General features: G+C 32.4%; 7 protein-coding genes across 11 annotated transcripts in view; 3 read left to right on the forward strand and 4 right to left on the reverse strand.

The window, feature by feature from the left end:
• Window positions 1–2,638: 2,638 nt before the first annotated feature.
• LOC7468988 (zeatin O-glucosyltransferase) lies at window positions 2,639–4,398 on the forward strand. Its single transcript, XM_002322687.4, has one exon. It carries the CDS (start codon window positions 2,803–2,805, stop codon window positions 4,231–4,233), a length of 1,431 nt encoding a protein of 476 aa, XP_002322723.2. The 5' UTR covers window positions 2,639–2,802; the 3' UTR covers window positions 4,234–4,398.
• An 8,807-nt stretch (window positions 4,399–13,205) lies between these two features.
• On the reverse strand, window positions 13,206–20,045 carry LOC7468989 (glucan endo-1,3-beta-glucosidase, basic isoform). Of its 3 annotated transcripts, none has more exons than XM_052448123.1 (2): window positions 19,887–20,042; window positions 13,206–14,308 (listed from the first exon to the last, which is right to left on the reverse strand). In XM_052448123.1, exons 1-2 carry the CDS (start codon window positions 19,975–19,977, stop codon window positions 13,368–13,370), a joined length of 1,032 nt encoding a protein of 343 aa, XP_052304083.1. In that variant the 5' UTR covers window positions 19,978–20,042; the 3' UTR covers window positions 13,206–13,367. The 3 variants fall into 3 exon arrangements, with proteins under 3 accessions (XP_052304083.1, XP_006373789.2, XP_002323325.2); XM_006373727.3 differs by lacking the exon at window positions 19,887–20,042 and adding an exon at window positions 14,411–14,576; XM_002323289.4 differs by lacking the exon at window positions 13,206–14,308 and adding an exon at window positions 18,637–19,783 and having other exon boundaries at window positions 19,887–20,045.
• Window positions 20,046–29,724: 9,679 nt separating this feature from the next.
• On the reverse strand, window positions 29,725–34,583 carry LOC7484023 (DNA repair protein recA homolog 2, mitochondrial). 2 transcript variants are annotated; one of them, XM_024587281.2, is made up of 8 exons: window positions 34,401–34,583; window positions 34,095–34,152; window positions 33,734–33,939; window positions 33,265–33,352; window positions 31,534–31,706; window positions 31,188–31,334; window positions 30,953–31,075; window positions 29,725–30,493 (listed from the first exon to the last, which is right to left on the reverse strand). In XM_024587281.2, exons 1-8 carry the CDS (start codon window positions 34,479–34,481, stop codon window positions 30,200–30,202), a joined length of 1,170 nt encoding a protein of 389 aa, XP_024443049.1. In that variant the 5' UTR covers window positions 34,482–34,583; the 3' UTR covers window positions 29,725–30,199. The 2 variants fall into 2 exon arrangements, with proteins under 2 accessions (XP_024443049.1, XP_024443047.1); XM_024587279.2 differs by having other exon boundaries at window positions 33,734–33,945; window positions 34,401–34,581.
• A 1,132-nt stretch (window positions 34,584–35,715) lies between these two features.
• On the reverse strand, window positions 35,716–38,287 carry LOC7484024 (uncharacterized). 2 transcript variants are annotated; one of them, XM_024587260.2, is made up of 2 exons: window positions 36,150–38,287; window positions 35,716–36,019 (listed from the first exon to the last, which is right to left on the reverse strand). In XM_024587260.2, exons 1-2 carry the CDS (start codon window positions 37,760–37,762, stop codon window positions 35,911–35,913), a joined length of 1,722 nt encoding a protein of 573 aa, XP_024443028.2. In that variant the 5' UTR covers window positions 37,763–38,287; the 3' UTR covers window positions 35,716–35,910. The 2 variants fall into 2 exon arrangements, with proteins under 2 accessions (XP_024443028.2, XP_024443027.2); XM_024587259.2 differs by having other exon boundaries at window positions 35,716–36,083.
• A 4,030-nt stretch (window positions 38,288–42,317) lies between these two features.
• Window positions 42,318–44,022, forward strand: LOC7484025 (uncharacterized). Its single transcript, XM_002322688.4, has 2 exons — window positions 42,318–43,684; window positions 43,924–44,022. Exons 1-2 carry the CDS (start codon window positions 42,485–42,487, stop codon window positions 44,020–44,022), a joined length of 1,299 nt encoding a protein of 432 aa, XP_002322724.4. The 5' UTR covers window positions 42,318–42,484.
• An 11,826-nt stretch (window positions 44,023–55,848) lies between these two features.
• LOC7468990 (uncharacterized) lies at window positions 55,849–58,071 on the forward strand. Its single transcript, XM_002322689.3, has 4 exons — window positions 55,849–56,372; window positions 56,617–56,672; window positions 57,097–57,164; window positions 57,273–58,071. Exons 1-4 carry the CDS (start codon window positions 56,130–56,132, stop codon window positions 57,914–57,916), a joined length of 1,011 nt encoding a protein of 336 aa, XP_002322725.1. The 5' UTR covers window positions 55,849–56,129; the 3' UTR covers window positions 57,917–58,071.
• Window positions 58,072–70,823: 12,752 nt separating this feature from the next.
• The window catches only part of LOC7490604 (uncharacterized), a 2,255-nt gene continuing 989 nt past the window's right edge, over window positions 70,824–72,089 (reverse strand). Inside the window, exons 3-4 of the mRNA XM_002323292.4 lie at window positions 71,713–71,780; window positions 70,824–71,623 (exon numbers count right to left, since the gene is read on the reverse strand). Coding sequence (XP_002323328.3) covers window positions 70,992–71,623; window positions 71,713–71,780 — 700 coding nt within the window. The 3' untranslated portion in view covers window positions 70,824–70,991. The remainder of the gene's footprint in view (window positions 71,624–71,712; window positions 71,781–72,089) is intronic.

The following is a 72,089-nucleotide window of genomic DNA, read 5'->3' on the forward strand; positions in this document are numbered from 1 at the left end:
ATCCGTCTGTAAGACCGTCAGTGTTTCCGTCGGTGGGTGGTTTTTTTTATTTGCGACAGAATTAGCGACGAAAAGACGAGTTACCGACGACTATTATACCGACGGACTAAATCCATCGGTGAAACTGTCGGTAATTATTTCACCGACGAAGTTCATTCTTGTCACCGACGGAATTAGTCCGTCGGTAAAACTGTTTAATGGTGTAGTGAAATAAGTGTTCAAGATAAAGTTAAAGGAAAATGACAAAGTCGACAAGTATAAAGCACATCTAATAACCAAAGGTTATATGTAAGCATACATTATCAATTACAAAGAAGTTTTTGCTTAAATTATAAGACATGACACAATTAGATTGATTCTTGCTTTGGTAGCTCAAAATTCATTATTTATCTTATAGTTGGATATAAAATCAGCTTTTTTACACAAAGATCTACAATAACAAGTATTTGTTTATCAATCTTCTGATTATATGAAATTAGGTGATGAACAAGGTCTATAAGTTTTAAAAAAGCTCTATATGAGTTGAAGCAAGTTCCAAGAGCTTCATACAGTCATATAGAAGCTTATTTTTTTTTAAGAAGTTTTTAAAAGATGTCCATATGACTATATTTTTTTTTAAATTAAAGACGGAGAAAAAATGCATTTTGTATGTTTATATATAGACGATTTAATTTACACTAGAAATGAAAGAGCCATATTTGAAATTTTAAAAGGTTCATAATGACTAATTAAGTTCGATATGTCTAATCTTAGAAAGTTACATTATTTTTTTGGCTTTGAAGTGGTTTAATCTACTACTAGAATTTTCATTTCTCAAAAGAAATATGTTTAAGAAGTTTTAGATAAACTTCAAATAAAAAAATATAATTTAGAAAATACACTAACTGAGTTTGATTTGAAACTAGATAAAGATTATGGAGGAAAGAAGGATGATAACATTCTTTACAAGAAGATTGTAGGAAGTTTAATGTATGTAACAATAGACAGTATATACATTAAGAAACCAACAAAGATACATGTTCAAACTATTAAAAGGATACTTTGGTACCTAAAAGGCACCATATGCTTTGGTTTGTTCTATAAGAAGGGAGAAAAGTCAAACTTGATGAGTTTTATTTACAGTGATAATATAGGAGATTAAGACAATAGAAGAAACACTTCAAGTTAGGAATTAGCGAATTGGTGTCGTTGCATAAGATGAGGAGCATCAATTCGGCTCTAATAGCTACATGAATGGATTATTAGACGAGGCCTGCAGCTTTCTCGTTATTCAAAAACGAGTACATATAGGCATAGTGTTGTTTTCCAAAGAGACAACATCATCAAACAAGAACATTGTAGAGCAAATGCCACTTCATTTGTTTGTTAGTTTGCTTGGTCTTCGGTCCAGTCTTCTTGTTTTGCAAGCATTGTATAGATAGATGCCGGTAGATATGGACATTGCGACTGATTAATTTAATGAAATAGGTAACTTTCTAGAGGTAAAAAAATGAAAAACAAGAAAAGGTTAATGACCATGAGACTTTGTCCAGAGTATTGTTGTTAACCAGAAATTGTCCACGTATCTAGGCTATGTTTCTTTCTCGAAAAGTGGTTTCCGGAAAATCACTTTCCAAACTTTCCTGTGTTTGTTTGTCATTATGAAAGTTGGTCAACGGAAAACACTTTCCAGTCAAAGGAAAATTTGGCTTGGTTTCCAGGAAAGTGTTTTCCTGAAAAATTTGGACGGAAAACACTTTCCGGAAGTTGTGAAAAATTTAGAAATATCATATTATTTGCTGATTATATCAAATTTGGTTCTCAAACTTTTAATTGCTATATATATTTTGTTTTAAATATTTATTTTTCAATTTCATCTCTTAAAATTTAATTTTTATATTAACTTTGGTCCTCATTTTTATAATTGTTATTTGTTTTTTCCTTATCATTTTTTTTATTGAAATTTTTTCTCTATTAAATTTGATCCTCATTCTTTTGATTGTTATTTTATTTGAAATAATTTATGAAATGTTAATTATTATTAGTTTAATTTCTTCATCTTTTTTTTTTAAATTTGATCTCTATTATTTTGATTATTATTTATTTTATTTGAGATAATTTATGAAATTATATTTTTTTTCAATTTGATTCTCATTAAATTTTTTAATTTGTAAGATTTGTTCATCATTATTTTAATAAACTTGAGAAAAATAAAACATTAATAAGTTATTTTCCAGCTCATTTTCCATGACATAACCAAACACTGGAAAGTGTTTTCCAACTTATTTTTCATTACACTACCAAATATCAGAAAATAATTTACTTTCCCGGAATTCACTTTAAAAAAAAAAATTACTTTCCAGCAAACAAACGGGCCCTAAAGTAAAGACAGTTTTCATTTATGGCTCTATCCTGGCAAGAATCCATCATCTAGCTAGGCTTACAAGGTACTTAATACCTCTCTAACTACAAGTATAACCTTACCAATATAGCACATTAACTAATTAGAGATTAGAGACGTATACGAACAATGTTTTCTAAACAATGAATATATGCAGTTTTTCTCCTATATATTATCCAATTGCATATAAGGCTATTGCTACTTTCATTTTTCATACACAAAAGCACGTTTCTCCCTTAGTTATCAATCTCAAATAATTTGACAACTTTTATTGACGACAAACACAGCATTATCAATTTCATATTCTACTCATAATCCCAACCACCCTAGTCTCTATATAAAAGCCCATCCCCTAACACAACAGCATCATACGAAAACACATAAAATCTATACCCAGAGCCATTTCAAACATCTTCCACCCTATGGCTAACCAACAAGACCCACCAAGCCACGGCATAAATGACCTCACAAAACAAGCACAAGTTGTTGTGGTCATGGTGCCCCTTCCAGCACAAGGCCATCTTAACCAGCTCCTCCAACTCTCTAGGCTCATCCTATCCCACAACATCCCGGTCCACTACGTTGGCGCCACCACCCACAATCGTCAGGCCAAGCAGCGCGTACACGGTTGGGACCCAAACGCCGCTGCAAATATCCATTTCCATGATATCGAAATCCCTCCTTTTCATTGCCCCCCGCCCGATCCAAAAGCCAAAATCAAATTCCCTTCTCACTTACAACCAGTCTTCAACGCCTCATCTCAACTTACCGAGCCTGTTTCTATGCTTTTACGTGCACTTTCTTGCAAAGCAAGAAAGGTTATTGTAATTCATGACTCTTTAATGGGGTCTGTGATTGAAGAAGCTCGTTTCCTCTCGAATGCCGAGTCTTACACTTTCCATAGTGTGTCTGCTTTTGCTATTTCCTTGTATGAATGGGAACAAGAAGGGAAGCTTATAGAGGAAAATGAGTTGTTTCCACGGGATACTCCTTCTCTAGAAGGGTGTTTTACTGATGAGTTTGCGGATTTCGTTGATTGTCATTATAGTAAGTACCAAAAGTTTAACACTGGCTGTGTTTACAACACTTGCAAATTGGTAGAATCTGCTTATTTGGATTTTCTTGAGAAAGAAACAATTAAGGAAGGCATTAAGCATTGGGCACTAGGGCCTTTCAATCCTGTGACAATACCAGAAAGATCAGAAAGCTCAAAAAAGCAGCATTTTTGCTTGGAGTGGCTTGATAAACAAGCAAAAAACACGGTAATTTACGTGTCGTTTGGGACGACGACCACCTTCGATGATGAACAAATCAAGGAGCTGGCAATTGGGTTGAGAGAAAGCAAGAAAAAGTTCATATGGGTTCTAAGAGATGGTGATAAAGGAGATGTTTTCAATGGAGAAGAGAGAAGAGCCGAACTTCCAAAAGGGTATGAGAATTCAGTGGATGGGATAGGACTAGTGGTGAGAGACTGGGCACCCCAACTAGAGATTTTAGCTCACCCGGCAACAGGAGGGTTTATGAGTCATTGTGGATGGAATTCTTGCATGGAAAGCATTAGCATGGGAGTGCCAATTGCAGCTTGGCCTATGCACTCGGATCAACCAAGAAACACAGTTCTAATAACAGAAGTCCTCAAGATTGGAATTGTCGTTAAGGATTGGGCGCAACGAGATGAGATTGTAACATCTAAGATTGTTGGAAGTGCTGTGAATAGGCTAATGGCATCAACAGAAGGTGATGAGATGAGAAAGAGAGCAGCAGAAATGGGGGAGTCCGTGCGAGGATCCGTGGCTGAAGGTGGAGTTTCTCGTATGGAGATGGAATCCTTCATTGCTCATATCACTAGGTAATTAATTAAATTCAATTAACCCTGTTTTAGTCATCATCATGTGGAATTATCATGGCTATCAAATCTGAATTACAATAAAATGAAGGCAGGTAAGTCCATGAAATGTTGTCCTTATTGTACTCGTTGGATTGTCATGAAATTATATTCTACTGTTTTTGCTTATAAAGGAGGAGAAAAAAATGCAGACTGTTTTATATATATAGATTAACCTATCCACCCATCGTCTATGAGTGATTATACATTCACTAAGAATAGTTTGAGCGATTCCATCATATTTATGTTGGAATTAAAGTTGATAGGATCTTTCAATTAAATTGAATCAAAAGACACTACTTAAATGTTGAATTGGATGTTTCCATGTTTAGGCGGTGTTTGTTTACGCGGCTGCAATTTGCTTTTTAAAGCAAACCACAGCCTCAAATGTTTGGTAACAAAAAAACCACGATCTACTATTCATGTGGGGCCGGCTAAAATGAGTTAAAACAGCATGTTTGTGGAAAGCAGCTCTTTGTTGCTTTCCGCAAACTTGCGGAACACAGTGGAGAGTTACTCCACTGTTCCGGACCGACCGAGTCCGGTCCAAATCTAAATGTATTGAACCGGGTCCGATCCGATTAAAAAAAATTCAATTTTTACTTTTTTAATTGTGTTTTATTCGAAAAATTAGAAGGAGATCGTTTGACGACGTAACATTTGCAGAATTTGATCGCAATCCCAATTTTATTCTTGTCGGGTTCGACCCAGTTAAAAAAACATCCAGTTTTTATTTTTATTTTTAATTATGTTTTATTCGAAAAATTAGAAGGAGATCGTTTAACGACATAGCATTTGCAGAATTTGATTGCAATCCAAATTTTGTTCTTAATGATATTTTTACCTGATATTGTTGCGCTCTTAATAAACCATGGAAAATGTAGTCCTTGTTGGATAGATTTCGTACGTGATGAAATTGCACGTAGTTTAATGGAATAATAAAAAATATTTGATATCAATATTATTTATTTCATGATGTAATAACAGTAGTTAAATCTAAAATATTTAAATTAAAAACCATCAATATTAATATATATATATTTTAATTATTTTATAACCTCAATTTAAAAAGCATTTTTTTAACCAAACATATTAAATTACTTTTTGTCCAACCTCAATTTCAACCACAGTTTTAACCAAACATATATTTTTCCAAATCAACCTCAACTAAAAATATTTTTTATAAAATAATTTTTTTCAAATAAAAACCACAACAGTTACCACATTAGCAAATATACCCTTAATCAAGTTGTTTTAACTCGTAGTGAAAATTTTCTTATTGACTAGACACAAAGAGAGAGAAAATATAAAAAATTATTTTACCATGAGTAGATTACCCGAATGTGGCCGGTTTATCATGGAATTTGGTTCTTGTTGTAGAAAAAATTCAACGAAATACAAGTACGGTCATAAAAAGCAATGCCTGTGCCTCTGAGAAATTAAGGACAAAGGAAAGGGTTTCCCTCCTAATTAATTGCAACAAAGAAGGATATTCGTCCTCTTGAAGACACAAGCGTTATAGAACAAATAATTTGCTAGGAAGGAAAAGAGTCGAAAAGTTCTAATTGAGAACTAATTTAACGACTAATCTACTACAGAATAACTTGGCTTTATCTAGCAAGCGCATAATTAATTAATCTAGTTTCAATGAATATTACACATCAAACAAAATTATTGGGGAAAAAATTCAATAGCGTAAGATCAACACACACATGCATATGACCCGCCCACCACTTACGTACACTATTAAAAATAATTGTTTCTGAAGACTTCTTCTGAGATTACGTCTCAAAGCTTGATACATATATATATATATATATATATATATATATATATATATATATATATATCAAGCTTTGATTTACGTCTCAAATGGAATGGACTATTAATTCTTTAAAGGCTAGATTTAAGGTTAAAATTCAAAAAATTAAAGAGAAGAAAAAACCTCCTTAATTACTTTTTTATGTTAAAATATTTTAATTATACAATGGAAGTATCATTAGATTTTAGAAGGGGTAAATAGAGTAACGGAACTCCCTAGAGTTTATGAAATTATAAGAAAAAAATTTCAATTTGAAGGTATAAAAAAAAGGGTCAAAATATCTTTAATATTTTAAAATTTTTCTTGATGTTAAATTATTAGTTTTAAAAATATTGATATCATCTTAGGTAAAATAAAATTAATTTTGTATTATTTTCTTAAATATAAAAAATTTCTTATTAAAATTTAAACTTGTAAATATTTTATATAATTTCACAATATTTATTTTGGAAGTTGATAAGCAAGAGACTATTTGTATTGTAGTAGCTTTTATTTTTTCTAGAAATGTTTTTAGTTAGTTAAATAACTTTTAAAATATAATTGTGTTTTAAATTTTAATTTTATAAAAATTAAAATAACTTAATTTTTATTTATAAAACTTAATTTTTATCTATTTTATATATAAAAATCATTTATAATAACAATAACAACTAACACAATAGCAAAGACAAACTTAAGTGGCCATTGCCGCGCTGCTTGCTTCATCTCATACGTTTTTGTTTAAAAAAACGATGACCATCCCAAGAAACCTTTTACATAAATTAACCATGTTTTCTTAGCTTGACCACCTCAACTTTTGTAAAATAACGTTTATTATACTTTATGTACTAAAATACTTCGGATGCAACGTATCTCGTTTGCTTTTTATGTTGCTATTTAATTTTTAACTTTATTTTGAAAAAAAATTTGAGAACAAAAAAAAATTGCAAAAAACAATAAAAACCCCATAAAAATATGTTTTTAACATCTTTACATCACTTGCAGTGTTTTTTTTCTATGTATTCAATTGCTAACGCGCTTTTTAAGTCTATATTGAAGTTGTTCTTTTTCTATATATATAAGAAAAAATCAAAATGAACAAAGGGACTAAAAGTGAAAAGAAAGAAGTTGAGGGATTAAATTGTTTTTCGAGTTACTTGGTCACTAAGTTTGCTTGGAGACCACACAATTAAAAATAATAAACTTATTTACTTATAAACATATGGTTATATCACAAAAAAAATAAAAATGAGGAGAGCCATTAAAAAAATCCTTAACCTATTTTCTATACAATAGCCACCACCCACTTTTCCAGTCGAAACCCCTCTCCATAAAAAAAGTGTGTTTGGTATTGTGGTAGCTGTTGTGCTTGTGGTTTGAAAAAAGTTATTTTATAAAAAGTGCTTTTAGTTGAGGTTGATTTGATATTTATGTATGTTTGGTTAAAACTGTGGTTGAAATTGAGGTTAAACAAAAAGAAGTTTAATGTGTTTGGTTAATAATGCTTTTGAAATTGAGGTTATAAAATAATTTTAAAAAATACATATTAATATTTATGGTTTTTAATTTAAATATTGTAGATTTAACTATTGTTATTATATCATGAAATAAATAATACTTTATATAAATATTTTTCATTGTTCCATTAAACTATCTACAATTTCATCACGTATGAAATATATCTGACAAAGACTACAGTTTTTTTGGTTTCTTAAGTGCGCGACAACATCAAGTAAAATATAATTAGGAACAAAATTGGAATTGTGATCAAATTCTGCAAATGCTACGTCATCAAGCGATTTCTGTCTAATTTACGTAGTGTCATTGAATAATGTTAAACACTAATTTTTCTAATAAAACACAATTAAAAAATTAAAAATAATTTTTATTTTTTATTTTACTGGGTCGGACCCGGTTCAATGCATGTTGAGCTTTGGACTGAACCTGGTCCGGTCGGAACTGGTTCGACTGGAACAGTGTAGCATGCTACACTGTTCATGCTAATTGCACTGTTAAGTGAACAGTGCAATTAACATGAACAGTGCGTGAAAAGTAGGAATTCCTTGCTTTTCTTTCCCTATGTTTCGGACTCAAAAATAATGTGGGACCCATGCATAGTAAATCTTGTTTTCATCTTTATTAAACGGCTTAAATCTGTGGTTTCATTAAAACGCAATCGCAGCCACGTAAACAAACAGGCTCGAATTCATCTCCTTCAACTAGCTTCCAACAGCCCATGGCCAACCCACCAGCAGCCTAACCAACACCTTCATCAACAAAACCTTAATTTAGCCGCCAACCGGGCGTCTCCTCTCAAGACCCACAACAGACCCACCGACAACTAAACACACAAAACCAACAACTCTATACTGTGAGCCATAATAGCCTTAGCCACTATAAAAAGCCAACCCCCATTTACCAAATCACCCCAGCCTCTTCCACCACCAATTACAGCTTCAACTAATGAAAAGACACCTTTTATCTCGACAAAAATAGCCTTCACAGTAGCCCAGTCATGCGCCGCCAAGCAACTCCAGTTCACGAACAATAACCGTCGCCCCTTTCAAATTCAATCGTCGGCCAACATACCTCTCCACTAGCCATTGACTATAGCGAACACCATTAATAGGCCAAGAGAGGGCTGGAAAAAAAGATCCCCTAATGAGAACAAAGAAGGAAACCAAAACTTGTTGTGTGTGTCTTTTGTTTTTCAGGTCTCCATCGGTGACACCGCCGGTATAGAAAGGGAGAAAAGAAAGAGATCTTCTACTGCGATGAACTGAGACCTTTTATTCAACAAGTATACTGCTTAAACTCTATTATTAATGAACAATTTATCTCATATAATATCATAAACTGACATATTATTGAATACCTCATAGACAACATCGTCAATATTTACTGTCCCAAAACTCACAATTGACTGAATCATAAATCTTTCGATTACAAGAACAATTTTTCATGTGGTTCAGAACACATGTAAGTACTGTTTAATTATTATTATCTATCGGAATACTTAATTTCATTATACATTTCTTGTTAACTATTCATAGTTGTACTTCATGTACCGGGTTTATAAATTAGGAGGGAATGGTAGTGTTACTTTGTCTTTACTGAGTTTAGGTCCTGAAAGAAAAGTGAAGTGCTACAACGGATATTTTATCTAATAGACACATGTTTCATACAGAAGAATATGGGAAGGGTAGAAAGACATATAACAATAGGCTTTGTGTTAAGGGATCGACTTCAAATGAGTTTGAAGTTGACTATTATGAAAAATTAAAAAAGGTAATTGCATTGCAGTATCATAGCATGCAAACTAAAGTATTTTTATTTAAATGTTATTGGTATGACACCACTGATGGAGGAATTAAAGTAGATCTCTATCATGGTTTGGTCAAAATTAATTCAAAGGCTAGAACATGTTATCGATTTACTTCAATTTCCAACGAATCAACATGATTTGGCCAAAAATAGGTTTCGGTACCGAAACCAAATGTTAGAATTTAAACTTATTAAATCATGTTATTGATTCGAATGAATCATAGATTATTGACTAATCAAGTCCAATGAATAATTTTGTGCAAAGAAATGGACCAAGATTGGTTCAAATCATGTATCTAAGGCAATGTCCTTCACTAGAGCACGAAGAACATTGCCTAGCCAACAAACCCAACAAACATGCCCAAAATGCAACCACTATCAAACCTTCAAAACTGATATTTTTGGCTTCTAAAACATGTTTTATTTATCCCAACAGGTTACACTAATATACACAAATATATTTGAATAAAAAAACACTAGCAAAAAACATCAAAAATACTAAAATCAAGCTTAAGATATATACCAAATCCCGAAAGAAAAATAACTTAACACAACATATATGCTCATGCAACATGGATTCAAAATTAGCCTTTTGAACCCATTTTGTTCATGAACATGCATAGAAAAGCCAAGGAAAACACCCTTGTATTAACATGCATAAGCTAGGTCAAAAAAACAAACTAAAACAATATTATATATCAAAAACAAACTTAAAACAATAATAAACAAGTATCAAAACATCAAAAAACTTTAGAAATAACAAGACTGAATGGAAACACAACAACAAAGTGGTGAATGCAAGATCATTTGTTAAGCATTCTGAATCTCTTTGTTATGCTTGTAAACATAAACATAAAACAAAAAACAAATAAAAAACAACTAAATAAGGCCATAAGGGCCTGTTTTTGGATTAGAAAGGTATCTAGGATAACTATTTCTGTTTTTTTTTCAGACCCTTTTCTTTTGATTTTAAGGGGGTATTTATAGGTTTTTGGAAGGATTTTGAATCCATTCTTGACCCTTTATCTTAAGGGAAGGGTTGTGAACCCTTGATAAGAACCCATGAGAAGCCTTTGGTGTGAAGACATGAAAAGAAAGCTGGTTTTTTACACAATTGAGTTTCACCTTTGGATGACTGAGTTATCTATTTTTGAGGTTTCGTCGGAGTCCTCTGTGACCACCTTAACTTGGTAAAGGAGATGCATACCTTTCATTTGAATCCAACCTTGCTCAATTTGGAGATCTGTAAGTCCATATTTATTTGTTTGAAATTGCCAACCCGATTACCCAAAACAGTCGAAAACAAAGGTCTAGTCGACTAAACACCATGTCGCTCACCTTCTCTTGTTTAAGTTTGAAAGACACATCGTTTGGGTGAGATTATGGATTTTAATTTGGGATTTGCAATTTTTAATTAAGTCTCTGTTCTTCTAATTTCTTTTAATTGCTCCTCTAATTGCCTTTAAACTTTTAATTTCTTGCAATTTCACCACCGACAAACTCAACTGTCAGCCTTTAAGTTGGCCGTCTTTTTCATTTTGATTATTGGTTCTGAATTTGTGCATTTTAACCCTCAATTGACCAAACAACTTCTAATTTCTTCAATTTGGCCTCTGATTTGGTTAATTTCAGCCCTTACATTCACACGCTTTTTTTCAATTTGATCCTTGGTTTTGTATTTCTTTAATCACGTCTCTAATTTTCCATCAAACTTCTATATTTATGCAATTAAGCCCTTGATTTGACCAGATTAACTCTTAAAAATTTCAATTCGACCCCAGACTTTAACTTCTTCCAATTAAAGCCTAAATTGACTAAAAAAATAATTTTTCTTGCAATTAAGCCCTTAATAAATTCAATAAAACCTTGAAAAATTCTAATTGATCACTTAAACATCCGTTTTGGATTTCTCTCCTCAAATTAAATTTTCTTTGTCAATAGGGCATTCATTAGTGGAAAATACATACACTGCCAAATTTTTTAATTTTGCATATTTGATCCTCTTCAACCAATCTTCGATGAGGCATTCCTTGACTGAGTTGATAAGTGTGCTATAATTAAAAAATACATGAATATCTCATATGAGAGGATGATGAAGTTGTAATTAGGCTGGATGATGGAGCTTCTTCAAGGTGGAGAAGGGTTCAACATGACCTAGTTATACGAAGTAGGTCACCTGTTGTGTCTTGGTTCTATATGTGATAATTATTGGGAGATTTATTTTTTCTTCCTAATTATAAACTAATAAATACTTCTTTCAAGTCCAACATCCAGACTATGATCAAATTATGAAGGCAAAGTATCTTTTTGAGAATCAAATTAAGAATTATTAGTAGTTTTGCTTAGCTTATTATTTAATCTCTACGGTTATTGTTATTAAGAATTATTGACATTCAAAGTTTATTAAATCATAATTCTTTATACAATTTAACTATAATTTTAAGTTTTGTGAAATCCTGAATTTTTTTCATACGCACCCAAACACCATTTGCCTTTCTTTGCAATGACTTCTGCCATTCCAATCTCTTTCTTCCATTTTGCCTTGAGACTTCACTCCCACAAAAAAAGATTCAATATTTATCTATCAAAACCATAATTCAAATCAACAATCAACCAAGTTTTGAAAAGAAAATGTGAATTGGACCAGTTAGGTAATTAACTACGTGCATTGTAATTTTGCCAAAGAAGTACAAGTGTAGAAAGTTTCTTCATCATTTACGACGTCATTGCTTTTACTTCTTCTGAATGAGTAGTCCCAGTCGCCAATTGTCGCCGCCGCCTCCATGGTGGTGGTTGATGGTGAGCAGGTTTTATCACAAGAGGAGCAAAAAAGCGCGCAGTGTTTTCTTAAAATTAAAACGAGGAGAGAAATTATAACCGTTTGGTCTGTGAATTTTTCCTTGATGACTATTATTCCGCAGGCCCATTAGTTTCGTCAAAGAAACCCAAAAATAGACGAAAGCCCACGAACAGTAGTAGCCTTTAAAAAAAAATTAAATAACCCTCAGGATTGCTTCATATCAATCAAAATTTAGTTATTTTTCGAATGATCTTTATGATACATCCTTATATTAATTTAATTAAAAAATAAAATTTTCTTGAATGTGATTAAGTCCGAATTGTTTTTCGGTTATACAAAAATAGTTTGTTTTTATTTCAAGTTTGGATATCTTCAGTCATGTTTATTTCATAATTAAATCATCTTTCCCGATAAATCGCAGATAAATTAATTTCTCTGAACTTTAAATATTTTAATCACCAAAAGATAACCATAATGTTGCAAAGATTCCTTGACAAAGTGTATGTCAAGATAAAGTGTAACGTAAATTGCTGGAAACAGAGCATATCTATTGTGCTATTGGTATGATCCTGATTCTGCGACAGGAACTGCTAGATTGTTTCAGCTTGCATGTTATAACTTCAGTGCCTGCCTGCTGCTTATGTCAAGGTCATTTCTCACTTACAAATTAAAATCTAAACGTTTTGATTGTATTAAGGTTCGTTTGTTCTGAAGTTATCCTCTCAAATCTCTTGAATTTTGTTTTTCAGAGGAGGAAATATATATCTTAAACTTTGATTCACCCCCTTCAGATTGATGGAAAATGTCGAAAAATTAGTTGCTTAAATGTTGATGAAATAACTTTAAATATTAATGAGTACTTTAAATATTAACTTTGATCTACATCTTAAACTTTGATTCACCCCTTTCACATGCCCTGATGGACAGGAAAAATTATGATCATTAATTAGGAACTTGAGTGTATGCCTGCAGAATTCAAGAAACAATCCTAATATTGCATGATACTTCGTAAACATACAGTAACCTTGTGAGCATCTTATTGATTACATTTAACTAGACATAGTTTTTCTTTTCCCTGCCTTTTTCAGAGGATTACAGTCTTATTTAATATTCTCCATACAAATTGGAGAGTATCCTCCACCACCATTATTCTACAGAGAAAACTTTTTGGCACTCTTTAGTTGAGATTGATGTCATATTTTGGCTGTTTATTTGGAGAAAAGAGCCCCCAATGTTTCTCAAGTTCAGGGTTTTTGTTACTCTCATCAAACATGGCAAAAATATAAGTTTCTATAGGCTTTCCAGGCCTCTTTGGGGTTCCTTTCTTCACATGTTGAACTAAGTTGTTGTTATAAGTTCTTGCATTATCAACCGATGTTCCTGTCCCTCCAGCCGTTGGCCAACCACTCTCTGATACCACGATTTCCAAAGAACCCCCTCCAGATTTCTCCAAAGCAGCGTAAACAGTGTCAAGAAGGGCATCGAAGAGGTTTTGGTAATTCAGTGGTGGGTCAGAGACTAGTGGTGATGGAGCTGTGAAAAGAGCATAATCAAGACGAATGTCTCTTGTGTTAAGTGAGTAACTGATGTATGGATACGAGTTAAGCAGTAATGGAGCTTGGTTGTTCACTAAAAAGCGAATGATCGGATCGAGAAGTGGTCTATAGTCTCCCTTGAAAGAGCTTTTTGAGGGAGGGAAGGAACCATCTGCTATGACCCCATTATCAATAGCGGTTGAAACTTTGATACTTCCTAGTCCAGCTGAATTGAGTGCGTTGCGAATGTTTTGCATGGCAGGGACTAGAAACTGTGCGAATGAATCTGAGGGCTTAACCTCATTTCCTACCGCAATGTATCGAAACTTGACATTGCCAAAAATTTTTACATTGCTTTGCACCCATGCATTTGCGTTGGCTTGACTGGAAGCAATCCTTTGAAGATCCGGATTTGGAAGACCTAGCATGAGCTCAATGTTGGTGCCTCCAAGGGCTCGTAGAGCATCTTGGTTTGGATCATAAAGTCGCATTCTGCGAATGCCCCTCTGGTTGTAGAGAGCTATGACTTCTGATGGTGGTGGTAAGTTACCAAGCATTCCATAGCAAACACCTATCTGGGCACCTGTATTGAAATATTGTGATTATTTAGTTAACCATAGATGTTGAGTTGACAGCTTTAGTAAAACTATCAGATAGCATAAAATGAACATGATTATGAGTATACCTGTTGTATCTAGGCTAGCTAGTAGGAGCCCAAAGAGTAGCATTATGGAAATCATGGAAGGGCCTTTGCCAGCTAAATTTGATCTAGCCATGCTTAAGGAAATCACAATAAACTATGAAAGAGAGATTGCAACTATGTTTGCCAAACTCCCTTTCTTACCTTCCTCTTTATAGAGAAAATGTATACACCTAGACTTGGTCTTGCTAAGAATTTTCCCATCCTTAATGCCAAATTCATTATAGTGTAGACTACTGTGGAACGTATATTTTCCACAAATTGCCAATGCTATTGCTTGAACCATTCAATGCACATCTAACAGCTCTTCATCTGGGACCTTATACATAGCTTTGAAAAGTCTCAAGAGCTATTAATTATCGTTTTGTGGCAGTCAGTTTCCTTTAATATATATCCAGGCAGACAAGTCGCATCCTCTACGGCCTAAATTTTTCACAACCACTACAAGTTGTTTCACATATCTGCATCGTATAAGAGCATTTCTTAGGTAATTAATAAACGTTCAAGTTAAAATTCACGTGTAAACTAGACAATTTTCATCCCTGCGCAGCACGGCATTCTTTACTTAGTGTGATTGTTTTATGCTAGACAACACAGCACTATAGATGGTGTTAGGTTTGGAATCATTTGGAGCTTATAAAATCGATACCGTTGTAATCTAAGCCTTAAGACAGACGAAACAAATTCTTGTATATTTTCTGCTGCTTGGCTCATTTGAAGGTTTATTCTTGCTGAGTTATCAGCGACAGAAGCGTGTAAAAATTCTGTGATTCTAGCCGAATTTTTACCCCAAAAAAAGGGTCTAGAATTCATATTCTAGTTCCAAATAGGATATTTAGTTTGTTCACATCAATTCGTGCTTCATACCCCCTGTATCATAGCTGTCATTTCCGAACCAATTTTCCATCCTTGTTTGACTACACCAGGAACATGGTCACATAGCAAGCCTCCATGAATTTTCAACAGCCCTCTCCTAGTGGGGTTAATTAGTGCATTTATGGATACCTAACTTATAATGGGCTTGACTGGAAACTTTTTGAACTTGGATCGTTTTGTGGCGCAAAATGAGGTGATTCCTGTCCATACAAGGGGCCGTTCCCTCTAATATCTTCCAAATTTGCGGATGTCAACTTCAGTGTGTGGAAAAAAGAAGAGGAAAATGTCATAAACCAACAAGAATATGGCAGTGCCGGTTTGTTTGATTTGGAAAAAAAGTTTTTTTTTCTTTTATTTTTTGCTTATTTTTAGTCCTCCTACAATCCTCTCTTGTACGTATTGAGAACATCTACCTCTCTACAGTACAAAAGATTTATCCCTCCTAAAATCTTTAAGTGGTGATGTCGTAGATATCACGGCGTTTTTTTCTTTAAAAAAAAAAATATTTATCATTTTATTTTTAGAGAGAATAAGTATGATTTAAAAAAACATCATCTAATATTATGATCAATAAAAACTCTAACTGGTTAACCTAGATTCTATGACACTGGACTAATTACACCAAAAAAAAAAATATCACAACTTAAACATCCTACCTGAAATATGTTGCATCATTGGTTTTATTTTAAATTGCTAAGAATTTATTGTATTATAATATTGATGGTTTGTATATAATATTCATAACTTTAGTGTTAGTGAATAATAAGGTTCAGAATAATTTTCAATTCTAGTGTGAATATTTTTAAATCTACCATTAGTGTATATTAAAAGTATCTTTAACTTTAACATTAGTAAATATGAATGTTTCAGACTCTGGCATTATCATGAACATGTAAATTTAAATTTGAGTTGAAATTTATTTATTTATATATATATTAATTTTTTAAAAAAAAACTATTTTATTTGTTTTTATTTTTCAAGACGGTGCCGTCTTATAAGTACATTGACCTTAAGCATGGGTAAATTTTTTTTTTTATTTACAAAGATAGGATTGAGGGTTATATTATTTTAAAAATTTGGATATGTCAGGACGATGAGTTTTTTAATTTTAGTCAAGTTATAATGAGCTTAATAAACTGGTTAATAAGGTATAACAAATATTTTTGAGGGTTTTTTTTTTTAATTTTTTTTGTGATAACACTAATTTTTTTTTTTAAATATGCAAAAAGCATTTTTTTTTTTAATTTTATGGAAACAAAATGATTCAAAGAGCTCATGTTCCCTCCCAATACAAAGATAGATCATATAATCCCTGGTAGTTTAGAATGGAGTTTTAAGTACTTTCGTCTAACCAAAGTGACATCAAATGCAGAGGAGCTCGGGGTTGGGGCGTCAGGTTGTTGACGCGTCGGTTAGAGAGAAGCTTCTGGTGTTTGCTGAAGTGTTGGTCACGGTGGGAACTCCTAGTGTTGTGGCAACAAATGATATTGTGGTAGAGAAGGTTCAAAGACTGGCCAAGAATGAGCTGCTTCTTCTTTTTTATTTTTTACAAGGATTTTATTTTGGTTTTCCTCGTGATTTTGTTTTTCTCCCTGCTATGACAGTGGCCTTCCTTTTGCTTTTATAGGGCCAATCTGAAATCTTTCCCACAAAATCCGTCGCTTATCTCCTAGGATGGTGATCTTGTGGATGAAGATAACTACAGCTCAAGTTTGTTCCACTTTTGATGAGAAGAAAACACCAACAGTCCTGTAGTCTACGATTTGGATCGGATTTAATTTGATTTGGTGGGAAGATGGGGTCTAACCGAAGCCATTTTGGTGGCTTCTTGGGCAGTTTTCCGTAGCTCCAGAGGAAGAAGAAAATGAACAGTTACTGAATAACGTATCATTCGGGTTCTTAGGTTAAATTAGCTATTTTTCAATTTGCCTCCCTTGAAATTTCGAAACCTTACAATCAAGCCCAAGATTGTCTTTATCCTTTAGAAGTTTTTAATTTCACCCTTGGAGTTATGCAATTGGACCCTTGGATCTCTGCGCTACTGACAATCAGTTCCCAACACTTCTGCCATTCCAATGTCTTTCTTCCATTTTGCCTTGAGATTTCACTCCCACAAAAATAGATTCAATATTTATCTATCAAAACCATAATTCAAATCAACAATCAAACAAGTTTTGAAAAGAAAATGTGAATTTGATCGGTTGGTTAATTAAATACGTGAGTTGTAATTTTGCCAAAGAAGTACAAGTGTAGAAAGTTTCTTCATCATTTACGTCATCAGTTCTTTTACTTCTTCTGATGAGAAGTCGCAGTCGCCTGCTGTCATCGCCGCCTCCATGGTGGTGGTTGTAGCGGTGGGTGATGGTGAGCAGGTTTTATTGCAAGAGGAACAAAAAGTGGCGCAGTGTTTTCTTAAAATTAAAACGAGAGAAATCAGAACCGCTTGGTCTGTGATTTTTTCCTTAATGATTATTATTCCGCAGGCCCATTAGTTTCGTCAAAGAAACCCAAAAAAAAAAAGATGAAAGCCCCATGAATCAATTAAAATTTAGTTCTTTTTGGAATGATCTTCGTGATACATCCTTATATTAATTTAATTATTTTAAAAAATAAATTTCTTGAATGTGATTAAGTCCGAATTTTTTTGTGGATATAAAAAAAAATAGTTTGTTTTTATTTCAAGCTTGGATATCTTTATTTCATAATTAAATTATCTTTCTCGTTATATCGCAGATAAATTAATTTCTCTGAACATGCTATATTTTAATCACCAAAAGATAACCATAATGTTGCAAAGAGTCTTTGACAAAGGGTATCCATTAAGAGGAATATTCTTGATGTTCCAACCTTCTATGCATGTACGTATGTCAACATAAAGTGTAACGTAAATTGCTGGGAATTGAGCATATATATTGTGCTATTGGTATGATCCTGATCTGTGACAGGAATTGCGCTAGATTGTTTCAGCTTGCATGTTATAACTTCAGTGCCTCCTGCTGCTTAAGTCAGGGTCATTTCTCACTTACAAATTAAAATCTAAACGTTTTGATTGTATTAAGGTTCATTTGGTCTGAAGTTATCCTTCAAATCTCTTGAATTTTGTTTTTCAGAGGAGAAAATATGTATCTTAAACTTTGATTCACCCCCTTCAGATTGATGGAAATTGTCGAAAAATTAGTTGCTTAAATGTTGATGAAATAACTTTAAATATGAATGAGTACTTTAAATATTAACTTTGATCTATATCGTAAACTTTGATTCACCCCTTCCACATGCCCTGATGGACAGGAATAATTATGATCATTAATTAGGACCTTGAGTGTATGCCTGCAGAATTCAAGAAACAATCCTAATATTGCATGATACTTCGTAAACATACAGTAACCTTGTGAGCATCTTATTGATTACATTTAACTAGACATAGTTTTTCTTTTCCCTGCCTTTTTCAGTGGATTACAGGCTTCTTATTTAATATTCTCCATACAAACTGGAGAGTATCCTACACCACCATTATTCTACAGAGAAAACTTTTTGGCACTCTTCAGCGGAGATTGATGTTATATTTGGGCTGTTTATTTGGAAGAAAGAGCCCCCAGTGTTTCTCAAGTTCAGGGTTTTTGTAATTCTCATCAAACATGGAAAAAATATACGTTTCTATGGGCTTTCCAGGCTTCTTTGGGCTTCCTCTCTTCACATGTTGAACTAAGTTGTTGTTATAAATTCTTGCATTATCAACCGATGTTCCTGTCCCTCCAGCCGTTGGCCAACCACTCTCTGATACCACGATATCCAAAGAACCCCCTCCAGATTTCTCCAAAGCAGCGTAAACAGTGTCAAGAATGGCATCGAAGAGGTTTTGGTAATTCAGTGGTGGGTCAGAGACTAGTGATGATGGAGCTGTGAAAAGAGCATAATCAAGACGAATGTCTTCTGAGTTACCGGTGTAACTTAAGTATGGATACAAGTTAACCAGTAATGGAGCTTGGTTGTTCAGTAAAAAGCGAATGATCGGATCGAGAAATGGTCTGTGGTCTCCCCTGAAAGAGCCTTTTGAGGGAGGGGAGGAATCATCTTCTATGACCCCATTATCAATAGCGGTTGAAACTTTGATATTTCCTAGTCCAGCTGAATAGAGTGCGTTGCGAATGTTTTTCATGGCAGGGACTAGAAACTGTGCATATGAATCGAATGGCCTAACCTCATTTCCAACCGCAATGTATCGAAACCTGACGTTGCCAAAACTTCTTACATTTCTTTGCACCCATGCATTTGCGTTGGTCTGACTAGAAGCAATCCTTTCAAGATCCGAGTTTGGAAGACCTAGCATGAGCTCAATGTTGGTGCCTCCAAGGGCTCGTAGAGCATCTTGGTTTGGATCATAGAGTCGCATTCTGCGAATGCCCCTCTGGTTGTAGAGATCTATGACTTCTTGTGCTGGTGGTAAGTTACCATTCATTCCATAGCAAACACCTATCTGGGCACCTGTATAAAAAATATTGTGATTATTTAGTTAACCATAGATGTTAAGTTGAGAGCTTTAGTAAAACTGTCAGATAGCATAAAATTAACATGATTATGAGTATACCTGTTGTATCTAGGCTAGCTAGTAGGAGCCCAAAGAGTAGCATTATGGAAATCATGGAAGGGCTTTTGCCAGCTATATTTGATCTAGCCATGCTTAAGGAATAAACGATGAAAGAGAGATTGCAACTATGTTTGCCAAACTCCCTTTCTTACCTTCCTTTTTATAGAGAAAAGAGAGCCCCACATATTAGTTTAGTTGATATATTCTTTAATATAAAATAATATATACTCCTAGGTCGACTTGCATCTTGCTAAGAATTCTCCAATTAATCCATAATGCCAAATTCATTGAACTGTAAACTACTGTGGATGGATATTTTCTACAAATTGCAAATGCTAACTTGAACCATTAATGCACATCTAAACAGCTTTTCGACTATTAATTATCCTTTTGTGGCCGTCAGTTTCCTCTAAAACCCACATATTAGTCGCATCCTGTACGGCCTTAATGCTTCACAACCACTACAAGTTGTTTCACATATCTGCACCATTTAAGAGCATTTCTTAGGGTAATTACTAAACGTTCAAGTTAAAATCCATGTGTACACTTGACAATTTTCTTCCCTGCAAAACATAGCAATTTTTGCATTATAATAGAGGTTGTAAGTATTTTTTTCTTGAAAATATATTAAATTAATATTATTTTTTTATTTTTTTAAATTAGCATATCAAAGTGATCCAAACACACTAAAAAATTTAACATAAAGTAAAAAATAAATTCAAATTAATTGAAAAGTGTGGCTAGGCCGCACAAACCAACGGTGTTAGTATAATTGTTTGATGTAAGACAACACAACACTATAGATGTAGATGGTATTAGGTTTGGAAATATTCTCTTAGCTTATACTGAAGGGATTACAATGGAAAAAGAAGGTATAAATAAAAGCTAAAATGTACAATGATATGCCATTTATACAAATAAAATGACCAATAGAATTAACCTGTCGGTGAAATTTATTTGTAATGTCATCAATAATATTTAATTTATGACCTGGTGAGTGACCCCTCTATCCCCCTCCCCTCATTTTTTCTTCTTCATCTCAGCTCTACAACAATCAGCATTATAACCCCCGCCCAAATCCTAATTATAGCATAAATCAACCTCCCACCACAAATTCGGCCAACCCAACACTCAGTCTGTCAACACCCTTGTTCTAATTTAAATTTTATTGAGAATTCCCCACATTAAGTAAGCAAAGCTACCCATTTTTGTTTGAACTCAATTTTTGAAATGTTAATTTTTATTGTATATTTTTATACTATATATATTTTGTTTGGGTGTTTACTTGTTTTATAGTTTTTTTCTCATAGAAATTTATTGTATGAATGTATAATTTGTGTATGTTAGGATTTGTTTGAGATTTTGAAAAAATATATTTATTTGTAAATTGATGAAATTTCTTTTGAATTTGTGACTTTTGTGTTTTCTAATGAAATAAATAATGATTTATTTAACCGGTTCATTTTATATTTTATCAATTGTATTGTTGAGTTGAGAATTTTGATAAATGTATAGAAATTTGAATTTATATAGATAAATGATAATGAATTAATAGTATTATTAAAATAGATTGAAGAAGTTGAGTTAAATAAATGTTAGCTAATTTATATAGTTTACATAATTAATTAATACATGTTGTCATCAATATTCTATATAGGTTTGATATAAGTAATGGATAATTGTTCATGGATGTATCAAGATTCACCCGAAAGGTTGAGTGGGATGGATTATTGTAATGGGGTTAAGGGTTTTATTAATTACGCACTGTCTAGTCTGAGAAATATTAGTGGAGGCGGTATTAGATGTTCATTTAAAATATGTAAAAAATAAAAAGTTTCTTGATCCAGATATTATAATAATGTATCTTTTACATAAAGGGTTCATGGAGAAATATATATGTTTGTTTGCACACGGAGAATCATATGCTCTTTACGAGACAATGGTAGAAATGATGGTTGGGTCAATTTCAAGTTCTAGCAGTGTGCATGGAGTTGTAGATGACAATAGTAATCCTTATAGGAATATGATTATGGATGTGATGAGAATGAATTAGGGTTATGCAAGTGAATGTCCAATCGTAAATAAAAAAACTAATATAGACACGACCAGGTTTGATCTTTTGAATGATTCTGGCGAACTATTATGGGATAGGTGCACAAATCACAATAAATTATTGGTCGTTGCACATGTTTTCACCATCAAGTCAGATCATGGGTTAAATGAGACGGTTTATGACCGAATTGTCAAATGGGCAAACATTTTACCTAAAAAGAATAGGCTAAAAGAGAAATTTTATGTTACAAAATCCATGATGAAACCCTCCGGCCTAGGATACCATAAAATTTTCATGTTTCTAAACTTCAACATGTTGTACTACCTTGAAAATACAGAGTTGACCGAGTGCAGAACATGTGGGCATGCTCGTTATAAACTCAAAACCGGCAAGAGGACTCTTATTACATATAGAAAACTTAGATATTTCACAATCACACCTAAACTATAAAGGTTATTCATGTCTCCAAAAAAAACTGAGCACATGACATGGCATCATTCAAATGCTGCGGTGGATGGAGTGTCGGTGTACCCATCTGATGGTGAAGCCTGGAAATATTTTAATAAGGTGTATCCTCAGTTTTCAGTAAAATCAAGGAACGTGCATTTTAAATTATGTACAGACGGATTCAATCCATTCAGGTCATTTTCTACTCTTTATTCTTGTTAGCCGATGATACTCACGGTTTACAACTTGTCACCGGGATGTGTATGAGGTCAGAGTTCATGTTCTTATCTACGATCATACCCGATCCTAATAAACTGGGTCGGAATATAGATGTTTATCTTTAATCTTTGATTGATGAGTTGAAGTAGCTATGGTTATCCAAGACTTTAACTTATGGTGTATCGATGAAACATAATTTTCAAATAAAGGCAGTTTTAATGTGGACTATCAATGATTTTCCTGTATATGTAATGGTTTTTTATTGGAGCATGCATGGAAAAATTGCATGTTCATACTATATGAAAAATAACAAAGCCTTCACGATGACAAATGGTGATAGAACGTCTTTTTTTATTTTCATAGGTGGTTCTTACCAACAGATCACAAGTACAGGAAGAACTTTTTTGTTAGTGGATTTGAAAGGGGTTTTGCACCGCTGCTACTATCGGGTGAAGAATTATATGATGTGGTGTCGCAGGATGATGACATTGTGTTTGGTTTTCAATCTGATAAGCAGAAGTTTCATGGTTTTGGTTTAACCTATAATTGGGTAAAGTGAAGTTTTTTTAAGAGCTTTCTTATTAGAAGATCAATGTCCTCCACTATAATCTTGATGTCATGCACAATGAAAAAAACATATTTGAAAATATTTTTAACACGGTTATAGACATGAAATGAGAAGACAAAGAACAATATGAAGGCTAGAATTAATATAACTTTGTTTCGTCACTGTAAAAATATAGAGTTGATTTATGATGGGTCACAAGTTGCAAAGCCTAAAACCAGTTTCGCTTTAGACAAAATGAACAATTACTTGTTTACCAATGGCTTAAGAGTGTGCATTTTCCTGATGGATATGCTTCGAACATATCTAGATTGGTGAATTTGGAGGGTTGCAAATTATATGGGATAAAGAGTCATAACTGCCACGTGTTTATGCAAACACTCATTCCACTAGCTTACTAGGATTTATTGCCAAATGGGATATGGGATGCACTCATAGAGATCAGTCATTTATTTAGAGATATATGCTTCAACAAGTTGCATACACAATACATGAAGAGACTTGAAATGAATATCATCCAGACAATATATAAACTTGAGATGATATTACTTTTATCATTATATGAATCAATTGAACATCTATCTATACATTTACCATTTAAGGCAAGAGTTGGAGACCTAGTTCAATATAGATGGATGTATCCATTCGAGAGGTTAGGTATTACACATGCATTGTAATTAAAATTCTATTGTCTTTTTTAAAAAAAATCAAAACATTCATTTAATTTCATGTATGTATGTGTTTAACCTTAAAAGAAAAGTAAAAAACAAGACGCATATTGAGGCTTCGATATGCGAGGCATATATTGTTGAAGAGATCTCAATATTTATCTTGAACTATTTCAAGCCTCACTTGAGAACAAGAATAAACTGTGTTCTAAGGCATGACAACGGTGGGGAAGTGTCTTCGAGTGGGAACTTGTTAATATTCTCTCATTTTGGACTACTTATACCAAAAAATATTGTGAGATAAAGATACTTGACAGAAATTAAAATCAGACACGCATATAATTATATATTATTTGACTGTGATGAATTGAGATATTTTATTCAGTAAGTTTAATAATTAACATATCATTATTTTTGAACAATTTATCTCTCATAATATCATAAACTGATAGATTGTTAAATTCCTTATAGAAAACATCATCAATTTTTACTGTTTAAAAACTCATAGATGACTGAATCTCAAATCTTTCAATTATAAGATGAACAATTTTTCATGTGGTTTAGAACACATGGAAGGATTATTTAATTATTCTTATATCTCGAGATATTTAATTTCATTACACATTTCTCATTAACTGTTAATGGTTGTAATTCATGTATCAGGCTTATCAATTAGGTGAGAATGTTAGTGTTACTTTGAATTTACTAAGTTTAGGTCCTGAAAGAAAGGTGAAGTGTTACAACAGGTATTTCATCAATGAACATGTTTTTCATACTGAAGAGTATGGTCAAAGCAGAAAGACATATAACAGTGGAGTACGTGTTAAGGGATCGACTTCTAATGAGTTCGAAGTTAAGTACTTTGGAAAGTTAAAAGATGTCATTAAATTGCAATATCATAGCGAGTAAAATAAAGTTTTATTATTCAAATGTTATTGGTATGGTACCAATAACAGAGGAAACAGAGTAGATCTCCATCATGTTTTGGTCAAAATTAATACAAATGATAGATTCTGTAACATTGACGATATATTTGTTTTCACCAAACAATGCTAGCAAGTTTATTACACATACACCTTTTCCTTTAGAAATGATTGTTCAATAGTTGATTAGTTATCCACAGTGAAAACTAAACTCAAGGGTCGTGTCTGGGTTGTTCAGGATGGTTACAATGAAGTAATTATGGGAGATGATGTCTTTCAGCTAGATGAATTAGTTGATCCATATTGCGTCGCTGAGAATATTTTTGTTGATGTTGACGTTGAGGAGTTAAATGATATTTTGAGAACTAGCAAACATAAAGAAGTCAATGAAGATGATGATAGTGATAGTGATAAAATCAATACAGAAGATTGCGATGAAGATGACGATGACGAGGATGAAATTGAAGAAAAAAAAGACAATTTTGATTAATGTGCACAGCACAAATGTGTAATTAAATAAGTAATGAAATTAATTTTAATATAATATTTCTCGATGAAATTAATTTTAATGTAATAACAATGACGTGAATTTATTATTACATGACAAGAAAAAAAATTATGATTTTATTATTATACACATAACTGGTGTTATTGTGTTATATGTGCTGCTGTGATTTTAAGTATTTACAGGATGGAGAGATAAGGAATGAAGATACAATTTGACCATAAAAAATGTTTTATACTGATGGAATTACTGACATAACATAAAATACCAACAGATACACTAACGAATTAAGTTCGTCAATATATTCCAAAGTTTTAGAATTGTTCACTTCTTAATGGCACTGTTTATTATGCTATTTATATACGGCATCATTGATGGATTATGTCCATCAGTATATATCGAAGAGCTTTGAAATTGTTCACTTCTTAATGGCATTATTCATTGTATTCATTACATACGTCATCACTAACTGATTAAGTCTGTCAGTATTTTCCCGAGAGCTTTGGAATTGTTCACTTCTCAATGGCACTATTCACTATGTTTATTACATACGGCATCACCAATAGATTAAGTCTGTCAGTATTTTTCTAAGAGCTTTGAAACTATTCATTTCTCAATGGCATTGTTAATTATTGTTCATAACAAACAGAATCATTAAGAAACTAAAAAGTCATCGGTGATATTTAGGGGAGTTTCTAAAGATTTTAGATTAAATTGAGAATTTCAATTAAATGTTATAGATGAAAACACCGATGAGAATGTTAAAAATATTAATATTTAATTATCCATATGTAAAAAAACCCCAAATTAAAATACCAGAATCCATAATTTCATAACAAATGAGCATTTCTTTTTCTTCTTCTCTCTTCCTTTTCTGCAAAAAAAAATGTCCCTCTCTTTCTTTATCTTCTTTCTCTCCTTTTATACGTCAGGATGTCCTTCTCTTCTCTTTTTCTTTTCTCTTCTCATTTTTACCTTTTTTTTGTTAATTAACACCTCTCTCTTTTCTTTTTTTGTTATTTGTTCTTTTTTTCTCTTATCAACTTCACTCACAACGAAATTAAGGTAAGATTTTTCTTTTCTCTTCTCTTTTTTGTGCTTTTTTCATTATATTTATTTTTTAAATTTTTATGTTCTTAATAATTGTTGGAATGTTGTTGTTGGAATTATTTTCATATGAGAATAATTTTGTTGTTTTTAGATGATGTATTAAAACAAAAGGCTCTTCTAAGAGCAAGAAAAAACGGTTTAGAACCTGATTGTCATTTTCTAGTTTATTCTTTCAATCATATATGAAACTTTCAAAGACAAAAATGGTTGAGAAAAATCAAATATGGCACAACTACAATTGAGCTATAAGCATCAATTTTAGAGGCCAAATCTCACTCATGGTTTATGAAACTATTCAAGATTTTTTGCATATGATTGTGCTTGTATTAACCACTGCCCTCTTCACTACTTATTAGGCATGTAATTGATTATACTCAAGTTTAGCTTACTTGTCCTTATAATCACAAAAATCATGCTCGCTGATAAAATTTTTGAGATTTCTAGTTTTCATTTGAAGAGTTCTCATGCTTTCAAGTTACTTGTCCATATTAGCAATGTGATTGACTATACTCAAGTTTTAGTTACTCATCCTCTTATTAAGAATATTGTAGACAAACAAAACTTCTTGGGAATCCTGGTTTTTTTAATTTGCTGACTTTTTCTTTATGATACATATAACACCTAGTTGAAGAAGAGATACGGGAACAATTCTTCGACCCATCCAGAACTTGATTCGAATTAGTGGTTAAAGGTAGGATCGTCTGGTGGATCAAATAGAAATCAAGTGTATAGTATCTCAGACTACAGCCAAGGACTTGTGGATGACTCGAAGTGTTTCAACCGTTGCATGCTCACAATCGGTTCCCGAGCACTCAAACTCTAGAGTTTGAGTTGATTTTAAACCATTCAGTTGAAGCTCGGACGACCCATCTTAATGCTAAGATAGAAAAATTTAGAGTTGAGATGGTCGAACTATGTTAATTGTACGTAAAGCTGAAATCATAGATAGGTGGTACATGTGCTTCCTTTTACGGCCCCATGGTCTTGGCGAAGACTCGCCTCCTCTTCCTCTTTCTTCAGCCCCTCTATTCTACATTAATTGTATTTCAACTTATAAATTTTTCAATTTGTAATAAATATTTTATTTTTATATTAATTTAATTTCTTTTAATTATTTTCTATTTCTATTTAATAGATTAAAAAAATCATTATTGATGGCTTACCGACGGATTAAGTCAGTCGATATATTCTAGAGTTGAAAAAGAATTACTACAAATGTTATTGTGCCACTGTTTAATCACCGACAGTTTTATTTTGTTGGTATTATTTAATAAAAAAATCATCAATGGAATTACATACGATCTTTTGTCGATAATATGTCATATTCAACGATGGAAATACCGACGGATTAAAGCGAGTAATTTTTTTTTGTTTGACACTCTTTTGCCGTTTATAAATCCATCGGTAATTTCATTACTAATAACTCACTGACAAACCATAAATCACCGACGATAAGTTTTTCAATGAAGTATTTCTATTTTTGAGCCTGACAGTAAAGGTCATGTCGATGGGCTAAGTGTATAAATACCGACAAAATATTCCAACTTGAAATTAAGAAATTCTGCTAGTGACAAGAGAAACAAATTCTTGTATATTTTCTGCTGCTTGACTCATTTGAAGGTTTTTTCTTGCCGAGTTACCGGCGATAGAAGCATGTAAAAATTCTGTGATTCTAGCCTAATCTTTACCCAAAAAAAAAAAGTGTAGAATTCATATTATAGTTCCAAATAGGAGATTTAGTTTGTTCACATCAATTCATGTTTCATACCCCCTGTATCGTAGCTATCATTTCCAAACCAATTTTCCATCCTTGTATAGCTACACCAGGAACAAGGTCACATACCAAGCTTCCATGAATTTTCATAGCCTTCCCCTAGTGGGTTAATTAGTGCATCTATGAAAACTCAACTTATTACCTGTTTATTTATGAGTGTGATTGCGGTTCAAAGTATTTTTAAATTGAAAATACATTATAATTATATTTTTTATTTTTATAATATTTTTTTAAAATCATTAATTATAGCAAAATAATATAAAAATACAAAAAAATAATTTAAAATAAAAATAAATAAATTTTTATAAAATAGCGGTTTGATAATAACGCCAAACGTACCCTAATCAGAGTGCGCATACTGGAAAGTTTTTTCATTTGGATCATTTTGTGTTGCCAAATGAGGTGATTCCTATCCAGATTAGGGGCCATACCATCTAATCTCTTTCAAATTCTCGGATGTCAACTTGACTCAGAGGACAAAAAATTGAAGGAAAATGTCATAAACCAACAAGAGTATGGTAGTGCTGGTTTGTTTTTATTTAGAAAAAGTTTTTTTTTTCTTTTATTATTTGCTCTTTTTAGTCCTCATACAATCCTCTTTTTGTAATTTTAGATTAGACGTTTCATTACGTCTTGACAACATCTACCTCTTACAGTACAAAAGAATTATCCCTTCTAAAATCCCTCAATGGTGTCATATTGCCTCTTCTATATATATATATATATATATATATATATATATAGAGAGAGAGAGAGAGAGAGAGAGAGAGAGTAAATCGCTCCCTTGCATGTAGGTGCGTTTCTTTAATATGATTAAAAAATAAAAAGCATTGCCCCACATCCATAAATTGCTAGTGATTTTTGTGTTGTAAGAACATGGCATGTGTGTAATACAGTAAGCAATTGCCTTCAAGGCATGACCATCCCTTGCATATGTTTGTATGAATTTCTCCATTTTTTAAATAAATATTATATGGTTTTACGTGTATTTATATTCTAAATGATAATATGATTTTATCAATTAAAGAATGTATATTCACTTCAAGTTGCGATGAGCAGATGATCGAGAACGATACTGCCTTGGCCGTTTCGATCCATGCCATATTGTTGCGTGGAAAAACGATCAAAACTGTTGGCTCAGAAAAATATCTTTTAAGTCGAGCAATCACTGAATTTAACCTATTGAACTCGGAAACATGGCCCATGGCGGCTAAGGTAATGTTTTTCATTTGGGTATCATGGGCCATGGCGGCTAAGGTCATGTTTTTTACTTAGATGACAAGCACAGATCATGATAGACTTGGGCTGTATTTTTTTAAGTTTTAAAAAATAAAAATAAATAAAATAATATTATTTTAAAGTATTTACAAGAAAAAAACATTTTAGCAGAAAATTACTTTAAAAAACAAATTCTATGCACACTAAATAAGAGAGATCAATTGAAGACTCGAAAAATCTGGTGTTAAATTAACACAAGAAATGATTAATTGAAAAGTGTTACACATTGGCGTACAGAATTGGCCGGCAACATTAATGCTAGATGCAGATTTATAGTAAATAGAGCAAGCCAAGACTGATGAATCGAGAAGCATGTCTGAGAAAATTACAATAATGTTTACAACTAGTAATAATACAGCTTTGCAATGGAAGAATGATTGATCTTAAATTAAATTGCAATCGAGTTCGTTGCAATTACTTGACTAATTCTCTTAATACAGCACATGAAAGCCAGAGAGGTACAATCATTGATGAACAAGACAGACTTTGAGGGAAAGCTAGGCTTGCGTAATCTTCCCAGAATAACTTGTCAACCTCGTATCGGAGAAATGGTTTTCCTATCGTTTACCATCTCATGTGCCCCAACTGGCAAAGATCATCTGTCAATGCACAGTTAATTTTAACACCTTCAGGTCTCACAAATAAAGCTCCAGTGCCACTGATTATTCAAATTCTTATGTGGCTAGTTTCCCAGTTTATGCAGCTAGCAGCCAATTTGGAGCCACTTCTGTTTCGATTTTACCTGATTCCTTTGAGCAAATCATTCGTCTCTCACAGTTCCATCTTCCTCTGAAATAATTTTTCCCTTAATTTTGCAACTATTTGATCATGAACCCCTTCATTTTCCATTAAGTATTGTTCAGCTACACGTTCATTGCCAAATACCTTTCTGCCAATGACATAGCTGCTTCCTTCTTTCTTGATGAGACTGTGCTCGCAAGCTAATTCTAAGACCTCAGATTCAGAGCAAAAGCCTCTCCCAAACTGTATCTCAAGTTCAGCTTTCGTCATAGCAGGAGCCAATTTATTTTTCACCACTTGTGCACACACCCCAAGACCGGTTATCTGAAAAACATAGCATTATTTAACAGAGCAAAACAGCAACAAGAACGTGAAAGACTTGATCAATCAGTTCAAGTAAACTAACATAAAAAATTTTATTGTTAACTAACACAAAAGCTTAAGAACGAGGAAAAATCTGATAGAAGGTAAATTGGAAAGGAAAAGAAGAATGAAATTTAAAGCAGGGAACACAGATCAATCAATCAAGGTAAACAAAGGACAAACATGACTGGAAGTATGGAAATTCATGCAGAATCCTAGACCATTATAAGCCAACAATATCTTATTTGTCCATCTACAAATTTATCACTTGTATACAAAGCTTAGAAACTCCACCAGATTTTCAAGCAAATATCAAATAAATAACCACAATTAGGTGCTTATGCAAAGAACATATCTCTGAGGAACATGACAATGGAATTTATTCAGGTCACATGTTAGCAATGGCGCTAAAGAATATACCCTGTCCTCAGTCTTGAGCAGTCTTGTTCTGATCATTCTCAAACGCACAGCTGAATAGAATTTCAAGGCATTTCCGCCACAAGTGACCTCTTCTGCACGCCCTGATTTTAAACTTTTTCTAACCTGGATAAAGACAACAATAACGATTGGTGAATATTATTTTCCCCATAAGTTACTGTTTACAGCAACCGTACAGAATATTTGAAATGTTTTGGCGGGAAGTCTAGAACTCAACCTGATTAAGAAAAATAATGAGAGTTTGTGATTGGCATAATGAATAATTGATCTTTCGTAGTGCTTGGGTCATTAATCGTGATTGTATATCTTCAAAGGTGCCTCCTACCGCAGTATCAATCTCACGTTGGGGGACAAGTGCAGCAACCTGTAAAAAAAGGCCTGGAACGGTATTAAGCACGATGACTGAGATAAAATAGAAAAGGACACCATAGAGATCCACAAGTGCAATTTATAAGGGATCAAAAAGCTATAACAAAACGTTACAATAACTATTGATAACAGGGTAAGGTCATGGACACAAAGATGTGTGTGTGGGAGTGTCTGCTTGAGAATTAATTACTTACACTATCCACCACGATAACATCTACAGAACCACTTTTAGTCAGAGTATCGACTACACTGAGCAAATTTTCAGCACAATCTGGATGTGAAATAAGAAGATTTTCTGTGTTTATGCCCATTGATTCAGGAAGTAAAGGGTCCATTGCATTCTCTACATCAAGATATGCACAATATCCTGACAAAAAGACATTGTATGGCTCAGATTTAAATAGGATATAATTATTTTAACCACATGGGCAGCAAAAGCATCTCGAAAGGCCAAATACAAGTAAAAGAACATAAAAAGATCAAAATAATAATAAGTAGATAACTGATCATTAGAAATAGAAAATCTTCAAATATATCTTACTGTTGCTAGCTTCTAGTGTATAAAGATGAATTTTTTAGCACTAAGAATTTTGCTAGCTTCTGGCGCATGATGGCTAATATACACAATAATGTTTTAGTACTAAGCAGTTTAGCCTTTTTTATTTGGCCATCCTCTGTCACAACCAAAGATAATGAAGAAAATTATTTGCTTCTTTCTTGTCTAATTTAAGATATAGGAGATGGTGGTAACTAAACGCACAGGATAAGATCACTTAAGTGTATACATCTATCCATCCATGTCTTATTCCCTTTCTACAATTTTAAACATCTCTCTATCCATCTATCCATGTCTTTGGGTGTGGGTGTGGGTGTGGGTGTGGGTGTGGGTGTGTGGGTGCATTTTACATGCAGAGATAAAATATATCTATCTATCTATCTATCTATTAATTTACCTGGTTTGGGTTTAGGTATGGGTGTATAATCATATATCACACAGAGAAACTCTAAAGTTATTTACTTGGCAAACGAGAAAAGTTTCAGGAACAACGGTGTAACGGTGAGAATTTTTCAGCAAAAGTTTTAGAAAAGGAAGAAAAAAGGAATGTACATTGACTGTAAAATTCAAGTGATTTGGCATACTGTAGCATCAACTAATCTTTCTGACAAAACTAACAAGTTCAGTGTCAAAAACAACAAAGTTGACAGAAAATGACAAAAACACTCTACAGAAACATGAAAACCTTCATAGATAAAGTTAAAAGCATATTATGAAAAACCTACAACATGAACTAGAAACCAATATAAACCTATACCCAAGTTATCAAGTGTGCATTTCCTTGCACAGTTACAAGAAAAAAGAAAGTGGAATCTAGTGATAAAAATGCTTTCCATCCTGTATAAAACCAAAATATAGAGTAGTTCTGCGGTTTCCTGAGCTGCTGGTAACAAAAGACAAGGAAAAAGGTTACTCTATGTGTTCCTAAAGAGCCTTCCTGAAAATGGAAAATGCGCACAGATCATGACAAAATACAGATGAAAGGCTAAGCCTAGTGGAACATAGGTGATGAATCTAGTGATCATTAACTAACCAGTAACAGGGAAGAAGTGGGTGAAATGGAGAGAAAAAAAATGACTTGATATCAGGACAGTTATTTTTCATAACAAGGATTAATAACTGAAATTGGCAAATGAAACCTCAAGTCATCATATCAGAGTGCCAAAACCTATGAATATTATTTAGCAAGGATTTTATTATGCAGTGCTCCAATAAAATTAATCTAAGGTTTTGTAATCCATGTAAGGGGTCTGATTTTCAAACTGCAACTAATCAATTAAAAATCTAACCTGATATCCTTGTTAGGGTTATGCATGCTAACTTTCATAAAATGTAAAACAGAAAGCATGACAAATCTAGTAGCACACACCTCCAAGTTTTTGAGCTTCCTTGATAATATGAAGTGCAAGAGTTGTCTTGCCAGAAGCTTCTTTCCCATAGATTTCAACCATTCTTCCCTGCAGAGTGCAAGGCAGATTTCTAAACAAAGTTGTCTTGAGGATTTTTCAAAATTCATGGCTCAACTAAAATGTCTACGATCAGATCAGGTAGACATTCATCGCAAATCAATTAATATACAAATGCTAGATTTGAAGCTTCACGTTATCTTCACAACTGTAGTTGCTATCCCAACAATCACAAAGGCTCAGCATTGATAAGCATGCCATAATTTAGTTCCTTAGCAATCCATCACCATGGTCCCAAAAGCAAATGACACAACAAAGGAATAGAATGAATAGACCTTAATAGCAATCCAAAGAATATAAAGTGGAACAAACATGGTAGACAAAACTGAAAACCTAATTTAAACTAACAGCCACGTTTTATAACCAAATCACCTTCGGTAATCCACCAATGCCAAGTGCAAGATCAAGCTTCAACGAGCCTGTTGATATTACAGGAGCCCTTCGTGAGTTGAAAAACCGCTGCAATGACAACATAGACTCTCTACCAAATTCACCAGCTAGCTGTGTGAGAGCCAAACGAAGTGCATTATCTTTCTGTTTTGCTTCGCCATCATCATGGAGTTCATCAGGTTCAAAATCTGAAACTTCACCAAGCAGTAAAAAATCATTCTTAAACTGACTAATCAAACCCCAAATCACTCACTCAGCACCAATAAAATAGTATCGCACTCTTGCATACAATTCTGCAAGTGAATTTACAGAAACTGAAAATAGCAAAAAAGTGACTGATTACCTACAGAAGAAAGACTATTATCATTGCTTCCAGTAAAAGTGGTTGCATTTCTTCCATTCTGCCCAAAAAACAATAATTGTCACCAACAAATAAAAAAAAATGACATTATAATAAAGTAAACAGAAAACCAAATGAAAAGGTAACAAAAACCCAGTTCAAAGAAAATCTTCAATTGGTGAAAGAAAGCAAGAAATTAAGAATTCCTTGATATTTATCAAGATCATGAGCATATTGTGTATAACACATAATGCTACAAGCTTAAAAATTGAAAATATAGCTAAGAAAAGAAATAGGAAGAGAAGGAACCTGATATAGAGAAGGGAGGAGAGAGGAAAGTCGAAATCTTGCGAAGGAATTGAAACGATGTGATTGAATTGAAAGTACCATTTTCCCCCTTTGTTAGGGTTTTAGGTTTATCAGTCTGTTGATTTGGGGGTCTCGGATTTTAACTATTGCCTGCCAACTGTTCTTTCTGTAAATTTATTCCTTTCATTTTTTATTTTTTTTTCTAAAAAGATATGCAATTTTTCATTCCTAAAACCTTCTCAATTATATTTTGCAAAGGGTCTTCAATTTATTTTTTTTATTTTATGTAAGGGTCTTTTATTCTTTACTGCTATCATATAAGCCCAAGCTTTTAATTATTATTATTATTATTATTATTATTATTATATATTGTTATGAGATTGCCTTTTTTATGTATATTTGGTCTTAAATAAGTCATGTTTATTGATGAAAAAAAATAGCATATTTAGAAAGGAAAAGGAGGAACAATGGGAAATTTTATTGTTTTTTGAACTGGATTTCGTTTTCGAACAACGTATTCATTAATAATTGTGAGCTTCGGTTCTTCAATTGGTTCCTCGGGACCGGAGTAAATAACTTGTTCACTAGGAGGTCATGTTTTGTATATCCTTAAAATATTTAATTGTTAGATCTATTCATCATGCCAATTGCATTTATTATAACAAAAGTTAAATGAAGTGGATAAATTACTATAAATCAAGAATTAATTATCTAGGTGGTCAGTGATAAAAGTTTGGGACCAAGAGGTTTGCTCTCTCTGAAATCTCAGATTCGAGCCCTGTGGTTGCTTATATGATGGTCATTGGAGGCTTATATGGTCGTTAACTTCAGGGCCCGTGAGATTAGTCGAAGTGCACGCAAATTGACCCGAACACCTATATTAAACTAAAAAAAAGAATTGACATGATCTCGATGATACAGACCAATCCCTAAGCAACATGCAGTGAACTACCAAGAACTAATTAAATGTAGTTAAATTATTAGATATAATTCGACATGTTAGATGTAATTAGATTAATGTAATTTTTCATTTTAGTTTTTTTCAATGATGAGTTGTTTGAATAAGAACATGCAACCACTTGCATTTCAGTTGGTTGAGCTACTGTCTTGTATGAAACCAATTAATGGCTATGAAATTTATACATGTCGAACATAGTGAAGAGGTCCATCCTTTGCTTGGTGATGAGGACCCACGAATGCTATGTCAAAAACTAGAACGAAGCTAGATTACATATCAGCATAGTATGTTATATATCTCCTTTATATAGCCCATTATACTTTCAGTGTAAAAAAATATGAAAAAACTGCAATCAAATTACTACTTGAACCACGGATTAAAGCATTGCCCTCTTTTCCCGTTTATAATGGATGATAAAATTACACTTATAATGAGTACATTCAAGGGCCAAGTCATCGCAAGGTTCGCCACAAGTATGGCATGCAGTGTAATCGTCTGTTTTTTCAACCAAAGCGAGAGGGTGAGGGTGGATGTCGACTGTGTAACTGCCCCCTAGCTTGATAAATGGATTTTTCCCAAGAACGCATTCTCGATGAGCATCAAAGTCACATTCCTCACAACGGTAGAACCAGAGCTTTGGGTCTCTTTCTTTTTCACAAATCTGACAGACATATTGGTAGTCATTTGGATCAATATAGGTGAGGAAGAGAGGATGTTCATCATACCTGTGTCGCGCTTTATCAGGTAGAGTAGCACATTTAAAATCCAGGTTGAAGTCACAAACAACGCACCTGAATGTTTGAGACTCTCCACTAACACCACAGCCACTGCAATGACGATTCTCGCTCTCCACGGCAAGATAAAGGGGATGCTCATGACCACCATGTTCAATGGAATCTTTTGTTGATTTGAAGCATCGCACGTCGAGGAAGCTATGACATCTATCGCAGTTGTAGCTGAATCCATGACAATATTGCTCACAAATAGCACACTGAAATGGATCTTCCTCCCATGTGTTCAAGATGAGTATCAGAGGGTGTCTGTCATACTGCCAATATTTTTTCCTAGGTAATCCTATGCAGGCTTTGTCTAGAAAGAAATTACACTCAGTGCAACTATAAAATGGAGTAAAAATTGGTAACATGCACCCGTCACACTTTGGATCATTGTTAAACTCGTCAATGAGGATTAGGTTATGTTGATGACTGAAATGTTTGATCTCTGCAATTATTCTTTCGTCTCCATGCTTGATCTCACGGACAATATCAAAGCTAGATTCCTTGAATTCATCATTCATAGTTATACTTCTTCCATCTCCATCACTCTCTGTATTAGATAGACGATATTGTATACCACAATTCACATGTGCAACAAAGTCGCAATCTTGGCAATAATAAACTCCATAATTTGTGTCAACTCCATCACGACAAATTCCACAATACTTGTTTCTAGAGTTACATTGTTGAAGGTGATAGGTGTGGATTATTCGAGGATGCTGGTGAATACGCAATTTAATGGAGCGAGGAAACGAAATGCAAGTTTTGTGGACTATGAGCTGACACATGGTGCACACGAAAGGGGAGTCATCTCCATCAGTGCCACAGGCATTGCATGTGAAAGAGACGATCTTCAACGGAAGCGACTTTGGTAGACAAATAAATTGATGTTCCTGACCTTCAACTTCCGAAAGGCACGGTGGAAGAGCACATTTGATATCAAGGTAAAAATTACAGAAAGAACAACGGTAAACAAAACTCTTGCAGGTTTTGTTGCACAAATCACACATCCATTTCCCGGTATGATGAGCTGGTGGTTTTGCTAATAGATGAAGAGGGTGTTGAGGGTGCAAGCACCGCTTGATCTCCTGGGGTAGCTCAGTACACTTTTTGTGAAGAAAGAAGTTGCAAGAAGTGCATCGATAACTAGGACCCGATATTGGTTCATCGCACCCAGAGCACATAACTCCTTCAACATGAAATTCTTGCTCTTCATTCGAAATCAATGAATGATCTATGTGGGCAAATTGATGTGCCTGACTATCAACTTCAAAAAAACACTGTTGAAAAGCACATTTGATATGAAGATCAAATTTGCAGACAGAACAATGGTAAACGAAACTCTCGCAAGTTTTTTTGCACAAATCACAAATGCATCCCAAGATATAATGTGACGGTGGCTTTGCCAATAGATGAAGAGGGTGTTTAAAATGAATGTGCCGCTTGATCTCACGGGGCAGCTCGGCACATGTCTTATGAAGAAAGAAGTAGCAGGAGGTGCAACTGTAGCAAGGACCCCAGATTGGTTCGTCGCATCCAGAGCAAATAACTAGTTCGCCACTATATTCTAGCACTTGATTAATCAAGATCAATGGATGAACTGGGTGGCTAAAATGTTCAACCTCCATTTCACTTTCTCTCTTAGATCAGGTACAGAGGAGACTTGAGAGTTAGGTAGACCAAATTCAGTTCAACAAAGGTAAAGTCGCTGAACATGGCATGAAATTGGAAAAGCCAATAAAAGTTTAGTCCTACTAGTATTCAATTGCTCACCTTTTTTACCAGCAACTTGACTTTTTCACTGACGGCTAAGCAAAACCAAATAGAGGGAAATGCCATTTAGATCGGAGCTTAACAAAGGCATCGATCAACTGCTGAAGATCCATTTTTCTTACTTCTTGCTATCATTCAAAGGCTATCTGAAAGAGAGTCAAAAACAAAATTTATTCAAAAGACTCAAAACTCAAAGAATCCCAGAGGGAAAAGGAGGCGTGGTCTGTCACAAAATAGAAGAAGGTAGGAATGGGTAGATGATTAATCGACGCATCAGGAAATCCATAGGTGCCTCTTTTTGTGCTGAGGAGAGTGAGTATCTGTGGAGGAGAAGACATGGTCCAAAGGTTCGGTCGAAATAACTTTGAAGCTTTCTCCACGTATTTATTTGTACCATTTTGGACCTTTCCTTTTAGATAAAACTTAACAAAAATAAAACAAAAAATCAACGTTGGAGACATGTTGTTCGATATCATTATTATTTTTAGTTATATAATAATTAAAATAGATATTCATGCGATTAAAATTATGTAAAAAAATGTGATTTTTAGCCAATATCCTCCTTTTCTTATTATTGTATTTTTTCATAAAAACATATCTTTTTTTTATTAGTGGTGTGGTTAATTGAACAAAAACTAAAGGCAATTAAAATAAATATACAGAAAATTGTGATGATTTGAGATATAGAGGAAAAAATATTTATTTTAAATCAAAATTTCATTCGCTAATTCATTTGTTTTTTCTCTTATAAAAAATATATCTTTTTTACTAGAAATATTTTTTAAAAAAATAAAAAATTACCATAATCTTAAAATCAAGTTTTAATTAAAAAAACAAAAAAAATCATGAATTTATAATTTTGGCCTGAATGTATTACAAAATATAAGAATAATAAAATTAAAAAATATCATATAAAAACTCACAATAAAAAAATAAATATTTTATTTGATTGAATATTCATGAATAAATATTTTCCGAAATTATACATATTGGATTCATATGTATTTATTTAGAAAGTAATTGTTAAAAAATAGTAATATTATTTAAAAACATTGTCATAATCAGATAAATATTTAAATATTACTTAAATAAATTTATTTAAGGATAATATTACTATCTGTAACTTTTTTTTATTAACAAGGTTGCTTAAGGTTTAAGTTTTTGGACTCTGAAAAGCTTATATTTCAACCATTTTTTACTAAAAAACATGAAAGCAACATCTAGACACTAAAAACCTTGTTTAACCATAAAAGACATAGATTAAAAACTCAAAATCAAATGAACTTAAAAAAAATTGTTGAAATCCAATCTATTTTTTTATACATCATTAAATGTAAAAACTATCTGTATTGAGTTCTGCTATTAAAAATAAAACCATAGACACAAAACAAATCTCTCTTCTTTTAACAATAATATGAGTACTAGATTGCAAAATAAATAAAGTTTCATGACTAAAATATAAAATCTCAAAAAATAGGGATTAAACATGCGAAAAATAAAATTGGAGTGATGAGATTGAACTTTTCTTGTTTAATTTCTAATGTTAATTTTGATCCTTAATCTTTTGATTTTTGTTTTTAAAACCAATTGAATTTTAATTTTGAAAAAATGAATTTTAATTTAAAGTTAAAATATTAAATGACAAATTAGTAAGCAAGAGTAGATAAATAAAAATAAATCCAAAAAGATATCAACATAACTTGAAAGAATAAAAATGAAAAAAAAAAGTTTAGTGAACAAAGAGAAAAAATTTTCAATAATCAAAGCAAAATAAATTACTATGAAAAGTGATGTTAACATCAACAGAAGATTTCCAAATCTTTCAGTTTATTTTTTAATATTTTGGTTGATCTAAGTCCCCTAAACTTTGTCTATTACTCTTTAGCCCATATGTTTAATAGTTTTACATAAGTTATTAGGGGTGAGAAAAAAATCAAAAAACCGATTTAACCAAGAAAACCGGAAAACAATAACCGAAAAAACCGAACCGTGAAAAAAAACCAATTAAACCAATTAAAATTTTGAAAAAACCGACCGGTTCGGTCTCGGTTTTATAAGCCTGAAATCGAAAAAACCAACTCGAACCGAACCCAAACCGGAAAAAACCGGAAAAAAACCAAGCCAAACTGGTTGAACCGGTTTTTTTCCTAAAAAACTAAATCGAACTGAAACCGGTCGGTTTGAACCGGTTTCGGTTTTTTAAAAAAAAAATTCGATTTCGTTATTTTTTTTTTATAAAAACCGAACCGAACAAAAAATGATCACCCCTATAAGTTATGGATGAAAGAAAAATTGATTCCTGATTAGTGTCATTGAATTTATTAAATATTATCTTTTTAATGTTGCCTAATCAGTTTCATTGAATCATTTTAAATTTATTGATTCTGTAAATTCAATGAATTGTAAAAGATTTAATTTTGCATCTCTGCCCTTAGGTATAAATAGAGGTGGAAAGAGTTCATTTTATATATATAAATATGACTCTCCTTTCTTCTTTGCTCTTATTAATGTTCGAAATTGTTTAGTAAAACTAATGATATATTTTCAGAATTTCAGATTGGAAGTGTATTTTTTTTAAAAGTGTTGTTGAAATTTTAATAGGTTAAATACACTTAGATTGTTTGTTTCAATTGATGAGCAATTTAACTTTAATAACAAATAATATAATCCTGCAAATATTATGTCTTTCATACACACAATTTTCTTATGAATTATATTATTTACTAAAGTTAAATTGTTATTAAAGTAATAATTTTCATATACAAATAATATAAATGCTCAATTTATTACAATTAGATAATAATTTTCTTTCTTGCATTATTCTGATCTGAAATTCTGAAAATATATCATTAGTTTTACTAAACAATTTCGAACATTAATAAGCTGATTACGGAATAAGAAAATCAGCTAAGGGAAATGTAATAAACATAACACAATTAAAAAATAAAATTACACGGTGAATAATTATAAAAAAACATTAAAAAATTCATGGTGAAAACATTGTTTATATGAATAGAGAACCACTTTATTTTTTTTATATTTGTATTCTTGTTTTTGATTTCCATTTAACTATTCTAATTTGGTTTTACAAAATTAATACTCATTAAACCATGAAATAACATTTGAAATTATAAATAGTTAACCACCTTAATTTTTTTTCCCAGTCACATCTTTTTTTTTTTTATTGTATGTTTTTTTTTTATTCAAGGCAATATGAGATAGAAGAAATATTAAAAAAAATAAAAAAAAATACAACATATAAAAAGACAATCTATTGTGTGTTGCAATAATTACCCATAATATATTTTTTTTCTTTAGTTTTTGTTTTCTCTGTTGATTTTTTTTATTTTTAATTTAATCATTTTCTATTAAGTTAACTTAGAATTAGGTTTCATTTGTTTCAGTTGATTTTATAAGGGGCTCTTGCAATGTTAAAATTAAGTTTTAATGTTGAATTAATGCTCGATTTGGCTTAATAAAATTTAATTTTATTAATTCAAAGCAATTAAAACTTTAGAGATCCAATTTCAAACTTAAACAAATATTCAATCATTTTTGTTAAGAGAACATATTTTCTCAACTTTCTATTCAATTTTTGGGTTGAATCAACAAATTTGTTATTATTTATTAGTAAATATATTTCTTGATTTATTTTATTGAATATACATATAAATTTTTTTAATGTGCAATTAAAATTTTTCTTGATGGTACAAACACCATTAACAAAGTGTATACTTTTTTTGCATTTTAAAAAAAAAATTACATCTCACAGCGTAGCGGAGAATCAAGCTAAATATATGTTTGGTTTGGAGGTGTGGTGTGGTGATTTTTTTTTAAAGGTATAACCTTTTTAAAGTACATACCATACCTCACAAAAGTAAAAAATATATGTTTTTTATGTGGGTTTCATAAAAAAAAGTCACCACGCCTTCAAACCAAACACACAAGTGTGTGCTTGGTTTGGAGGCGTGGTGATTTTTTTAAAAAGATATAACCTTTTTAAAGCACAAACAATACCTTACAAATGTAAAAAATACATGCTTTTATGTGGTTTCTATAAAAAAAAAGTTACCACACCTTCAAACCAAAGACCCGATTCTAATTATAAAATTTAGGCACGAACTCCTTCAGAAATTTGATAGTTAGGAAGCTCCTAGGGTCTGCTAGCTGAAAATTGTAAGCCCTTGTTATATACTCTGTTTACTTCACCCACCAAGCACTGGATTGTCTAATGTTGTCAGCTAATGCTGTGAATGTGCCGGCTGAATATGGAAAATTTTGGTTTTTTTCTCTTTGGTATGTAGGGAATTTCCAGGCGGTCATCTTTCTGTCACTATTCTGTTGCTTTCTTTACTCAGATCCTTCTTGTCAATTAATTCAATATGGAAGATAATCATTGACAATCAACAGTTTTTTGGAGTATTAGCGGATCCCCCAAGATAAAGGCTGTCCCATAAACATTCAATTGGTTGAAGCATTTCAAACTACTCTCTACAATCCTAAGACCACCTAACAAAAGGAGAGCAAAAATTCTGAGGGCTGAGAGAAGAATTAAAGATTTATTAGTGAAGACGAGGATGGAAGTTGCAGAGGAACATGCCCTTCACCATTTTAGTCATCAACATCCTTTGGGGCGTCCCATAGCCCCTTCCACTGGAAACATTACCTGTGATGGATGCAGCCTCCGAATATTGCCTGGAAAGGACTTCTATAACTGCAAAACCTGCTCGTTTTTTCTTCACCGCGTATGTTCCAATATGCCAAGAAAAACCCGACACCCTGCACATCCAGATCACTATCTAACCCTTTTGGTTTCACCTCCATTGGACAATAGCAACTTCAAGTGTGAGGCTTGTGGAGATCACATCACTGGCTTCTGCTACAATGTTACCGAGTCTAACATTTACTATCACATCTTATGCTCAGTACTGCCTATCTCGGTTATCACCTATTCCCATCCTCACGCTCTCAAAATAGAATTTTCACCTCCATATGACTTCAGTTGCGATCTATGCAAGAATCCAAGTTCTAAGGGTTGGTTGTATAGATGTAGCTTTTGCGAGTTTGATACGCATATTGCTTGTGCCATTTCCAATAAAAAAGCAGAACCTGTGCCGCTGCTTGATACTTTAACAAGGCAGATCATGGAGGCCGACCGAAAGATAGATTATGGAAGCCAGAGTAATGAACTAATGCAGCTAATTGTACTGGGAGTTGAAAGGGATATTGAAAGGAATGACCAAGAAGTTGTCAGCACTGCAGTGGCTGGATGGGATGAGAGATTGCACAGCCCCAAAGAGCAACACAGCGTAAAAATCAAAGGGATTGAACGATTTGGTTTGACTCATTTAGAACCATACTCGCCTAACATTCCTCCAAGTCCAGAAGACCGATCTCGACATCAGGATCCATCAACCCAAATTTCTGAAGACATGACAGTCGCAAGTTATCAATTCAGTGAGATGTGTTTTTCGATAGATTTGCTCAAGTCTTATCCTAGTGCTGATCACCACCCATATTCTACAAATATGGAAGCCAGTTCTCAATATATAAAAGATGTTCCTAGAGTTGAAGCAAAGATCAAGTCAGACAATGTGGCAATGCCACAAGGAGTCCAAAAACACCGTTATCCTAACATGCCAGTGACTGATCCCCTTTATAGAGGTCCGAATAACTGGTATAATGAAGCATTCTTAGGCCAAACTGGGGAAAAGATAATAGCTACTGGATACGAGAGCAGGGCAGGCATTAAAGATCAGAGTCCTAAATCAAATATGGTAAGTTCTCTGATAACAAAAGCATGTTTTTTTGTTACCCTGTTTTTATTTTCCTGTTACAGTAAGACACTTTTTTTTACATGATTATCAAACCTTTACTATTTATCCTGTAACATTGGCCATCTTCAAACTAAATAGAAGTCCATAGATCAACTATCTATAAAGCATCATGCGTGCCTGTTTACACACAGTATGCAAATGAAAGAAAACGTATGATTTTTCTGCCCTTTATCTTGCAGAAGAGTTCAAGGTATTCATGTTGCTGGAAGCTTCTTCCTTACTTCTATCGTTCAAGATATGAGAAATGTTCTAAAAGTTTCAAGATTGGAGGCCTATGAAAATCGATGTGGGGTCGGAGTGGCTTTTAATCAAGAGTTTGTACTTATGATCTGTCGGATAATGTTAAAGCCAGTATATTATTTGTGAAAAATCTGTCAGCAAACAAAGGTTTTAAACATTGATTGCCAGCAGAGATGCAAAATCATTTTCCTTGAAGTAATTTAACAAATAAAACAAGGTGTGTGATGTTAAAAAATCCATGGAACTTCATTTTTCTTTTTCTTTTTTTGAGTCTCCAAAGAATGAAGATGGCGATGAACTACAGTAACTAGTTGTCTTTGCAGAGTTCTTCTCCTGTATCTTCTTGCCTTTCTGAGGAGATATAGGTTCGTTGACGAAGAGCAAATCCTGAAAGGAACTTCCATATGTCAATTCTATACTTCTTTGAAATGACATGGCATAGTTGGTGGTGATTTAACTTTGTTTATTTCGGAAACTGACATGGATAAGCAAACGACAGAGAACAAAGTCGAACGTAAGATAATTAACACAATCAGGCCATGGACGGCATGATTAAGATATTATAGGTAGTAATTATACAAAGCTACTTTGGGATGATGAAAACTGCCAACTACTTTTAAAGTGATTGTTTATCACGTTTTATACTATAATTACATTTGGCTTTTGCAGTGGTGACAGGTTAGCACTCTGTCTGTAAGGCTAGCCAGCGTGTGCATTAGCCTACATTGGCTGCCATATGACGACAAGAGGGAAATAATTGTAAAAGGAAACATCTTTCGGTTTCATCAATGATTGTACGTACGTTTCGATATGATGTATGATTAATTTACTCGAGGCATTGATTTTACCTAATCACTACATGAAATTGATCAGATGCGAGGTTCAATTTAGCTAACACAAAATGTTCGATTATTTTTTTCCTGCAATAGTCTGCGCATCAGAATTGGCAGATTCTTAGCTATTCCTAATCTCAACGTTAGAGGATCACTTCAGCTGTCGCAATACTTATACATGTTATGTTCCAAGCCACTGCCGCAATCATTGTCGCTCCTGTAACTTTGATGCTCATTTAAAACTCTGATGTAGCAAATATCCAGTCTAACTTGATTCAGGAATCCAACAGAAATCTCAGCAGCAGCGCAGCACACCAACTGATTAAGCCTATAATGTCCGTAGCTCCATTTTTCTAAACTAGTAAATCATCAAACGAATTGGGTTCTAACAATTCTATTGGAATTAATTAGCTGTGTATCTTGTAATTATGGAGAATTATTCTCCATTCCATAACTATAGGAAATCTCATAATTATAGGAGATTGTAATCTTCTGTTTTTCCTAAACAGTACCAATATCTTTGATATAAATAGCCTCCAATAGGAGAAGAATTCCTTTGAAAACCCTTTTTGGACATGGTATTAGAATATCGTTCAATTCTAAAGAACATGAATCTCAAAATTAAAAAACATGTTTCTCGAATCCAAACTCTCACCAAGAATTTGTTGCACACTCAAATCTTTAAATTTCCTAACTAATATCCAACAGTAGCATCTTGCAACTGATCAACGAGCAACACCAACAACAGACTTCGTGCTCTAATGAAAGACAAAACCATCACTCAACCTGTAACAGTAATTCTCAGCCACAGCAGATCATCCATAATCATTATACGAACTAGATTCAAGCTGGACACTGCCCCTTTCTTAACTAATGGGATGATTCTCAATGATAATTACTATCAGCTTTAGGCTTCAGCCATGAAATTATGTGTTGGTGCTAAGGGAAAGGTCGGTTATCTCATTGGAACAAAGGCACAACCAGCACTCAAAGATCTTACATTCAAGAACAGAACTAGGCCATGAGGAATGACATGATTAAGAGTCGGTTTATTGACTCTATGATTCCTAAGTTAGCGAATCAATATATTGTTCTTCCTACTGCCGAGGATGTATGGGGTGCAGTCTTGGCAACATACTATGACAGTTCGGATAAAATCAAATTTTTTGAACTAATTAAATCGTCAATTCTTATTGGCAAGTCAGAATTGATTTTCCCTCTCGACCTACTACAATGCACTTGTCACTATGATTCAGGAATTAAATTGACAACAAGACTCCACGGATAGGAGGCATGGCTGCTGTTGTGAAACAACTGCATGCTGCTATTGCATAAATTTTTCTTAGTGGACTCGATCTGGTCTTTGACCAAGCACACAACAAAAATATTTTAAGAATAAAAATAATTATATCTAAGAATTTCATCTAAAAATTTAAAATTTTAAATTAAGATAATTTTTTAGCATTATTAATCAAGTAGTTACGAGTTTAAATTTTATCATTTTTATTTTATTTGATAAAAATTAAGTATAAGATAATTGTTTAAATAATTTTCACTTAAAAAAATATATTAAAAAATAATATAAATCATATTTTGTAATTTTATTTAATAATTTAAGTTAAAATTTCATTAATCAAAGTTAATTAACGCATATTTCTGAAAAGTTAAATTTAAGACAAAAGAAGACAAAAACACCTTTGACAGTTGGTGCTTATATATCCCATCTAGGTATTGTTGGTAAGGCAAGTGTTCTTTCTTTGTATTCTTTGAATAGTACATGGATTATTGACCTAGGTGATTCAAACCACATGAAGAATGACCCAAGCCTATTATAATTATCACCACAATATATTAACTATATTACCAATGGCAACGGCTCTATGAGTCCATTGTTTTATCTAACGAACTTATTTTGGATATTGCTCTAGCTGTCTCATTCCTTTCTTATAACTTATTTTAAAGAAGACGAATTACCCTAATCCTAGCATTTATTGTTACTTTTTTGCCTGTTTTTTTATTTTTATTTTTTTATAGACATTCTGATGAGACAAGCTCATGGCTATAGTGTTAGACGGTGGAGAGAAAGGTTGTGAAGAAAATACCCAGAATGATGGAGAAGATTTTAAGGAAGATTTTTCAAGTCAATAAAGGCATTTTTCTATAAACAAAGCAACACTAAATACACTTTATTCATCAAACACAAGGCAGGAAGAATAACAGTAATGATAGTATATGTGGATGATATGTTAATAATTAACAAGAGATAATTCATGTGAGATTAAGGCATTGCAGGATACTTGTCGAACGAATTTGAAATGAAGGTACTACGTTAACTAAAGTGCCTCTTAGTAGTAATTGAGGTTGCAAGATCGAAGAAAGGAATCTTATTGTCTCAATGAAAGTAAGTTTTAATCGGAATCTTCTAACAAAAACAAGAATGGTTGCCTGCAAACCAGCTAGAACACTTATATAGATGAATCATAAACTAGGAAAGTATCAAGATTATATTCTAACAAACAAGGGTAGTTATCAACATTTAGTTGGAACCATCTTGAGAGGATTATGGCTCCATTAAGCTATCCATTAGCAACTTATCAGGAGTGAGATTACTGACCTTTTTTCCCTCATTAACCTCAAGATTGATAGCCTACTATTGTCGTCTATGATTATCACACGGTCATATCCTTGCCATTGCCATGACCATTTTCATAACTAAAATGAGACACTGTACGTGCTAAATATAAATGAACTTCTCCTCCCCATAATTTCATCTGTCAAGGAATTAAAAAGCCGAAAGGAAATTCTCAAGTCACATTGATGTTTTGGCAAGTCTAATGTAGGATGTTTGGATTCAAAATCCTTTAAAAAATAGTCAGTACCAGTCTAAAGCCAGCATGAAAGTAACTAAGCACAAAGGAATAGTAGCTCTTTGCATTCAAAAATTGACTTGCACATGCATGAGGCTGGTCCCCACTGCAAACGTTTCTATTTTGCGTTAATGTGCTAGCTCCCTGTCTTCAATCCACATTTTCCATTTCTGCAGACTGCAGCTATGCCCTACGTTATTTTGATCCCCTCGTGACTGCATTAATTAATAATCAGAAGCAGCTGCTAGCACTTTCCTGTCACAGTTTTGTAGTATTTTGTTGGCTTCGCAAAATCAGGACACTACGAATAATTACCTGGTCATAAATTGACAGCAGTGCATGCAGTATGATTATTGTTCCTTCATCTAGAACTTGACAAGTAAAGCTTTGAAAACAGCTGGTGCAAAGTGCAAACTACCACTCCAACACAGTAGTCTTTTAAAATGAAGGACTTTAACGACTTATGCAAATGCCACTAGGAATTGTATCAGCAGTCTGACGACTGCCTTTTATTCTACCAAAGCATAATTGACCAATGATCACTGCAGGCAGAACAGTCAATGGAGAAGCCGGTCACATTAACCCTTTTCCCTTCCAAAATGAATACAAATACAATAAGAAGGGGAAAATGAAGTAAAACTATATAAAGTGTCTTAGGTTAGTTCATAACCTAACTTCCTATATCACTATTCTAGGTAGAAAAAAAAAAGTTCCTTTAATTTGATTCTGTGCTTAAGTTGATACATAATCATCCAACACAATCTTCCTTGATGAGAATCTAATCTTATCAACTTGCCCCCCAAATGCGATTCAACATAGGAACTGCAGTGATTAATGGAATCCAACGAGAACAAAAGGTAAAATGGAGTATCAACTTTGTTGAATTACGGCTGACAAATGATATGCTTATTGCTCCAAATTGTAATTAATAGTGCATGCACTAATTATTTATAGTACAATTCATGCGTGTGTGTGTTATAATGAGATTTGGTCACCATGATTAGACCATAACCCAAATTTATCTTGCAGGAAACGATTGCTTATCTCCATGAGTGGCATGATTTCATAATATAAAGTCAAAATCAATGAGTATTTGAAGACACTTCGTCTTTCTCTTCTGAATATTGGGATAGAGGTGATTAAGGGGTGGAGATCATCAGAAATGAAATATAATGCAATTGCTTTCTACACTAGCAGCAATGGCTTTCGCTTCCAATGTAATTGCTTTCTTGACAAGGAACATTCCCTTTTAATCCAAAATAATTATAAAATGTTATCATCTATAGAATTGCTCAAACTAGTCTCCAACTTTATCTCTGATTATCAATGTTTTTTCTTCTTTAAGAGGTCTTCTAGTCTCAAACTATGCAATAAGTTAATTCTCTCTAACATCTAAATCCTTACTACATCCCTTCTATTACTTGAATATGAAACATTTTAATTAAAGTTCCAAGTTTTAACTGTTAGAACTTCTACTTGCAAGAGATTATCAACATCACTGTTAGCTACTAAATTTTATCATTATAAATTGTAGCATTTTCTGTTGTTTATAATTTCATACTATCCAGTCCCTGTACATGGGCCAATGACTAATCGATTATGACATGCACCTCAATATAAGATCCAAAAATAAGGTAAATTTTTCATAATGTATGTTTCTTTCGTACGTACGTAGACTTGCTTTTAGCTGGAAATTATTTCCAAAAAATATATATATCTTAAAAAAATATCAAATTAATTTTTCAAGTGTTTTTTTATGATTTTGATGTGTTGATATAAAAAATCTAAATTTTTTTAATATATTTTCAAATAAAAAACACTTTTAAAAAGCACTCTTAAACATAATATCAAACATTCACTACATCTCCCCGGATAAAATCCAATCAAATTCAATTACAGTTTTTTAAATATTTTTTTTAAATACATCTAAATAATATATTTTTTTAAAATTTATTTTTTATATCAACACATTAAAATCAAAATGATCTAAAAATATTAATTTTAAATAAAAAAATTTAAAAATATAATTTATTTTAAAAAATTCAAACACAAAAATAAACGGGCTCAAAGCGACATTAAAATCATCGGTTTTTTTCAATGTCCAATGAGCTGGGCCTGTCTAGGTCATATGTGGGCTAAATATAGGCCGAGGGGGTGGGCTGACATGAATTTTGAGATGCATCGCGGTTGAAGCTTTTCTCCTTCCTAGCTGTCAAATCCTGTCCTCCAAATTGCCGGGTTGTGCCTTATGAGGTTAAGGCCAAAAATCTCTAGATATTTAATTATTTTTTTTATCATATACTCTGCTTCTATTATATTTTGGTCCACAATTAATCTTCTATTATATGTCTATCTTTGTTAGCGCCGGAATAAAATGCTGACTGAGTTTATTAATTGACTCAAATTAATAAATGGCGTTGATTGCGTCACGTGAATAATTAATTGAGAATATAAATAAAAAGATAAAGCGATGCATTCATTGAAAAAAATAAAAATAAAATAAAAAAGACCACGAGCTCATCTTTGGAAACTACAAAACAAAAATCATTATTTTCCTTCACTTCCCTAAGAACCAAACAAACGAATGAATGAATAAAGAACTAGTTTTCCCTTCACTCTCTCAAACATAAATAAATTATGCTCCAATGGAAATCAAGATCTACAACTCAAAACACCATCCAATCGGAATTCAAACCAAATTATGATCCCAACCATAGACTTTCTTTCTCTTTCTCTTCTTCCGTTCCGTTCTTGGCTTGGATGCACCTTGATGATAATGATGTAGAGAGCTAGATCGCTCTTTACAGAAGCCTAAGAACGAGCCACAGAATTTAATTTACGTTCCATCAAATGTCTTGTGGGGTTCTTCGAAGTGTCATTTTCCTCCATTGAAGAACACAATTATAGCTTTGTTATATCTATTGCCATGTGACTTGCCGTGAATTGTCCATATTAAATACGTATTTGTTGTTTCTTTGAATGGGAAGGAATGATTTCGGACTTGGCCACTCTCCCTAGAGAAAAATAAAAAATATAAAAGATTACTTTCTATCTGTTCTTGTGATTTGATTTTGGATGTGAATTTCTTTTTGTTTCTTTTGTCGTTTTTTAACAAGTTCTTTTTTATATTTTTAAATTGTTTTTGATACGTTGATGATAAAAATTAAATTTAAAAACATAAATTAAAAATATTTTAATGTATTTTAAGTAAAAAAAACATTTTAAAAAATAAATTTTATCACACTTCTAAACAATCTTTAAAAATAAAAGTAGAGATGATTGTGATTTCCAAACAATAATGAGATGGACAGAGAAGGGTTACTGGACATTCCTATTTGTTTTTGAGTTTTAAAAACATTATTAAAAAAATTTAAAAAATTTATTTTTTTATTTTAAATTAATATTTTTTTATGTTTTCAGATCATTTTGATGCGTTGATGTCAAAAATAATTTTTAAAAAATAAAAAAAATATTATTTTAATATATTTTTAAGTGAAAAGCACTTTAAAAAACATCCACAACCACACTCCCAAACATATACTAAAATATAATAGATGATTGGAAATGTTTCTTGGGACTAAGTTGAGAACCGCATGATAGTCCGAGGACAAATATATCATTTTCTGTAATTCGATGATACGAAGTGAGAATATTAGCCAATAACAATTATAACAAAAAAAAAAACTCAATATATTTTCTTTCTTATATCTCTATAACTTCCCTCGTGTACAAGAAGACGTTACAAGATTTGGCTCGTGTTTTGTTACGGAACATAAATTAATTTTTTTATCGTGAAAAATGAATGTAAGTATATTTTTAATGCCTTTAAAAAAAATTAATTGTAAATTTAAAAATATATATTTAATTAAATAAATTGAGAATTATATATGTCAATAAAATAAAAAAAATTATTAACTTCAAATAAAAACTAAATTGAAAAGCTGATATATATATCGGAAGACGGAACACCAAATGGAGAAGAAGGAAAAGGAAAACCTTCTGCTTCTGGTGACTAAAGTTCCTGCTTAAACATGATATATTTTTTTTTTCTATGGATTTTATTCAATCGGTTTTTTATACATTAGATAAAAAATAAAAAATAAAAAAAACCAAAGATATTAGACGCAATTAGATCCATGACCCTTCATTCCTCCGAGAAGACGATATATCTCTCAGGCCAGCCCCTCATAATGACTTATAAGATAAGGCCCAGGAAAAACCGGATGGGGGATTCTAATATAAAAAGAGGATGATGCAGAACATCTATTGATATTAGAAAAAAAAATGTCAGTAAAAAAACGTAGCAAAAACTAAATGTTATTCAATTATAAAATTTAAATTTTTTTTAATTCATCCATATTAATATTAATTGATTTGAGTTAAAATTGAATGCCTACTAGCTCAAGCATGCATGCATGTGTGTATATATATAAATTAAAATAAATAAATAAATAAAGTTTAAAAAAAAAAAACCATGACCATGTGCTTACGAAACCCAACTTGCCTGGCCTTTCCCTTTTATCCAATTAAAAGGCAAACAAAATGTCTTTCACCCTCTATTTTTTTAAAAAATGAAGGTAGGTGGCGCGTTGTTTGTTAAAGCAGAAGACGCGTCGTTTATCAATCCAGTTTCTAACTAACAAAAGAAAAGTTAAAAAATTAGGTTGGATTTAAGCTGAAAAATCATTTTAAAACTTATTTTCACTTAGAAATATCTAAAAGCATTTGTATAGTGTCAATAAATCAACTCAAAACACCTCAAAATTCGTGTAAAAATAAAAAATCAAACCAAAAGCAAAACTCTCTCTTAAGCCCAATCTCATTTTTATCCAGCAATATAAAAAGAAAAACATCTTAATGAAACCCTTGTCGTCGAATGAAACTCATTAACATCAAGAATGATCTTTTTCGTGGTTGGAATATGGTCAACCAATGACTTTCTCTCTTCTTTGTTATTTTTCAACGATTCTCTCGCATTTTTAAACCAAAGACTGAAAAATAAAAAAAAAATAATTTTTTGAATCAAAATAAAACTTTTAAAAATTATCGGGACTATGGTAGAAGAAGGAAAGAAATTGATGGCAAAAATGGAACTTTTTGTGGGAATTCTAGTTCAGCCACATTATTTTGATGTGTTTAACACTTTTGTCTTCTTTGTTTTAATTGTACCTCGTAACAACAAATTAATTTGGTCAATTGATATTAGAAAAATAAAATGTTATAAGAAAACCAAGCAAAAACTAAATGTTGTTTAATTAAAAAATTTAACAAAAGAATTTTTTTTAATTCATCCATATTAATTGATTTGAGTTAAAATTGAATACCCACTAGCTCAAGCATGCATGAATGCATATATATATATATATATATATATATATATATATATATATATAGAGAGAGAGAGAGAGAGAGAGAGAGCGCTTACGAGGCCCAACTTGTCTAGCCTTTCCCTTTTTTCCAACTAAAGAGGCAAACAATATCTCTTCCGCCCTCTATTTTTTAAAGAAATAAAGGTAGGTAACGTGTTATTTGTTGAGATAAATGACACGTCATTTACTAACCTAATTTCTAACTATTGAAGAGAAGGTTAAAAAATTAGGTTTGATTTATGCTGGAAAATCATTTAAAACCCATTTTCACTTAGAAATATCTAAAAGCATCTTTATAATGTCAATAAAAAAATAAATCAACTCAAAACACCCCAAAAATTATATTAAAAAAATCAAACTAAAAACAAAATTCTCTCTTAATCTCATTTTTTTCTAGCAATATGAAGAGAAAAATATCTCAATGAAACTCTTATCGTTGAATAAAACTTGTTGACATTAAAAATGATATTTTTTTTGTGGTTGGAATATGGCTAACCAATAACTTTCTCTCTTCTTTATCATTTTCCAACGACTCTCTCGCTCTCTCAAACTAGAAACTAAAAAATGAGAAAAATAATGTTTTGAATCAAAACAAAACTTTCAAAAATTATCGGGACTATGGTAGAAGAAGGAGAAAAATAGATGGCAAAAATAGAACTTTTTTGTGGGAATTCTAGTTCAGCCACATTATTTTGATGTGTTTAACAATTTGGTCTTCTTTGTTTTAATAATACCTCATAACAACAAATTAATTTGGTTCTACAAGGTTAAGATTGAAAAAAAAAGCTCACAATCCAATCCATAGCGCTTTGTGTTTGGGTTTATAAGGCGTGGGGCTACAATAAAAACTTCTCTCCTTTTAGTGTTTTATTTAATATTAACATTGTAGATTTATATTTTTTTTATGGTAAATAGCTCAACATGTTTTTATATATTTTAAAAAAATCAATATATTTTAATTATATATGTTGAATCTGTATCTAAAGTATTTTTTAAACAACAATTAGCTTGTGAAATTGTAATTGTAATATCCTCGTTGTAACGACTCACAAACTCCCACTCTATAATAATGTATTATTAATTTTGAGGGGTCTAGTTTAACTTGTCAGACTCTAGATTTGCTCCCTAGTAGTTACCAATTTGAATCTCACAAATCTCATGGTCACTGGAGGCTTACATGGTCGTTAACTTCAAAACCCGTGAAATTAATCGAGGTACACATAAACTAATCTAGACACCAACATTAATAAAAAAAATAAATCACAATTAATCCACACATATGCAAAAGAAAGAGCATCTTGGCTACTCTCAAGGGATAAAGAGCTGTATGGGACCCGTTACCTCTTCTATTCAAAAGAGAGAAGTAAAGAAAGAATGAACCATATTTTAGTCTATGTAGATCCCCCTACGCTTCACTTTAGCTCCTGTATTTTAAAATTTCTCAATGTCTAACTCTATAATTTATCTAAAGTTACAATTCATTCTTCATCCGTAAATAGCTAATAAAAATTAGGCCATAGCTACATGAAACGGGTTTGAAGGATGCTGTAGCATAAACCATTTATGGATGGGTGAGTTGATAAAGAGCAAGAGGTATGCTCTCTCTCTCTCTCTCTCTCTGTGATCTTTAGTTTGAATCTCTCTGTCCACTAATATTAATGGTCTCGAACTACAGGGCATGCCTTGTTATTGAAAGCCTTGTTCGGGGAAAAATAATTTAGCATGGAGCGTAAAAAATGGCCCATGATATCCTACTAAAAAAAGAAAGAAAGATATTGCAGCATTATTGTAGGGCACATCACTATATCTATATTTTTTATTATATCATGGAGTGTCGGCCTCTAAATTAGCACGCAACTAAAATAAGTTGATATATTGGTTTAAAATTGTAAAAATTATCACATTGATTTATACACTAATATAGCAGTGAAAACTCAACTTATGAATCTGTTAATTATATCACTAAATCATTTAATGATATATGATATTAAATATGTTGATTTGTCATTTTCTGTATCAATAGATTTATTGACATAGCTCTTGTTTTTATTATGGTATCATAATAAAAAATTTTTTATTAACGTGACTATCTAGGTCAACTTGCTTGTATTTTGACTAATCTTAAGGGTCATGAAGTTAACGAACATGTAAACCTCCAGTAACCATCATATTAACAACCACAAAACTTAAACATGAGATCATAAGATGAGCAAACCTCCTGATTCTAAGATTTTTTTTCATCATATAATAAAGCATTACATAAAGCATTACCATAACTATTAATGAAAGGGTAGTTTATATTCATGTTTTTCTTTCATCCTTTCTTATTTTTATTTCATATATTCTTTTCAAAATCTCAAATTCAACATCAGTCTAGCTACGTAATATCAAGGGGATTGTGAATAAATTTTTAAAAAATTATGACACCGATATGGAGAAATGTTAGTACAAGAAAGTGAAAATGAAATATTATTAGATTGATTAGAAATATAGTAGTGTACAATTAATATATAGTAGCAAAAGAGTACAAACAAATAAATAAATGATTAGAAAAACAGACAACCCGCTCCCATCATTTTGTATTCTCTGTCCCTCGCTTTCACCCTGGCAGTCTCGTCCGTACCCTGTCCCCTCCTCCTCCGTGATTCCCCTCTTACCTGCTACCCTTTTGGCCAGTCACTCGCACGTGCCACCCCACCTGCACCACCCCCTCTAACCATGAGGATCACTACTACCCTCCCAAATCCCTTGCTCTCTGAGTCTCTGTTGCGCAACAAAATAAAAAAGTTGAGCCCCATGAGAGAGAGTTGTGTGTGCTGTTATTATTATTAATAAAAGTATTTCTTTTTTCTTTTTTCTTCTTCTTGGAGTTATTGTATTTTTTTTTTTTAAGTATAGGAAGTAGTGTTGGGGGTGTTTGCACCCTGTTTATTAATTCTCTCTCTCTACATATTTGTAAAATTCCTCTGACCCTCACTTGAAAGATCACTTCTTGGTTGTGGGTTAGTTTGGTTTCTTTGTCTGATCAAATCTTTTTAAGACACAGAGAGAGATATCAAAATCTTATATTGCACCTATGAGGATCAGGAAAAGACAGGTTCCCTTACCTCTATCTTCTCTATCTCCTGTACCCCTCTCAGATCCCCAGTTCCAGACTCCTGTGGTGCAACTTCAAATACACAAAAACCCACCTCAAAATCTCCCCCAACAACCTCATAGGCTTGCTTGCTATGATTCCCAGGCATCTGATCAACCAAATCAACCGATCGGAGGTGGCCAAGATTGCTCTGGTACTGCTGGGGCACAACAAGAAAAGAAGGTAAGCAGTGATTGTTAATTTTGGTTGGTGAGAAAAAAAACACTATACTCCCTTTTTAATATATCTTGTTTTTGAGTTTATTTGGTGGGTGGTTTAGTAGAGGAGTGCATTTGTGTTCAGTGTTACATGAAAAGGGCATTTCGTTGGATTCACCTTTTATGGTTAATTTTGCACCCCATAAGATCACATTAGACAGCAAGTATGGTTGATTGTATCCTCTATTTGTTGTGATTTTATTGTGTAGATTATGTTGGAGAAAGATGAGAGATGGAGAGATGGAGAGAGGAGTAATGATACCAGGTGAGAAAGAATTGAAGACATAAAGTAAAAAATCCATGTTCTTCTCTTATTTCATAAAATCTTGTACTAAAAGAGGTTGAAAATAGAGGCCCTTGTATGAATTTTACCAGGAAAAATACTGTAATTACTAATTAGTGGAAATGGTACTGTTCAAGTGTTTTTATTTTATTATTATCAGCTTTGGCTAGCAACCATACCTCACCATCTACTCCAATCTAATCTAGGTTCTCTCTTTTTTCTCTATTTTGGCTAGCTAATATGCCCATACGGTGCATGTTAGCATGGGATGATGGTCCTACACATTTCGCTCTACATTCTTGCATTCTTCTCTTCTTCTTACTTGCTACCTAGTATTTGTTTCCTTGGGCTTTGTGAATTTCATATGTGTGTTTGTGGATCTTCTTGGTCTGGTTATTTGTTTTAGGAAGGGAAGTTTCATGGGTGCAGAAATAGAAACTATGAATCTTACACCATCAAGTTGTTCCCGTCAAGGTAAAATTCTTATCATGTTTCAAAACAACAATACTAGCTATGCCCCCACATACTCACCACCATGAAAGTCATATACATTTTGATATTTGTTGTTTGATTGCACTATAGGAGTTGAGAGATGGGGTGAGGGAGAGAAAGCATATCCATTAAAGAGAAGAGGAAGGTTCGAAAGACCATCAGATGATGAAGAAATAATAATGGAGAAAGCTAAGAAAATGAAGACAAAGAGGAACAAGAAATGCGTGCTGCAGAAAGGAAATAACAAAAAAGAAGAAGAAAGTAATGAAATCGTCAAAGAGGGCCTTGGTGGTGCTACTAATAATACTAGTGTTAAAAGGAAAGCTAGAGGTGGTGCACTTATGGAAGGATCGAGGTGCAGTCGTGTAAATGGGAGAGGATGGAGGTGTTGCCAGCAAACTCTTGTGGGATACTCACTTTGTGAGCATCACTTGGGCAAAGGAAGGCTGAGAAGCATGAATAGCGTTCGAAGCCGATCCATGGCTCGCACTGCACCCAAGAAGGCCGAGTCCAAGCCATTATCGAGCTCGTCCTCATCGGAGGAAAAAAAAACGAAACGTTTATTATCAGATACTAAACTTGATGGTGTTCCAGCTGATGAAGATGGAGATGACACGAAGCCTTTAATGATTGCAAAGAAGAAGGTGAAGCTTGGCATGGTCAAAGCTCGATCGATTAGCAGTTTGCTGGGCCTAGCAAATAATGGCATTGCAGTATCAGAGAGTAGCAAGTAGAATTGCATGTTTATGAAATTAAAGTCGAGAGTTGAGGTCATGTTGAGTACTGCAGTTTTTCCTTCTCTGTTTAGAGGCTCTTAACGAAAGAACAAAACGATGTTTGATTATGATAAAGTGTATTTCTTATAGCACCACCTCCATTTTAATGCTTATGGTATGATCTTTATAAAAATAGAGATGTAATGAGCCAGAAAAGGTTTATACTAAATTATAAATAGCTAAAATATGGGTATTTATTTCTGGTTTAAGGTATATAATCTGCCGTAAATGCAAACTTTAGCGAACAGTTATATGGTATCATAAGGGGGAACCACCCACATGAGAGTGTTCTTGTTTAATACTATGGTTACTGTGTAGCTTTTGACCATGGTAAACAGCAGTTGAGATTTGGCTGCATACCAGGGTGTCTCTGCGAGTTTAGTTTAAGTGTGTTTCTGAACAATTTTATTTTTTAAAAAAAATAATGTTTTTAATTTTTAAATTACTTTGATATATGATATAAAAAGTAAATTTTAAAAATTAAAAAAATATTTTAAAATAAAAAATACTTTAAAAACAATATTCGCTTACCCTTTCAAACAGACCGAAGAATAAGTGGAAATTGTTCATGGAAAATATGAATGCATTCCTTGTTTCTGTCCTGATGCATCAAATATAGCTAGCTATTCCAGATCTTGTCCTGTTGTGATCAATATCGAGAAAGAGGCAAGAACAAGGGATTGACTGTGTTTGGTTTGGTTTCTTTAGTCTTTTGCTTTTGCAGCTGTGATGGCAGCTTGCTCACTGGACTCCTTTTTCGCTACTTTGGAGCTCAAATTGATGTTTAATAAATTGGTGGCACAACAATAAATAAAAAAGAACAGGCAAGAATAAGGATTTATCACTCTAATTAACAAGGACAGGGCTTTCACAATAATAATCTTAGTAAAAATACCCATTATGGTACATTATTATTATTATTATTATTATTGAAATTCTTTGTTATATTAGTTGATCACAAATTGTTTTTTTTTTAATAACCAAAGAACTATTTCAAACTTCAATTACTTTTGGTAACATGTGTTCTGAATTTTAAATAGGATGTATAGTCTCTGTACACAATATATATTGAGAAAACATCACTTCAACTTTGTCGTGATCATTACAAGATATTTGTGTATATTGAGCCTTAGATCTCATCCCAGATGTTTACAAAACAGAGAACAACACTAGTAATGAGATCTTTGTTTTGTTGTTGTTCGGATAAATTTTTTTTTGGTAAAAAATAAATGTGCAAGTTTTTTAAATTTAATTTTTTTTAAAAAATTCTAATTATAAATAAGAAAGTCTATAATAATTATTTGTGTTAATAAATACAAAAAATAAATTTTAATGTGTTCATTCAGTCTAATTATAAATAAGAAAGTCTATGATAATTATTTGTGTCAATAAATATAAAAAATAAATTTTAATGTGTTTATTCAACTCGTTTAGCTGCAGGTCAAATAATTTTTTTTTCAATACAAAAAATTAATGTGTAGGTGTTACTAACACACTTTTTTACATTAAGTAAAAAATATAACTGTGAAACACAAAGTCAACACTTATATATAATAAAATATGATAAAGATCACATGCATTAATAGAAATAGATAAAATTTCAAGTTAATTTTTAATGTAGCCGGAAAATGGAATAATGTTGCAATTGCTACAGTGAAACACCATTTCCGTAGTTTGTGTAGAATAAATTTTCAAAAATAAAAAGTGTAAAGAAAAAACATTAAAAAACAAATTAAAAAGAATAAAAAAAATGAACAAAAAGAATAGTATAAATAGGTCAAGTGTAAAGAGTAAAAAAAAAATAATTTTTCCAAAAAAAGTGTAAAGAAAAAAATGAAAAAACTAAAAAAATATTAAAATCATGAATTTGACATGCAGGTTATAATATTATTTTTTTAAAAAAATCTAGGTATGTAGACTGCTCCAATATGTATTTTTACATGAAAAATTAAAATTGTCATTTGAAAAGCCTATGCAATCATCTAACTAAATAAATCAATAACCATTTATGTAAATAAAAAAAAAAATTGTTAACAATAACCAATAAAGAAACTGTAAAGATGGGATATTTACCTGAATATTTTTAGTAAACGTTTTTATTTAAATAAATAAAAGATAAATCTATCCTAAGAAACTCATATTTTAAATGATAAATACAAACAAAAATGATTGAATAAACTCACATCATAAAAAATATTACAAAAGGCTAAACACATCATAAAAATGTAAGGAATGAACATATGCCAATATGATGGAAACATATAAAAAAATAAAAAAAAAGCCTCGAGCGAACCTGACAACCAACCCGGGTGAACAAATCAAATACATGACCTAGGGCATGAAATTGGGATGACCACATAAATAGTAAAGCAAAACAAATACCAGCGACAAAAATATTTGAAAAACAAAAAATCCTTTAAAAAATAAATAGCAATTAAAAGAATTAGGACTAAATTCAACATAAAAACCAACTGATATTAAATGTGAAGGGAAAATTTAAATGAAATTAAATGTTTAAGGATGGAATTGAAAAAAACAAATCAATTAAGAAAATAATTAAAAAAAACATAACAATTAAAGAATTGGTACCAAACTTGACATAAAAATTCAATAAAAAAAAATGCTCAAGGATGGAATTGAAAAAAAACAAATAAATCCAGAAAATAATTGAAAAAAAAAAGCAAGTAAAAGATTTAGGACCAAATTTTTTTTAAAAAAAACAAACAAAATCAAACAACTAGGGATGAAATTGAAAATAAAATACAATTAGAAAAATCAATATAAATAAAAAAATTCCAATTAATAGAAAAAGGATTGAATCAAAAGTTCCAATTAATAAAAAAAAAAATAAGGAACAAATCTTACAAATTTAAAAGTTCAATGAAAATAAAATTTTAAAAAAATCTAATTTCATAAATTATCTCAAATAAAATAAATAAAAATAAAAATAATAGAGATCAAATCTAATAGGTAAAAAAGTTGAAAGATGATGAAATTAAAAAAAATACAATTTCATAAATTATTTCAAATAAAATAAATATCAATCAAAAGAATGATGATCAAATCTGATAGATTAAAATTTTCAATTAAAAAAATGATAAGAGAAAAACAAATAACAATCATAAAAATAAGGACCAAAGTTGATATAAAAATCAAATTAAATTAAATTCTAAGAGATAAAATAAAAAAAATTCAAAACAAAATATATAGCAATCAAAAGTTTGAGGACTAAATTTGATATAATCAGCAAATAACATGATATTTCTAAATTTTTCACAACTTCTGAAAAGTATTTTCCGCCCAAAATAAAAGGAAAACACTTTCCTGAAAACCAAATCAAATTTTTCTTTGACTGAAAAGTATTTTCCGTTAAACAACTTTTCTAGTGACAAACAAATACAGGAAAGTTTGGAAAGTAATTTTCATGAAATTATTTTTCATGAAACAAACGGAGCCTAAATAATATAGTGTTATTAGAATCTTTAGAGACATATTGCAAATATTATTTGCCTCTAAATAAAGAAGCAATAAAATCATAAAAACAAAAGATTCATTTCTGACAATAACATAGCTTGACCAATTCTAAAGTGCTTCAATAAAAAAGTATTCATTCTTGGTTTGTTTAATCAAATACATCAATATGCATGTTAGGATTGAATTTTAATTTCTTAATCATGTTTCTTTAAATATATACTTAGTGTTCTTTATGTATGTATATATGTATATGTGTTATTATGCTCTTTAGTTTTTTTTTCTTGAATATCTAATTTAATTAGAATACTCATGTTGTGATAAAATAAATAATCCATACTTGCTTTATGTAATTTTGTTCTTGCTCCACAAACGCCATAGAGAAAAACAATTTGATCTATTTAAATTTATTTCATAGCTTTATGATATTGTGGTTCCATATAGATGGAGAATTTAATGAAAATTAATAGAAATCTTATAGGGCGTGGGTGTTTAACTATCGCTTTAGACATAATTTATTATGAATTGCTACAAAGAAATTATCATTTTTTTTTCTTGGGTGGAAAAAATAAGAGCCTTTATGCTGTGGATAATTTGGTTTTTTTTTTAAAGTTTGTTGGTCATTAAAAGATTATTCGGGAGGTATGTTAGTATTTTCCAAATTTTCTGTATTGTACAATTATATTTTTACTTTCGAAGTCAACAAAATTTAGAACTGTTGACCAAAGATTATTTTTAACTTTCATAAACTTTAAAACAATAAAAATATTTCTTTACTCCTAAGGTAAAAAAAATAAATAGAGATGTTAACCAAGGATTTTTTTTTTGGTTTTTGCCTTCTTAGGCTACAGTTAAAATATAAATTTGCTCTTAGAAAAGACAAAAAAATGGTATACATTTAGGGGTGTTTTTATCATTTCACATAGGTTTATTTGTGATTTCTAGAATAATGAGCGGTGTTTTGGTATTTTTACATTGAATTTTTATTTTTTTATTATGAAAAGCTGTTGGTGCGTGCTCATTACGCGCCAGCGTGTAGGTGACGTTCGTGCCCTTTGGACGGCATATGAGATATCACCTAGTGGCCAAACTTGCCCTTCTGTTGTGTCCTTGGAAGCTCCACCACGTCCTCTTCCTTCTAGTATGACGCGTGACGATGAATAATGGAAGGTTTGTCGCAGGTGGCTATATCTTTTTTTTTCCTTCTTTTTTCTCTCCTACTAGGAAAAGTGCACAATTGTCCTCTCTATTTTTGGTATTTCAATTTCAATTCTCATTCGTTTGATTTTTTTTAATTTTTTTTCTTATCCCTTTTATAAAATTTTTGTTTGTTTTCAATTTAGTCCTTCAATTATAATTTCTCATATGTTATTTTTTTATTTTGTTTCTTATTCTTTTGATTTTCAATTTTTTTCCATGGCCTTTTGTTTAAGTTTTATTGGTTTCCAATTTCATCCTTTAATCAAAGTTTATGTTGTTTTATTTTTTTCAATTTGATTCTTATTCTTTTGATTTGTTTTTTCTTTTGTTAAAGTTATTTTTTATTTTAAAAATAAAAAATTAATTATCATTCTATATTAGTTTTTCAAACCCTCTAATTGAAAATTCTGGTTTGTCCTCCAATTTATTTTTTATTTTGATTTTCACCTTCATTCTTTTAATTACAATTTTTTAGATCCTTTTGTGTAAATTATCTTTTTTTCCGGGTTTCATCCTTTAATATTTGATTATGGGGATTGAGCTTCATATTTGTTATTTATTTGTAGTGCTTCTAATCTAATGATTTAAGTCATAATTTTGAAAGGTTAATGTCATTCACATTTTTTTTTTATTTTCTCTCATTTTCTTTTATGATCTTATCATTGTATTTTAGTTTTTCTTATTGTTCTTTTTAAAGATTTTTTTTATGATTATCTTTAATTTCTTTTTTATGAGTTTATTATGATTTCATAACTTAGATCACGAGTTTTGAAGGTCTTTTTTGAATAAAAGTTTTTTTTTAAAAAATTTGTTTGTATTTGATTTTTGAAGATATTATTTTAATCCACTTATATATTTTTTTTGTTTTATCATCATCTTATATATATATATATTGTCTCATATATATTGCAATCTCAACATTTTAAAATTACTTCATATTGAATTTTTAACTTCCTAATGTCTTTACAATTTTTTTTTAAGTTAGAAAAATATAATTCAAGCGGGGGCTAAGAATCTAAGGACAACTTCTAGCTCGAATAATGATTGGTGAAACATGTAAAATTTCCTAATTGTCTACGAAGGCCGGCCAGACAGGCGCCTCCACGTATCCAGTTTTGCTACACAGGTCAACAGAGGCATTGTAGTCTTGACTACAATTGTAATTAAAGCGATGGTCTTGACAATTATAGACTTGAGCCCTTGTTGAAATATCTCTCTTAATAGTGGAAACGAATGAAAATGGAGGCACGGTTGCCCAAGACCGGAGAGTGCTTTACACTGAGTTGCTGTGGACGCGTTTGTGGATATATATTGGTGTCTCTATGGTCTAGAGACCAGAAGCTGGGTGGTGTGGGGGCGGTGGGGCTGCATGGCATAGAATGTGTGCATGCAACACTTTCTAAATTGATGGTTGAAATTAAATGTCCAGCATGGTTTATTTTTGTGAATTATATTCAGCGGAATATTATAAAATCTTCACAGCAAATGATAGCCCTGGAGTCCAGCCTATCAACAGTAGCAGTCGGAAAGAGCACCACCGTAGCACAAATGATATACACCACGCACTAATCCATCCCTATCACACGTCTAAGCTAGTGTTTTTTATATCGGATGATATTTGTAGGCCTCGGGGTTTCATCCCCAATAATGTGTGTCCTGGGGGGCCTGTGCGGCTTGTGCCCTCCTTATTTCCAATAAGAAAAAAGAAAAAAAGATAGATTTCTTAGCTAGTTTTCTTGATATTTTAACACTGCTTGAAATTTCATGGATGTTGTGTGGATATACTTTTGCTATATGTACAATATTCAAGCAATTAATCACGATTTAGTGTTTGTGTGTGTAATTAAGCATCATTTCATTTGAATGAGAGGAGAGGAGAGGAAGAGAAAACCTTTTTAATTCCAAAGGTGAGTTTTTCTTTTTTCTTTTCTAGTTACAATTCAAAAGGTGAGTTATATATATATACCAGAACGCATTTGAAGTGTTTATAGTTGAAATTCAAAATTTCAGATGATATCGCCAGGTAAATTATATATAGTTGCTAATATTGCTGCATGCAATCAGGTTTTTTGTTTTTTTGTAAATTATATTTAATATAGGTCAATTATATAAAAAAAACTCAAACAACATTTGAATTTATAATTAAAAAAATATAAGATAATAAAAAAAACCCTCAATAAAGAATTAAGTTGATTTTATCTTTAAAAACATCAAAATAATTATATTATTTTAAAAATAGTAAAAAGATCAAAAGTTCCACGAGTAATAGGCATTAATTTTTTTTATTTTAGGATTAAGTTAATAATTTTACTTTTTAAAAAATGACTAATCTAACACCAAATAATTTGTAAAAAAACAATTGTCTTGAAAAAAAAAAACATTGCCCCTGAAACCTAATTGAAAGGGTTTTTTTTTTTTTTTTAATCTAGAGAGCTACAATAATTTCTCCTTCACTTTTATTCTTTTCTATATATATATATATATATATAACCGGTTCGAGTATCGATATTAACTAAATTTTCCAAAGTTTTGTGTGCCTCGAGCATTAAAATGTGACAGATTTTGATCGATGGAGACCTCCAAGATAGAGAAAGCCATTTCCACAAGTTGATGGACTCATCCTCTCAGCCAGCTGGCTAGGTAGATGCAACTTAAGCCGGATAAAGGTTAAGATTGTAAAATTACGTAGTAAGATCTGCATAAATAATTAATTATAATTAACTTTCAGTTCTTAAGATAAGGCAGACCAGCGCGTATGCAATCAAATGAAGACAAACATTGCTCTAAAACAAGGTGTCGGTACACAGCCACTCTCTTGCATGTATATATCTCTGTGTGTGTGTGTGTGTGACACTATTTAATCTAAATTAGTTGTTTCTTGATCAATATTGAGTTACCAAGAAAACTTTGTCTTAATTACTTGGCGTGGGGTGAACCGGCCAGCCCAGTGGGGTGGTGTCACCAATTGTAAAGCCAGGGGTCCCAACAGCTAGCTAGCTAGCTAGCGATTGTGGGCATCTTTACCCACTAAGACATCTAAAATCAATGTCATGTAGTCAGATAATATTAGCCTGATATCAATAAACTCATGATATAATTAGACAGACGCATGCTTCTACATGTATCAGCCGAAAGGCAAGGACAGGAGTTAATGAGTTTCTAAAGCTTGCATGTTTCTTTTTTTATACAGAGAAAACCATCTTAATTTACTAGTTATTTGCATTAACTGGGTGTATATGCTGTTAATTAAGCTACCAGCTAGCAGAAGATACAAAACTTTACAAACTGGGGGTGCTTGAGAATTGAGGTGAGCATGGAGCCAGCCTGGACATCACAGAACGTAGAAACACAACTGAAATTGACATGGTCCGTTAATCATGATTAAAATCATAATCATTTGATGATTGATTCAACTTTAGCCCCAAGTGGACCTTTATGCTTAAAGCTGTCTCATCAGCCATATGTATTCTTCTATTGTCTTCATTTTGTATCCCAAAATCCATTACACATCTCTTTAGACAAAAAAAAAAAAAAAAAAAAAAAAATCGTCGTGGGACTCGCATTTCGTAAACACAACTTTGGAAAATTCCCTGAGCCTATTACATGACTTCTTACTGAAGAGCAGTACTGGACATTATTTCGTCAACAAAGGGTTTGCCTGCTGACAACATTAAAATAACATGTTCCGTAATACTATACTCAAAATATGCATCGTGAATACTAAGCACTGGTTAAATAAAATAAGAAAAATGCAGAGTTAGGATATTGGATATATATATATATATACAAACACTTTGTACACTTAAGTCTTTGCGAGGTGACATACTAGGTGATGTGTACTTGTGTTGTCTGCATAATATTCAAGGCTGCACTTGCACTTGGCACGAGGAAGGTCTTGAATGCACCCGCCGCCGCCCCTAAGGCGTTAGGATTCCCTCAGTTAATTAACAACATCATCTAAGTTTGGCCTTTGAAACTCATCGAAAGTCCTGAAAAAAATCTTGAGTGCACATCTACAGCTCTATCCGCTCTTACACACACACACACACACACACACACACACACACGTATTGTATTAACTAGCTGTTTGGAATCAATCCTTTTTTTATAGGCCAGCTGGAATTCAATACTGAACAGGCAACTGTAAAAGAAGTAAAGAACACAATAAAGCCCAGAAGGACTAGAGTCTAGAAGTCATGCCCTCCTTTCTAGCTTGTGGGGATTGAGTTCCAAAACATATATACTAATTAGTCATGAGTTCGAGGTTAGTGAGAGAAACCAGGAATCATTACGTCTTTCTGGTAATAAGTTGGATTCTTCAACACAATTCAATAGTAAAAACACACGTTTTTACTAGCCATCCCCATGAAACTATTGTGGTCACTCTTTGGTTTAAGAAGTTATTTCCACTGAGGAGGGATCGATTTCTAGCCTAACAAATTCTAAAATCGTGAACAAGTCCCAGCCCGCACATGCATATATTCTGAATTTGCCTAGCTTTTATGATTCAAACTGAGACTGCAGGTGAGGTGCCCGTGAGTACTACCGATTACCAACCCCATTTTGGCATATTCAGCACTGCGATTTGCGATGCTTCCATTCGGGCAAGTACTCTGTACGTGGGGCTTCTTCTAACAAGTACTAGAGTGATGAAAGGCACAAAAACATAAACTGAAGAAAGGAATGGATCATTATATTTTATATGGGATTTCAAAAACTTTGGATGTCAGAGTTTGCATGTTGGACTTATTTTCCAATCGATCCACTCCATCCATAAGTTTGCAGTGGTTTCATGTATAGACGAATTTCCTAGTTTTTTCCAGCTCGCCATAATGTAAAATTCTTCAGAAGGGATCATTTCGGTTTGTAGAAAACTTATCAAAAGAACATGCATATGCTCCTCTGCATTGAAAAGGAAAAGGACGACGACGAGCTTGATAACCATGAGGACACAATAAAGCTTGAGAGAAGAGGGGGAGGGGAAAAAAAAAGTGGCACAAATTCAAAGACCTTATTGTCAAATAGTGGAGCTTAAAGGTCCACAGGCTTGGACTTGCTCTTAAATAATGTAGACGGAAAAAAAAAACAAAAACTTAGCTTCATTTTCATGGAAAAGATGCTCTATTCCTAGCATCTTTCTGGGCCATACTCGAGTCGATTGACAGTGAAGGATATACAAACAGGTGAAAGAGTTTCCGAAACCCCTCGAAGAATTTTCACCTTCAATGGATAAAGATGTCTAAATCTCTCTTTCCATCTCTCTCTCTCTCCAACTTTTATTTGTTGCACCACACTAGCAAACAATTTATATGCTTATAGAATAACGTGCAGCTTAGGTAGGGGAATTGAAGGCCCAGCACGTGTGGCTGAGATTGGCACCGAGCTTGAGGGCCACCGGCTACCGTGAGCTGGGACTCTGGGGCACTGCGAGGCACAACGCCAGGGTGGAAATATGAATTAATGGGTTGTGGCCAGCGGGTCCATGGGAATTTGGATTTGAGTCTCTATCCTCTCGTGCTTATTCAAAATCAGAAACAACTAGGATAATGCAGGCAAAATTGAATAAATAAATGAGAATTTAGGAAAAATTTTATATTAATTAAACATTATAAAACTACCAAAGAATCACTCAATTCATACACCTTAAAAGCTTACATTGTTAATTAATGAGACTTTAGGAGATGTCGTTTTATGTCATCCGCCACTTTCGTGCTCATATAATTAAATTGTTTTTTTTGGTAATAAAATGATGCGTTTCCTTTGGACATATTCCAAGCGCAACGTTGACCTCTGTGTTTGGATCTGCACTTAATGTGCGGCTGCTTTCCTTCCTTGCCCATCGCTTCTAGCTGTCATTGGGAGCCCGTTAGCCAAACAAACCCTTAAGAAAAGGAAAGTTAGCAAGCCCGAATTTAGCTACGACAATAGGCCGCCCGATGACACATACATGCAAATTGGAGTTAATTACAGATTAGTGTCAAAATTGATTAATTATTCTTTATGGTATAAGAAATAGTTAAATACTCTCTTGATCTGCGTTGACTGTTCTCAGTTTTTTTTTTTCTTTTGGAAATACGTTTTCTCTAGTCAACTATTTGAAACCACTTACGTCTCTTTTATTTATTCTATTTTTTTTTATAGAAAAACATAAATTGGAAAATAACATGAAATTGAGAAAAAAAATTAAATTATAAATACATTAAAGAATACAGGGGTTAAACATAAAATTGCTGAAGCTGTGGATTAATTGTTTAGTTTTGTAAAAATTAATATCAGAACCAAGTTATAATTTACTCTTCAAATTAATAGGGAGATTTTGGAATTTGTCATCATGCTCACATAATTTTTGTTACGCTAACCAAGATCACTAGTCTAATATGCACAGATACCTCTTAATATCAGTTTTGATTGACAAAATTCTATAAATAATTTATATTTCTATTTTCAACCCTTAAACTATAAAATGCTTGGATCCATACTCTTTTCATTATAATTTAATCATTTAGTTGAGCATGTTTCCTCATCCTCATAAAATATCAAAAACCTTAAAAAATTAGTCAAAAAAATGTTTTTTTAAAAAACAATATTCATCATTGTTAAGATAAGCACATTGATAATATAATAAAAAACCTAACCCTCCACAATTTGATGACTTATATATAAAATTTAATAGCTAACCAGATGAAATATAGCAAAAGGCATGTAAATCTAAACATCTTGTGGTTCAAGAATTGAAATGGATGAAATATAGCAAAAGGCATGTAAATCTAAACATCTTGTGGTTCAAGAATTGAAATGGAAAGAAAAAAATTATTCAAGATGATGAATTTAAATGTACCATATATTTCTGGATGTGTGTTTTTATTATTATTAACAACGTGGGTGTCCGGGTTAGCTTGCGTTTATCTCAATTAATTTTATGAGCTCTAAAGTTAACGTACGATTATATAAGTCTCTAATGGTCTTGAAATTTATGAAACTCGAACTGATAATTTTTATGATAATTTTTAAGAAGTAAAGTTATATCTTAATAAGTTATGTTATACCATTTATATTTATGGAAACCCCTTTCAGAGGTTAATCTGTGATTAATTTTGGTATAGAGACGATTAATTTGGGAAATAAAAGAACACAAGGGCGCGCAGTACAAGGCCCTATTATACGTACGAGTCCTTACCCACCCAATCTCCAGCTAGATACGAAGAACCATCTTATCCATGTTCTCAATGGCTCAGGCAAGATTCGAAGACTACTCTCCACCCTAGAGATCAGTAGTGTCGGAGAATGGCTCCTTGCAGCTAAAATTGATCCTAGCTAGCTTGAAAATGTCTGTATGTATGGGTTTGGCTGATCTGCAGATACAATATATAAAGTGTCTGCTTGCATTGACTACATGCATCTCATAGTTAATTACGAAAAAGAAATTATTACAATAAAGAATAAGATTGTCACGAGTAAAAATCGTCACGAAGAACTAGGTTCATGAAAGACCACGTCAGGATATGTAAATTCTAGTGTCTGAATAAAATCCTCAATTTACGTACGTCTAGCAAGGTGAGGATTTCATCAATCCAAGTCTTCCCATATGCTCAAGCTAGCTGAGGACACCAATATCAAACTATCAAATTATTATTCTTCTTCCTTTTATATTATAAAAAAATATTTTAATTAAATCAGGTGTTTTTTTTTTTTTTCGCTACCTGGGTTTTCTGAAAGCAAATTTATAAATATTTGTAGTCAACAGTTGATTTTCAATAAATCTTCAAACTAACTTGTCAAAATGTCATCTTTACAACAAATAAAATCAAAATCAATCCAATGAAACTTCTTTATTTTTAATAGTGCAATTTCACCATTTAATGAAGAAAGCCTCAACCTGATTATGTTTTAAATTGTTTTTTTAAGGTATAAAAATAATATATATTTTTATTTTTAAAAATTTATTTTTAACCATAACACATCAAAACAATTTATAAACATTTAAAAAAACAAATTTCAAATATCGTAAGAACAGCGTTTTGACTGCACTACAAAACTCCCCGTAAATGTATACAAGTAAAATACACATTTTTTCCAGAAAAATATGAATTAAACTGAAAGTAAAATCCATATGATTCACTTAAGTAACATATATCAAACCCACCAGTCATAATACAAAAGCATTAAGCAAAACATTAAGATTAGTTCAGAAACAGAAAGAAAAGAAAAGATTAATTATAAAGTAGTTCAAGAGAAAGATAACACTTGATCAAGGATCTATCCAGCTTCCTTTCGTTCTTCATTAAGACTCTCAAACAGAAAAGAACAATTGTTATGCTTGCACTAGCTAGGCAGATCACCCAACACCATCTAGAGAGTTTCCCTAGTCGTTATTCTCAGCCACTCCAACTGCATTGTTTGCTTGGCCCAACAAGCTGCTCATTGATCGAGCTTTCACCACACCAAGCTTCATCTTCCTCTTTGAGATCACCAATGGCTTCTCCTTATCATCTTCATCATACGCAACACTAACTTTATCATCTAAAGAAGCCCCTTTAGTCTCTTCTTTCTTCTGCGACGGTAATGAATGGCTCGATACTTCCTCAGACTCGTCCTTCTTTGGTACAGTAGTGGCAATGGATCGGCTTCGAACACTATTCATACTTCTTAGCCTTCCTTTACCCAAATGATGTTCGCAAAGAGAGTATCCCACAAGGGTTTGCTGACAACACCTCCATCCTCTACCATTAACACGACTGCACCGTGATCCCTCCAACAGTGCACCACCCCTAGGCTTTGCTTTTATATTGGAACCAGCACCTTCTTTTGTTTCCTTCTCATCTTCTTCATTATCACCATTCTGTTGCACACATTTCTTGTTCATCTTTGTCTTCATTTTGGTTTTCATTTTCTTGTTTCTATCCACTATCGTTTCTTCATTCCATCTCCTTTCAAAGCTCCCTCTTCTCTTCTTTAATGGAAATGCCTTCTCTCCCTCACCCCATCTCCCAACTCCTATAGTGCAACCAAATACAACAACATAAAGACTGACAATAATTTTCTGTCTACTTTTGAAATGGTTTTCGAACACATATAATCTTTACCTTGATGGGAAGAACTAGATTGTTGAAGAACTGTAACGTGTACTCCTTCACTCAAGAAACTTCCCCTCCTAAAAATAAACCAAACCCAGAAACCCAAATCCACATAATTTACAGCGATAAGAAAAACAAGGAGAAACCAGTAAATAAAATGAGTGCAAATTAAATAGAGGAAGATGTGTATCTATTTTGGGGACCAGCAGCGTGGACCCATACTAGCGTGCACCTCATGGGCGTATTAGTTAGCCAAAATGGAGAGGGTAAATGGACTAGATTAGATGGGAGAAGGTATGGTGGCTAGCCAAAGTTCAAGTTCATATAAAAACACTTGCAAACAGTGTTTCCACTTACAGTATTTTATTTTCTTTTCCGTAGCCAAA

The sequence above is a fragment of the Populus trichocarpa genome, chromosome 16, assembly GCF_000002775.5.
Source record: "Populus trichocarpa isolate Nisqually-1 chromosome 16, P.trichocarpa_v4.1, whole genome shotgun sequence".
Taxonomy (NCBI): Eukaryota; Viridiplantae; Streptophyta; class Magnoliopsida; order Malpighiales; family Salicaceae; genus Populus; species Populus trichocarpa.

Bases quoted from the DNA above. Each gene is read 5' to 3' on its own strand.
- LOC7468988 (XM_002322687.4), top strand. From the start codon at position 2,803: ATGGCTAACCAACAAGACCCACCAAGCCACGGCATAAATGACCTCACA.
- LOC7468989 (XM_052448123.1), bottom strand. From the start codon at position 19,977: ATGGCTAGATCAAATATAGCTGGCAAAAGCCCTTCCATGATTTCCATA. The intron at 14,309-19,886 runs GTATACTCATAA...ATTTCAATACAG, and splicing joins AGCTAGCCTAGATACAACAG to GTGCCCAGATAGGTGTTTGC.
- LOC7484023 (XM_024587279.2), bottom strand. From the start codon at position 34,481: ATGGTACTTTCAATTCAATCACATCGTTTCAATTCCTTCGCAAGATTT. The intron at 31,335-31,533 runs GTAAGTAATTAA...CTTTTTTTACAG, and splicing joins ATGTTATCGTGGTGGATAGT to GTTGCTGCACTTGTCCCCCA. The intron at 30,494-30,952 runs GTATATTCTTTA...TATGTTTTTCAG, and splicing joins TGCTCAAGACTGAGGACAGG to ATAACCGGTCTTGGGGTGTG.
- LOC7484024 (XM_024587259.2), bottom strand. From the start codon at position 37,762: ATGGAGGTTGAACATTTTAGCCACCCAGTTCATCCATTGATCTTGATT. The intron at 36,084-36,149 runs GTGCGTTGTTTG...AGCGCGACACAG, and splicing joins GGAGAGTCTCAAACATTCAG to GTATGATGAACATCCTCTCT.
- LOC7484025 (XM_002322688.4), top strand. From the start codon at position 42,485: ATGGAAGTTGCAGAGGAACATGCCCTTCACCATTTTAGTCATCAACAT. The intron at 43,685-43,923 runs GTAAGTTCTCTG...TTTATCTTGCAG, and splicing joins AGAGTCCTAAATCAAATATG to AAGAGTTCAAGGTATTCATG.
- LOC7468990 (XM_002322689.3), top strand. From the start codon at position 56,130: ATGAGGATCAGGAAAAGACAGGTTCCCTTACCTCTATCTTCTCTATCT. The intron at 56,673-57,096 runs GTGAGAAAGAAT...TATTTGTTTTAG, and splicing joins GAGAGGAGTAATGATACCAG to GAAGGGAAGTTTCATGGGTG. The intron at 57,165-57,272 runs GTAAAATTCTTA...ATTGCACTATAG, and splicing joins ATCAAGTTGTTCCCGTCAAG to GAGTTGAGAGATGGGGTGAG.